This window comes from Lactuca virosa, chromosome 3 (assembly GCF_052849685.1).
Source record: "Lactuca virosa cultivar CGN04683 chromosome 3, Lactuca_virosa_CGN04683_v6, whole genome shotgun sequence".
In the NCBI taxonomy this organism is placed as follows: domain Eukaryota; kingdom Viridiplantae; phylum Streptophyta; class Magnoliopsida; order Asterales; family Asteraceae; genus Lactuca; species Lactuca virosa.
Genome location: NC_136428.1, coordinates 111204211 through 111276135, shown reverse-complemented (window position 1 = coordinate 111276135; position 71925 = coordinate 111204211). Strand labels below are relative to the sequence as shown.

The 71925-nt window shown below is 34.4% G+C and overlaps 8 protein-coding genes across 10 annotated transcripts; 5 read left to right on the top strand and 3 right to left on the bottom strand.

Annotated features, from left to right (window-relative positions):
* Positions 1-22322: 22322 nt before the first annotated feature.
* LOC145163926 (EXS (ERD1/XPR1/SYG1) family protein) lies at positions 22323-25620 on the bottom strand. The gene is made up of 12 exons (XM_079082663.1): positions 25062-25620; positions 24873-24949; positions 24540-24820; positions 24395-24443; positions 24254-24325; positions 24034-24163; positions 23838-23958; positions 23378-23741; positions 23101-23292; positions 22756-23034; positions 22518-22654; positions 22323-22434 (listed from the first exon to the last, which is right to left on the bottom strand). The coding sequence occupies exons 1-12, from the start codon at positions 25618-25620 to the stop codon at positions 22323-22325; spliced, it is 2373 nt and encodes a 790-aa protein (XP_078938789.1).
* Positions 25621-29125: 3505 nt separating this feature from the next.
* Positions 29126-32168, top strand: LOC145166376 (uncharacterized). The gene is made up of 5 exons (XM_079085333.1): positions 29126-29249; positions 30953-31060; positions 31145-31267; positions 31353-31455; positions 31635-32168. The coding sequence occupies exons 2-5, from the start codon at positions 30966-30968 to the stop codon at positions 31881-31883; spliced, it is 570 nt and encodes a 189-aa protein (XP_078941459.1). The 5' UTR covers positions 29126-29249; positions 30953-30965; the 3' UTR covers positions 31884-32168.
* Positions 32169-32921: 753 nt separating this feature from the next.
* Positions 32922-34578, top strand: LOC145166375 (Arabinanase/levansucrase/invertase). The gene has a single exon (XM_079085331.1). The coding sequence runs from the start codon at positions 32995-32997 to the stop codon at positions 34477-34479; it is 1485 nt and encodes a 494-aa protein (XP_078941457.1). The 5' UTR covers positions 32922-32994; the 3' UTR covers positions 34480-34578.
* Positions 34579-34888: 310 nt separating this feature from the next.
* LOC145162532 (casparian strip membrane protein 1-like) lies at positions 34889-36029 on the bottom strand. Its single transcript, XM_079081647.1, has 3 exons — positions 35761-36029; positions 35351-35474; positions 34889-35255 (listed from the first exon to the last, which is right to left on the bottom strand). Exons 1-3 carry the CDS (start codon positions 35982-35984, stop codon positions 35025-35027), a joined length of 579 nt encoding a protein of 192 aa, XP_078937773.1. The 5' UTR covers positions 35985-36029; the 3' UTR covers positions 34889-35024.
* A 1614-nt stretch (positions 36030-37643) lies between these two features.
* LOC145166374 (uncharacterized) lies at positions 37644-39978 on the top strand. Of its 2 annotated transcripts, none has more exons than XM_079085330.1 (7): positions 37644-37744; positions 38599-38768; positions 38994-39056; positions 39141-39188; positions 39279-39329; positions 39446-39509; positions 39633-39978. In XM_079085330.1, exons 2-7 carry the CDS (start codon positions 38622-38624, stop codon positions 39734-39736), a joined length of 477 nt encoding a protein of 158 aa, XP_078941456.1. In that variant the 5' UTR covers positions 37644-37744; positions 38599-38621; the 3' UTR covers positions 39737-39978. The 2 variants fall into 2 exon arrangements, with proteins under 2 accessions (XP_078941456.1, XP_078941455.1); XM_079085329.1 differs by having other exon boundaries at positions 39630-39978.
* Positions 39979-43264: 3286 nt separating this feature from the next.
* Positions 43265-45294, top strand: LOC145166372 (uncharacterized). 2 transcript variants are annotated; one of them, XM_079085327.1, is made up of 6 exons: positions 43265-43607; positions 43937-44032; positions 44116-44337; positions 44429-44525; positions 44815-44877; positions 45030-45294. In XM_079085327.1, the coding sequence occupies exons 1-6, from the start codon at positions 43284-43286 to the stop codon at positions 45221-45223; spliced, it is 996 nt and encodes a 331-aa protein (XP_078941453.1). In that variant the 5' UTR covers positions 43265-43283; the 3' UTR covers positions 45224-45294. The 2 variants fall into 2 exon arrangements, with proteins under 2 accessions (XP_078941453.1, XP_078941454.1); XM_079085328.1 differs by having other exon boundaries at positions 44815-44938.
* A 7496-nt stretch (positions 45295-52790) lies between these two features.
* On the top strand, positions 52791-55034 carry LOC145166371 (uncharacterized). Its single transcript, XM_079085326.1, has 3 exons — positions 52791-52958; positions 53570-54066; positions 54152-55034. The coding sequence occupies exons 2-3, from the start codon at positions 53728-53730 to the stop codon at positions 54800-54802; spliced, it is 990 nt and encodes a 329-aa protein (XP_078941452.1). The 5' UTR covers positions 52791-52958; positions 53570-53727; the 3' UTR covers positions 54803-55034.
* Positions 55035-55641: 607 nt separating this feature from the next.
* LOC145163925 (uncharacterized) lies at positions 55642-56537 on the bottom strand. The gene is made up of 2 exons (XM_079082662.1): positions 56243-56537; positions 55642-56024 (listed from the first exon to the last, which is right to left on the bottom strand). The coding sequence occupies exons 1-2, from the start codon at positions 56535-56537 to the stop codon at positions 55642-55644; spliced, it is 678 nt and encodes a 225-aa protein (XP_078938788.1).
* Positions 56538-71925: the final 15388 nt, after the last annotated feature.

Here is a 71925-nt window from a genome sequence, read left to right as displayed (position 1 = left end):
TTTTTAATAATAATAATAATAATAAGGTTTTTGTTTGCAGAAAAGTCCTAATATTTTTTTTGAATATTTTGGGTCATTTTGTGAAATAGTCCCAATATTTTAGGTCAGTTTATGAAATAATCCCAAATTAATTTGTTGTCGGTTCCAACCGGTCAAAAAGGGTCAAAATGCATACTTTTGCCGGTTTTTAGGACTTTTTCGTAAACAAAAATTAGTTTAGGACTAAAACGTAAACCGGACCAAAATTTTAAGACTTTATTGGAGATTTCCCATAAAATATTGTTTATCAACTTAACAATTGGAAGTTTTTTACAAAGTCAATCATATAGTGTATATAATATTTTCTATTATTAGAGATAGATTTTTAGGTCAATATCTAACTGTTTTGATTTTTATGAGTGGTTTATTTTAAGAATTTTGTATTTGTTATAATGCATATTATATTTCTATTTATTCAATAATATTTTATTTTATCTTTTAGATACAAATTATTGTTAAAATTTAATTATTGTTGACAAATTAATATATTTTATTTTAATATTCAATATTTAAATATTAAATTTGTAACAATTATCATGGTTTTTATTTTTATAATTATATCATTTTTATTTTCAAACGACGAACATGATGGGAATTGGTTGATTCAATAACAACTAACGAATCAAAAATAAGGAAAATGATATTTTAAAGATTTTTAATCTTAAATAACAAATCTAATTAGATTTATAATATATCAACAAATACAATCATATTTTAAACAATATATTTGGACTGAATGAACTTTTGATGTTAGAGAACATTAATCTTAAATAGATTACCTTTACATATTTCCATATAGAGTTTAGTTAAAAGTTGTTAGATATCCAACCGACCAAAATTGACATTTTTCTTGAGAGAGAGAGAGACCAAAAGGATCTGTGAGTGAGTAGATTAGCATTTTAATTGTGTTGGCTTGTTTTCTTCAATGACCTTCAACTCTTCTAATGATCATAAAACAATTTTCAAATATCATTTCATCATATATGAAGGTATCAACCAAAGGAAATTAAACATTTTATGACTTTTGTCACTTTGGACCATATTGCATTTTTACACTAAAATTCACATACACACTAGTCTTTAAATTTTTTGGGATGTTACAATATATACATCAAATGATATACAATGAATAAAATAGCAACTTGCCTACATAATAGTTATGTTACTTTACAAGACTTATCAAACTTATCTCTAGTAGTCCTAAATAAACAAATGCTTGGAATTCACTACTTAAGAGCCAAGTCGTGAATTATGCCCTAATACGTGTTGAAGAAAATTGTTGCAGCGGAGCATACAAGTGCTAAAACCTTGTATAAGTAATGTCCTTTAACAGTTCAAATACAGTTCTATCTAATTCCGTAATAGTGGTCAATAGGTATTTCATGCCATTTTAGAACACAATCTTTTTCTTAAACCAACCGCAATATGCACCACAAGAACATATCATTTTTCATATTTTGTAATTTTTAGAAAAAATAAATATTCTACAATCATGTGTGTCATGTCACTATATTTTATATTATGACTAGTATAAGGCACCTGAATGAAATGTAGCCAGTATGGCATAAGCGCCACAAGAATATAATTAATGTTGTATAGATGCATATTGTGGCATGCATGTTCCTTTTGGTACCATGTAATTGATGGGATTTGAGCATTCTAACACTCCTATGGTGTACATGAAACCCTATAAACATTAGATCTATGTTTTCTCTAAAATACATGCAAATAAGAATTTCCAAGGTTTACATCCTAACTAGCATGGCATGGGGAACTTGAATCATAAAATTACTAGTAGAATGACATACCTTTTAGTGGTGGTTGATTGCTTGGAGTTTGAGAGCCTAGCACCAATAGTGTGGATGCCTCAAATGGAAATCACAAATCACCACAAACTTTGGAAAACTCTTGAGAGAATAATGCACACTCTTGAAATCGGCCACCACTCTTGTTCACACACAACTAGTGCCAAATCAAGTGCCAAAGACTCCTTTATATAGTGTGGGGAATTAGGGTTACATCCATGTAAACCCTAATACCCATGACTCTTCCTTTCCAAGGATCCATGGGTTAAAAGCTCCATGGACTATCCATGGACTCCCATGCATGCCAAGCCCATTCCAAATGAGTATTAGCCCACACTACATAAAATACAAGAGCCCATATTTAATTAGTCACCTTTTTTATCACCAATGTAATTCTAAATTAATTTATGATCAATACTAATTAAATAATATTATTTCATATTAATATATTATAACTTATAATATATTAATAAATAATGAACATACTATTCTCAAAAGATTATCCATACAAATTGTTCGGGTGAAGTGCAACCCAAATGGACCATGCCGGGTCGGGTCAAGTGCATCTCAAATATTGTTATGGACTTATACACCTTATCCAACAGTCTCCCACTTGGATAAGTCTAATAACTATATTTGCAGATATGACTTCAGGAACCAACCGACAATCGTAGCTCTCAAAACTTTGTTGAACTATGAAGCGCCATTTTAGATAAGTGATCATATAACCCTCTGTTCTCAAGATATCAGCCGGACAAATACATGGAACAACGTCGTACTTATTGTCCAGCAGTTTGTTTCCCGATTTCCGATTTGTTTGACATAGAACTAAATTGAACACATCAATTAGGTTCTGACCGGGCCCGGTACATAGGTCAAAACAAAATCATCGAGGGGCCCAGATATCGCTTCTAATCCTCCAAGGACTAGAAGGAACAGATAAACTTCGACTCATATACTTGTTTCTACTACTTGTTGAATTATACACAAAGGCACGTTTTATAACATCAAGTTACTGATGCGTTTTCGTGCAATCAATGCATAACCAACTCATAGGCAACAACTCATATCTCTAGGTTTGAAGACTTATATGATATTACCGTCTCACGATCACTCGAGATAAATTCCATGAAGTGATGCAAGTGAGCGTGGGTTTATTCCAATACTCAGAACTTCTAAGCACTCATGAATGTTGTAGCAACCATTGCTATGGCTAAACACCTTTAGTCATCTACAAGCCCAATTCATGACAGTCTTAATTCATACCTACTTCCGACGTATGACCGACTGTGGAAGTTTGAATAACTTAGTCATTCGGAAAGAATAACCTAGTTATTATGGAAGTCAAAACATGCAAAGTGAAACACAAGAATAATTGAATCCAATATGATCTCATCACTTATGAATATAAATAAAACACCTTTTATTCATCACCATATTGATTGCACATTATTCTGTTTCGATTTATCAACTTAACACTTGAATTAAAACAATAGTTGTCCCATGCTCCAAGCATGTACACTTCGTTTTCTAAACAATAGTCATGTCGTACTCCAAGTATGCAAACTATGTTTGTCTATGATCCTTACTTTGTGAAGTAGATTAATTGAACACGATTCCAATGATGCTCATTTCACAATCCCAAATCCTTACCGTAAATGTAAGGATATCAAATTCTTGTCATTTACTGTAATATGTTAGATTTTAAACTCATATGCATTGTTCCTCTTGCAATGACTATGCACAAATGTCACAGAGACCTGGCAACAGACATTACAAAGTATTCCAGTGGAGATCAATTCCATGGAAACGAAGTCTCACATTCAAAGTACATTCCCTTAAATATCCTTCTTGCATAAAAGTTTCTAACTTTCTCATAGATTCTTAAAATCCAACTCCCAATATGAAAAACATTTCCATATTCCCATTTTGACTATCACTTCTGAACAAGAGCTACCTCTTTTCAGAATATGTCAATATGGCCCTATCCAACATCATACTTCCAATTGTCCATGAGAAACCAATCTTAGGTAAACCTCAGATTGTTCTCGACAATTGCTTAATCATTTCAGTCATATCCGGTTCTATTCCTTTTTCCCTCTTAATGCTCTAAGCATTTTGAAAAATTTAGAACGGATAAATATTATAGCACATGTGATCGATCGTATATCTGAAGCATATGGGACACGATGCATGATGTCTCACATAAAGACCTGATACTAGATCAGTCTTTTGCTACAATATTTTTTATTTGCCATGTTTTAAAAAATCGACTATGAAGAGGGATGCCGTAATCATAATCGAATTTGAGAACGCAATATATATAGAATTCCCTTATGTTGAACCATTCCAACATAAAATTCATATATATATCCTTGACTAAAGATGATTGAAATCTCAATCTAAACTTTTAGGATTTAAATGAAGTATAATCTCATCTCCCTTAATTATAGCAAAACAACCTTTTCCAAGCAAAACTTTTGTTTTCTATAATTAACACTACTTATCATAATTGATTATGCTCCCACTAGCATAATAATTATTTAGCACAACAATTATGCTTCCACTAGCTTTGACATGTACTCAAAATTGACTTCTAGAAATCAATACTTTATTGACTTTTATCACCAAAGTTCAGACTTCTGATACGAGATGCTTCGACAAAACTTTATCTAAGCTTCTCAGACTCATACATCTTTCCTTAGATAGCTCACATGTGTGTCTAAACAATTATGAAGAGGGATGCCGTAATCATAATGTTTAGACCTGTTTTCCATTTCTCACAAGTCCATGTTACTGTACCGGTTAACCACACACGCTCCACTAACGACTTTGAGAATGCAAATATCACAATTGCTATCTACTTAAAATCTACTTAGTGAAAGCGTTTCCTCACCGTCATTTTCATGAATCGGAAAGAAACCTTATGACACTTATATTTTATGGTGTATGTGTTCCTATCCATGTGAATTTGTCAAAACCATAATACAAGACAAGGTTAGTGACAAACTCAAACTCATATGAATTGAACTTGTTCAATATTGATTTCTTGCCTCTTGGTAGCACAAGGGCCCACCATTGCTTCCAAGTTGTTATGCACACAATTGAGAACTCACAGAACTCACATACATAGTCAACTTTACCGGAATAGGCACAGAAACAAGAATTATGTCAACACGATAAGTTACAAACCTCAAGTCGTGTGCTAGCGATAAACAATAGGTTTTATCCTTGATTAGTTCTTGAAACTTTCAAGACCTTTAAGACTCCCACTGTCCTTTTGACATATAAGTTTCTCTTTGTCAAGAACCATTCCTTGACAACCAAACAAATATTCAAGGGTCAGTGCAGATTCTTATCAAGATAAACACTTCACACAATTGGTCTCAGTTGGTCTTTGTTTTATCCAAAACATCACAACTTACCAATTTCAAATGTACAAGAGTAGAAAACATTTTACTCTACATTTGATAAGTGTTTTAAACCTTTCTTTTATGTCACTCAAGGTTACCATCTTGGAGTATAACTCCAAGAATTGTTTTGGAATGGAGTATGATTCATCTTCTTGATTTTAACCATTTCAACAATTCATGAATCCTCTTCTTAGCCATACAAATGCACTAAGATGTCCTTAGAGAATCAAATTGTGATATGGTTCGATAATCATTAAGATGATCATAAAACATGATACTAAAGTACTCTCCCATCTTTTCAGATTTGAGTAACTTTTATCTTTCTGCCTAATTTGATTCTTCCCATTCGCCCTGCCATACATTGAAACTTTTCCAATGTTTCAGAATTGTACTTAACCTTGTAGGTACAACCATATTTACTAAACTTTAGGAAATCATGACGAATAGTCTTATCGATCTTTGTGGTGGACTTTGACCTGAACACACCTAGTGTACCCGATCCTTTAGTCTTTCACCTGAATCACATAAACATGTGGTCAGGGAATTAGTCTTAACTTTCCAAAAATGAAAAATTCTCATTCATCACGCAATACAACCTACATGATTCCAAGTTTCGGTCCAATTGAAACTTGGGTGATGAGAATCTTTCCTTATTTGGTAAATTTAGACACTACCACAAATGAAAGAATCAAATTCATTATTGCTAGAAACATACAAACATTAACTTTCCATAAATGCCATTGCAAGGAGATATAAAATAAAGTAAAACAAAAATTTTAATTATTTATAAAATGCGGAAAAACTTTTTCCTTACAATGCAGCTTTAAATGGAAACTATGTTATTACATATTTCCTAGCAATCTATCATAACTCCTAAGTAGTAGCTCAAGAATCCGATCTTCGAATCATGCGATTAAAATCCATCTTCGCGATCAGATTCAGCATACTCTTCTTTTAAGCTTCCTTCCCTTTGCTTGATCCTGCCATACATCAAAATGTATTAAGAATATTCAAATAGGAGCTTAAGAGAGTTAGATAGTGGACTTACCTGAAGCATAGTCAAACTTTTGACTTGACCTTCTCTTAGATCTTTCAGGTAGTTAGGGCAGCTTCGCAACCAATCCCTTTCCTTTGGCAATAGAACCAAATGGACCCTTTGGGAATGGTACACTGGACTATCTCAGACTTAGCCTTTCTCTTTACCATTTGGTCAACCGAGTTGACTATGACCGATCCCTTTCCATTGGGAAGAGAAATCTTTTCTTGATATCCAATGATACCAATTGTCAATGTCCATGGTAGTTTGGGAAGTTGATCTACTAATCAAATTTGCTTTACCAGAGCTCCAAATCATTGCTGATTTAGTAGCACCAAGCAAATAGATAAGATCATTAGGGTCATGTCATAGTCTGTTACATAGTAGTCCCGAAGGAACTCACTGTGTGACTTAGAAAGTGATTGAACAACCAACTTTCTCAAGACTTTGACACCCAACTCTCCCAACTTGTCAATATGTGAGCACACATAGACCTTGCTTGCCAATAGGGTTTGAGTGACTTTGAACTATTCAAGAACTTGTGGGTTAGGGAGAATAATTGGAGGAGGTAGAGGAAGAGAAATATGATTTTCACGAAACATCATCTTCATTAGGAAAGCTTGTTCCAAGAGATTTGGGTAGATCATAATTGTCTGAACCAGACACCTTTTTGGGAGATATTCAAGATAGTTGATTTAAAGTCCTTAATATAACACCCAATATGAAATATTAAGGCTAGGACCCAACACAATATTTTATAACTTGGAAGAGGGATGCCGTAATCCAAGCTATAGAATATTTGAAGGTAGGCGAATTACGATTCACCAATTTCCACCATGAAAAAAAAAACGAAATAATTTATTAGGTTTTAATTGGATTTGAAACTCCTAGATCTTTTGAGATTCATTGAACTTTTCAATGGCATGTTTCAATCTCGATTGTGCCCTTCAGATTTTGTGACTGGGATGCCGAGGATCACAAAACAAGGTGTGAATAACCATGCAAATTCACTTGGTACCCCTAATATTATCACCTAATCAATGTGTCGGTTAACCACATGCGCTCCACCGATCTATGATAAACATTAAGTCACCCTTTTCCATCCTTACTAGTCCAAGTTAGTGTGCCGGTTAACCACACACGCTCCACCAACGACTTGGTAAGGTACAAAGTGTAAATTTCATGGGTTAGCACCAAGTTCACATTTTCCTAAAGTAACTAAGATTGGGAATTTATAAAAGGTTTAGTTACTTTATATTCATCATTATACTTTTAATGAGAATTATAGTCATTGTCCTACCCGTTCGACTAACGACCCTCCACCAGTCAAGGAAGCGGTGGGTGAGAGTGGACACCCATTAAGCTGCCATTTTATAGGCAACAACCTTATACCCCCTTATAGACCGGCTTCGTGAATGAGGCCTACTAACGGTAATACTGACTTGCTCTTATACACACACACACACACACACACATATATATATATATATATATATATATATTATTAACTTATAATACTATAAAGTATAAGGGTTGAATTTTAACTTTTAAAACTCTAAGGGTTGGAACTAAAGTGTGTGTGAGTCTTTACAAGTTCCAAAACTTGAGGGCAAGTTTTGAACAATTCAAAAACTTTTGGATTTTCATAACTTATGAGTTAAGGTTAAAAAAAACTTTTAATGAAGAGACTCTTGGACATCCATAACTTGAGGACAAGTTATGGAGTCCATAAAACTATTTATGATGAAAAAGACTCTTCAACTTGTGTAACCTATGGTTTTTAATGGGCTTTAAAAGAAAAACTTTTGGTAATCCATAACTTGAGGACAAATTATGGATTCCATTAAAACACATCAAGATCAAGAATTAACTAACAAACAATTTGCAAATAATTCCTATGATCTAACAAAACTCATAAGTTCATGAACATCCATATCAACAATTTTAAGAATCATATGAACACATACAAAACTTGAAATTTTGATAATAGCCATTGTAAATGGATTATCATAACCATTACACCATTTAAAACAAGTTTTAAAACACCAAAACAGTTTAGGGTAATGTTTCTAGTCCATTTCCAACAGCAAAAGTCAAAAATCTGCACTATGACTGGCCAACTCGTCGAGTGCATGAACTGACTCGCCGAGTTGGTTGAAGATACACATGGCCTCGTCGAGTCCCCCCATGGACTCGGCGAGTCCACTGACCAGACAGCAAGAATTTCGATTTTTTTCACAGTTTGCATCAAGTATTCAAGAAAACAAACCTAGGCTCTGATACCACTGTTGGGATTTGAGCATTCTAACACTCCTATGGTGTACATGCAACCCTATAAACCTTGGATCTATGTTTTCTATAAAATACATGCAAATAAGAATTTCCAAGGTTTACATCGTAACTAGCATGGCATGGGGAACTTGAATCATAAAATTACTAGTAAAATGACATACCTTTTAGTGGTGGTTGATTGCTTGGAGTTTGAGAGCCTAGCACCAATAGTGTGGATGCCTCAAATGGAAATCACAAATCACCAAAAACTTTGGAAAACTCTTGAGAGAATAATGCACACTCTTGAAATCGGCCACCACTCTTGTTCACACACAACTAGTGACAAAGACTCCTTTATATAGTGTGGGGAATTAGGGTTACATCCATGTAAACCCTAATACCCATGACTCTTCCTTTCCAAGGATCCATGGGTTAAAAGCTCCATGGACTATCCATGGACTCCCATGCATGCCAAGCCCATTCCAAATGAGTATTAGCCCACACTACATAAAATACAAGAGCCCAAATTTAATTAGTCACCTTTTTTATCACTAAATTAATTTATGATCAATACTAATTAAATAATATGATTTCATATTAACATATTACAACTTATAATATATTAATAAATCATGAACATACTATTCTCAAAAGATTATCCATACAAATTGTTCGGGTGAAGTGCAACCCAAATGGACCATGCCGGGTCGGGTCAAGTGCATCTCAAATATTGTTATGAACTTAGACACCTTATCCAACAGTGATACCATAATAACAGACGTAGAATTCTAAATACTGCAAGACCTACATCTAAAATAAAATAAATATTAACAACGAGGCTATACACATTCATGATTGGACTGTATATTATTTTCACCATGTTTGACCTGCTTGCCGAGTTGGTTTGCCAAGAACACATCCGTAAATGAAACCTACAAAATTATGGGGAAATGCATAAACATAAACATGTATATAACTAGTTTATTTTATGTTTAACCTATCCATTTTCGGGAGATGAATACCTTGCATAGCGAAACATAAATGCAACAAGACAAACAGTGGATGAGAAAAAATGACTAGACTTGTGAAAAACGTTAAAAGGACAATCATCAGATAAGAAAAAAGTGGTATTAAAGTGAGGAATCTAATGACATCTAACTTCAAAAACTATATGTTCCTCCTTCCCAAGTGAAATGGAAAAAACTACTACCATTGAAGTATACAAATGAAGGCTCTCTATTAATGTAACCTCCTTATTCCCAGTATGTAAATTATTCTAGTTATGTGTTGCTTATTCAATGGAATCTAAAAAACGGGAATTAATCGCATTTGGCGCAGCGCGCCTGACCTATGTGATGAACGGATTTTTAGGGTTTTGGAGCTATTTAAAGACTCTTAAATCTCTAGGGTTAGATCATTTGCGGCTTCCTTCATCCCTAGAGAGGTCCTACATAAACCCTAGCTCCATTTTCTCCCCTTTTGAGCATTATATCACCTTAAAAGCTGATTTTGCCTTGGGTTATGCTTAAGCTTGAAGAACAAGATCTTATTTGGTGCATTGAAGTGAAGAGCAAGTGTGGACCCAACAAGTTTGCACCTCTCCTGGACCTTTGTGAGCATAAAGCTTCAATCTTTCCTTTTTTGCTAGATCTTGTCTTATGTCACTTTATGCATCCTTTTGTCACTTTTATGGGTGATCTTGTAGTTGAATGAACTCCAGCACCATGTAAGCACTTCAAGTTGCTTATGGAACCTTATGGACTGATAAAGTTTGGACCTTTAGCCTTCCCTTCAAGCCATACAAGTCTTGGGGGGGATTTTTTAGGTCATTTGTCATGCAAAAGTCTAGATCTTGGTTGTTGTGGTATGTCTTAATGGATAAATTTGAAAATTTATCCATTTAGACCTTGTTAGAGTTCAGATATGGAAGATGGGGTTGTGACTTAATGGATTAAGTCACAAACCCTTACGAAGAAGGCTTGAGCGCAACGCGTCAATCCTATGTGCGCACGCTTTTCTGAGTTGGTTGAGTCGCATACGTTTAGCCTTAAGGACCTGACTCTTTTGTCGTTTAGTGAGCGTGGGGGGCTCTTACCAGGCGCGGGGGGGGGGGGGGGAGGGTGTCTGTTTGACCAAATGTTGACTTTTGACTTTTTGACCAAATTTGACATTGGGTCAAACTTTAGGGTTTTAGGTCATAGAAGGAGGTTTGACATGTTATATTATACGTTTAAGTGGCGAGCGATATCATCCTTTACGTTTCTGTAAGTTGTGGAGTTTTTCTAAGCCATCTTCGAGGTGAGTGATTAGAACAAATAAATTGTTAAAAAAAATAGTTATGGTTTTTGGAGCAGATGTGATTAAGACATGGAACGGTTATGCATAAACCAATATGGAACTTCAGCCGAAACCCAGACCCAATTTTGTGCACCTCTCACGAGAAAATGGTGGGAAAGCCAATTACTTTCATGTTTTGTTAATTAATTGTTAACAAATATAGTCAAAATACTTCTAGAAAATAATCAAAAATCTCCAATATAGTCATTAATTTCACATATGATGTCTGCAAAGTTAGAGGGCATTTGTGTAAATGACGACGTCATCCAAGAAATGATGATGTAGCAACTAATACGACATCATTTAGAAAAAAAAAACAATTTTAAAATAAACTCGCATACCATCATATACGGGATCATAGTTTTTATTTGCAATGATACAAAAAAAAATACAATTTCTTTTGAATATTTTGTGTTAGGAATCTTCAAAGAATATATATTCTTTTGAATATATATATATATATATATATATATATATATATATATATATATATATATATATATATAGGGGTGAGATCGGTTGAGAACTCATAGTTTCCCGAGAACCCGAGAACTAAAAGTGGAGCGTTAGATCAAAACTAATTCATTAAGGGCATGATCGTAATCATACCAATCTCATTTAATGTTTAATTTTTTGTGTTATTGGAAATATTAATAAAAATGTCTAAAAAATTACATAATTAATAAAATTTTCGGATTTAAAAAAAAAATAATATTTTTCAATTTTTTTAAAAAGTGCAGATTTTTTAATTTTTTTATAGAAAACATGAATATATGAAAAAAAAAATTTGAAAAAAAAAATTTGAAAAAAAAATATTTTTTTTAAAAAACTGCAATTTTTTTAAAAGCATTTAAAAATCAATAAAATTTAAAAAAAAAAAACTGACATATTTAAAAAATACTATAATTTTTTAACCAAAAAAATCAACATTTTAGGTACATATATGCATATTTCATATATACTATAATATTTGTAAGTAAATCATAAGAAAACTCATTTTATTTACTAATCTATAAACACAATAGAATAAATATTTTATTCGATACAAAATAAAATATAAAAAACAAAAAAATGCTACAAAATTTCAAAGCGTTTTCATGTCTTCGTGTCAATATTTCCATATTTTCTTCAATGTATCATTTTCACATCTTCAATATTCACCATAATTTCTTCCAAATCTACAAGAAAATTAAAAAAAAATGATTGATGTGAAAACACTCACAAAAATACATATGTGATTTACATGTGAATCACATATAATTCATATGTGAATTACATATGAATCACATGTAATTCATATGTGATTTACATGTGAATCAGATGTGATTTATATGTGAATTACATGTGATTTACATGTGAATAACATGTAATTCATATGCGAATTACATGTGAATCACATGTAATTCATATGTGAATTACATGTGAATCACATGTAATTCATATGTGAATTACATGTGAATCGCATGTAATTCATATGTGATTTACATGTGAATCAGATGTAATTCATATGTGAATTACATGTGATTCATATGTGAATTACATGTGATTTACATGTGAATCACATGTAATTAATATGTGATTTACATGTGAATCACATGTAATTACAACGTTGAACTTTTTATAAATTTAGATAAGTAAAAAAGAAACAACCATAGTTGTCCAAATTTAAGTGTTGAACTCATCAAGCCCATTAAGTAAAAAAGAAAACTGCCCATGAGTTGTATTAAGAAAGAAAATAGAGATCAAAGATTCAAATCTACTTTCAAAGTTATAAACCAATTTTAAATAAGATATTAGAAGCCAAGAGAATACAACATGACTCACCATAAAATAAAGGTAAAAAAAATTTGATGAACAATCCATGCCTAGAAACAGAGACTAACCTCCTGAACATATTTATTCCCATCCATATAGGGATGAGCATGGGACAGAACCGGTACCGACCCGTACCGTTCCCAATTTCCCGAAAACCAAATTTTATCGAAAGTCAATCCCGAGTACCGAACCGAATTAACATCACCGGTATTGGTACTGGGAATGGTACCGGTTTTCGGTACTAGTACCGGTACCGGTGGTATCGAATCTCGAATTTCATGTATTTGGAGTACCGAGTACCGTCCCATATTTTCAAATTAAGTACGGTTCGGTACCGGTTTCGGTATGGTACCGGTATGGGATCGGGATTTGGGACAAACTGCTCATCCCTACATCCATGTTAAGTAAATCATGGCACATGGCATCAGATCTGTCACAACTAGCAATTTAGCTAGGAAATTCTACTCTCATGTAATCATTCAACTATTGTAAAGCATGTACTCTATGTAGATATCACTTAATGCACATTTAAATACACCTCTTATGTTCAACAAAGAGTTTGAAACTCTAAAAATCCCGGTTCAAGTCTAATAAGGTCTAGGATTTTCTTGTTGGGCCAAATGGACCAAGAAATATCCAAGTTGACTAATTAGGGCCTAGAAACCCTAATTTGGGCTCTAAACGGTTCCACCTTCATGAAACTTGACATTTTGGGACATTATGGGCCTAGGATGGATTAGTTTACCCTAATGGGCCAATTTGGGCCACAGCAAATTCCAATAGCCTCAATGGACCCTAAACATCTTTAATTGGACTTCATTGGGCCGTGAACTACCCTAAAGGCCCAATGGGCCGAAAACCTCTCTATGGGCTTCATAATTTCGAGCAAGGACCAAGATAAGTCCCAAGCTTCCCCATAATTGCCCCATTTCGGCCCATGTGTAAAAAAAAGGAAATGGCTAATTACCCAAGCCATGACACATCATTATTGTTTAGAGGACAACAATGCATTATGCACAACATGTAACTAGGAACTTCTCATGTTTCCATGCAAACTCCCCTCACCCTCTCTCTTTATCTCTCGGCCGAGAAGAGCACACACACACACACACATTTCACTTGCAAAAATTTCTCTCAAATAAATTCTCAAACACTCTCAAGAACAACTCCTCCTTCTTCCCTCAAAATTTCGAGATTTAGGGTGTTTTCAAGAGGATTCTTCACCACAATCACCATCCTTGGTAAGTTATTATCAAACACAAACATCTCCTTTCATTTTAACATTAAGAACTCCTTCTTACATGGCTTTATTCCATGATCACACTCTTAGAAACTTCTTAAGCTCGAAATCTACTCAAGAAGGCTTGCTAGGGCCGAAAATACACTCACTTCTTCTTCAAATCAAGATCAATCAAGAAAGGTGAGTTCATGCCCCCTTGTTTTCGGTTTTTACATGATTTTTGGGGGAGAATACAAGTAAAATGTGTAGATCTATGTGTTTTATGCATGTCATGTGTGATTTCTTAGTTTATTTTGTAAAAATGTGTTAGATCTTAACACATCTCGACATGTTAAGCAATATTGAGTGAAAATCCATGAACTAAGACACTTTATACATCATAATATCAAGTTAAAAGTGTTTACATGTTTAAGATATGAAAATTTAAAGCAAAATCTTGTTAAGGGTCATATTTGTCAAGAAAACAAAAGATAGAGGCAAAAAGTGACGTTTACGGTTTTATAAGGATCAATTAGGTCATACATATATAAAAATGGGTTTTTATGATAACCCTACTTTTCAAAGGACCAAAAGTGTAAATTTTAGCCTAATGGGCTTAATATTTGGGCCTCACGGTTTTGGGCCCAAATTTGCGAAAAATAAGAAGTTTTGGCGTTAAAAATGTCATTTGATCAAAGTTTGAGCTATAAATGTAATTAAACCGAATTTAGGGGTGAAAATAACATTTATTTCTAAATTGGGCTAAAAATGCAAAGTTTTTGGAAATTGGGCCAAAAATGTAAAATTCACGAAAAATAGGTCAAGAATGTAATATTCTGCAAAAATGGACTGAAAACGCCAATATATGTATTTTTGGGTCAAATCTGTCAATTATTAAACATTTGGGCCGAAAATATAGAACTTTTATAAATTAATGGGCTAAAATGTTATTTTTAACTAAAATAGACCAAAAATGGCCTTTTTGTGAAATAAGCCTTTAAATGTCTCAAATTAGTTTTTAAGAGTTTTAAAGCGCAAATTCTATCAAAATAAATTTCAAATTATAGAATTACGACCTATAAAACTATACTATAACGAACAAGCGAAATACAACAATAGTGCGATTATTGGGCCTAGTAATTGCTATACATGTTTATTGGGCCTTCGTGGTCCAATTACATGTTTATTGGGCCCAATGTATTCATCACATGTCTATTGGGCCTAAGTGACCCAATTACATGCTAAAGGGGCCTAATTTAGCATTTACATGTTATTGGGCCTTAGTGGCCCATTTACATGCTAATTTAGCCTGGAAATAACTTACACGTCTAATGGGCCATAGTTGCCTTTTCTTCATGTTTGTTGGGCCTTATCTTATCATTTCATACATTATCTAGTGATCGAACTTCTAAATACATATAACATTATACAAATTCATGTGAATACAAATGGGATCTAGTGAGACGTGTCGGTTGACACCACTGAGTGTATGGTCGTAGCTTGTAGTTATAATCAGAGTCTCCTGGAGGGAGAGCGAGAGTTTGTGTATAGATCTATACGGGGGTGACTCCCCCACACCTGAGCTGTTCGCTACAGTTAGACTAGGCCAGTCTAGGGTGACAAAACCTTGAACGAAAATCCGGCATTTGGAAAAATGCCAAGACTGGCAAATCAGTCACTATCATGTATGGTTATAACGACTCATATAGAGATCCATTTCCATTAAGGCATTACGGAAAATTAAAAACTCGTAAGTCATAATGATACAAAACATTTCTATAGTGCAAGGACCGTGACATTTTTATAAATCAGAAAATATCGGATTTTCTGGGGAAATACTATTATTCAAATACTACTTACATACAACAGAAAGAATACAAATAAATTTGAACTGCATTTCTATATGTTACTACTATGAAATTCACACATGCATTTATACTCGATTTTCACATCATTTTTCAGACGTTTTACAGAAAATATCGGATTTTCTGGGTTTACAAAAGATACAAAGACTTTTATTCAAACATGCTTATGAACTCACCAACATTATATATGTTGTCCGTTTTCAAAATAACTTTTATTCTCAGGTAATCGTTAAGCTGAAGAATCGTCAAGAGTATTTTGGGATTTCTTTTATGCATATGTCAATTATCATACAATTTATGTATTCGAATTATGTAATGTAAAACAATGTACTTGATGTGAAGAATGCTAGTTGTAATATGTAATGTTGGTGACGATTGTGTTATATTTCATGTATATTCATTGTGATGATATTTCAATTTATAGTCACACGAGCCCCAGACGTTTCCGCTGTCTAGTTCGGGGGTGTGACAGGTTGGTATCAGAGAATTGTTTATAGTGAACTAGCATATCTAACCATACATGATATGCAACTATAAATACAATGGGACTAAAACACTCTGAATAAAGTGCATACATTAAAACTATAACATTAAAAGTCTCTAGAGGAGATGGAACACTATGATTGAACCCAGACAGTTATGTGGTTATATTGGGGGTAAATATAGTTTGATCAACTATATTTATTCAAAATATGACCAACATGTGTTTGAGGGTAATTATGGCGGGAAGTTAACCTGGAAACTCACCTCATACCCAAAACTTGCCTCATAATTCCCTTATTTTTAGTTGATGAGATATGCCTCATTTGTTTCAAGGCATGTTTGGACTATTTTGGCGAGCATGTAGTATATTGTAAAGATATTTTGATATTTAAGTGCCGACACAAGATGGTTTGGGACGTTTTTCATTAGGTTACCTAATGAAAACGGTTACCTACATCCACTAATTACTACGAAAGTGTGAATAGTCATCATTTTCTCTCAACTTCTCTATTAATCAGAAATAGAGCGACCGAAATCCATGGCTTTAATCCATCACACACCCTACCGATTTTAGAAGCTAAAATTGTATCTGGATTAATCCAAAACTTCTTCGGGACCTCCAAAACGACTTCATTTCGACCTATGTCTCTTAGAGCAACCAATCCTAGACCTTCCGCAACGATTTTAGGCTTCGCTGGAGAGTTGGATGATACTACCTTTTCGTCACTTAACCATTTCTAAAATGTTTGGATCGCCGAAGGAAGTGGTGGAGGCGGTGTTGCGTTGCATTTGACGATGAAACGTTTGTTGTAATGGAGAAGTAGTGATTTGGATCTGAAACTGAGAGGGTTTGGAGTAGAGAAGGTAGGGAGGAAAATAGCCATGGCTGGCTCTCCTGTTCTCGTTATTGGTGGTTAAAAAGTGATGCACTAATATTTCCCGAACTTGTTTATGTTTATCAGTTTATGTTGGTTTAAGATTATCGTTAATAAAATATTGTTTATCAATTTATCAATTGGAAGTTTTTTGCAAATCAATAATATAGTGTATAGAATATTTTCTATTATTAGAGATAGATTTTTAGGTCAATATTATCTAACTATTTTGATTTTTATGAGTGGTTTATCTTAAGAATTTTGTATTTGTTATAATGGATATTATATTTCTTTTATTCAATAATATTTTATTTTACATTTTAGATACAAATTATTGTTAAATTTTAATTATTTATTGACAAATTAATGTATTTTATTTTAAATTTCAATTTTTAAATATAAAATTTGTAACAATTATTATTGTTTTATTTTTTATAATTATATCGTTTTTATTTTCAAAAATAAGGAAAAAATATTTTAAAGATTTTTAATCTTAAATAACAAATCTAATTAGATTTATGTAACATTCCAAAATTTTCAACAAATTTAAACCTTTCAAAACTACATATTTACTAATAAAAGTGTTTACAAAATCATTGTTTTCAAAACATTATTTAAATCAGAGTCTCCTAAGATCCAATCAATTGTAAAACCAAGGATGTGTACGGTCATGACTTCGCCTTGCCACGGTCCTCCAAGGTACCTGAAACCATAAACCAAAACTGTAAGCACGAAGCTTAGTGAGTTCCCCCAAAATACCACCACACAAACAAATCACATGCACAAACACTCATGCCTGGCCCAATCAGCCTCGGGTTGGAATACTAGGCATGTCTACGATGGGCACCGTCATCCTCAGGATGGAATACCCTCGTATCATAAGCATGTTTGATCCAATCAACCATCGAGTTGGAATACCAAAACATGTCGGGTCTAGTCAACCATCGGGTTGGAATACCCCCGGATTATTGATTGATGCACAAAGCAGTCCGGTCTGGCAGTCTTACCATATATCATAACAAGCATGTCGGGTCCAATCAACCATCGGTTTGGAATACCCTCGTGCCCAGTCAACCTCCAGGTCCAGTCATCCATTGAGATGGAATACCCCAGGTTGGAATGCCAATATATATAACAGGTTCAGTCATCCTCGGGATAGAATACCCTCGACCCAATCAACCATCGGGTTAGAATGCCCCCGGTCTGTTGGCTCACGCACATAGCAGTAAAGCCTCAACCACCCACAATGTGCCCATATAACAGTAAACATATAAACAGTCTATAGACAGTCTGACAGATCCACAGATCACTAAGCATAGCATAATCATATATACCAGGATACCAATCTAACAAATCACTACATCACGATAACATACTATCACATAACATGATATCAAATCCAAATGGTCGGTATTGGTTCCTTCGACCCGCAAGTACAGTGAGGAAGGACTCACCTCAAACTGCCGAATATCTCAGATAAAATCTCGGACTGCCGATTCGGAAAAATCCCCACGCGCTAGCACCAACAAATAATACCAAATTAATAATTGGTCCACGACCCATAGCTAGGATCCAAGTCCGATTGTTCAACACTCAAGATAAAAGTCCATTTTACCCTTTCCTCACTTGGCCCAAAATACGAGGCCCACCAATAGCATCAAAAGCCCATTATGGCTCAACTTTATAAAAGATACCCAAAGCTCCAAATGGGCCCAAACACCAAAAGGCCCACATACATAAAACTAGGCCCAAAAGCCCAAAAACCAACAAAGCACACAAATGAGCTTCAATGTCTAAATTGCTTCCAAGCTTCAAGGTCCTTGCACCAACTTCTTCTTCTTCAAGAACACCAACAAAGCACACAAATGAGCTCAAAAGCACTCTTCTCACTTAGGGTTTGCTAGAGGGTTGAATTCTCAGTTGGAGGCTAATTAGGGTGAAGGTCTTGGGCCATAAAGTTGTTTAAATAGGGTGCAAACCCGAAATTTTAGGGTTTGGAACCCTCGCACGTACGCCCAGCGTACTAGGTCCCTCGCATGTACGCCATGCGTACAAAGAGTACTCCCAACGTACAAAGTTCTGGCAAAAAATTACCAAAATGCCACTATGGGCCATTTTGCACCCCCTTCTCATGACAAGGACTATATTGCAATGTTTATTCATGCTTAGGGTTAAAATTGAAAATACTTCAACATCGGGATGTTACATCACCAGTGGAGTATCATTTTATCCTTAAGTATCGCCTCATGATTCCATTATTTTTAGTTGATGAGATATGCCTCGTTTGTTTCAAGGCATGTTTGGATTATTTTGGCGAGCATGTAGTATATTGTAGAGATATTTTGATATTTAAGTGTCGACACAACATGTTCACCAAATAATCATTAATTTCACATATGATATCTGCAAAGTTAAGAGGGCATTTGTGTAAATGATGACGTCATCCAAGAAACGATGACGTGGCAACCAATATGATATCATTTTGAAAAAAAGAAACAATTCTAAAAAAAACTCACAAACCATCATATGATATCATTTTGTGTTAGAAATGATGTTGTGACAACCAATATGATATCATTTTGTGTTAGGAATCTTCAAAGACTATTTTCACAACCAAAGATATATATATATATATATATATATATATATATATATATATATATATATATATATATATATATATATATATATATATATATATATATAGGGAGAGGATCAAATGAGAACACCTAAAAGGTTGAGAACGCGAGAACAGTTCTGGACCAATCATTTTATAAGGGTATATTAGTAACTTTATATAAATATTAATTAATGATTTCCTAAAATCTAGGGATAATGATTTTTATTACCTAAAAAAATTAATATTTCCTTTTAGTTAATGATATGTATATAAATATTTTTTTTTATGATTTTTCCCAAAAATAATTTATGACCGTTTCAAAAAAATTAATATTTCCTTTTATTTTAAATCTGAAAAGAAAATCTTAAAAAAATTATTATTTTCTACTATTTCATGTTTTTGTTTTTCAAAAAAAAAAATGAATAGAAATCCAATCCCAAATCAATACACTTCCAATCATAAATGAAAACACATCAAATTACAAATAATTCAATGCATTTTTCATCAATTGAAAATAAAAAGAGTGAAAAAATTATCATTTCTTCATAAAATGAATACCTCTAATCATAAATAAATACACTCATTCACATGAATACACTACTATTCATAAATAAATACAATCATTCACACATGAATACATTGCAATTCACAAATGAATACATTGTTATTTATAAATTAATACACATTCTATCATATAATGAATACATCTAATCATAAATAAATAGACTCATTCACATGAATACACTACTATTAATAAATAAATACAACCATTCACACATAACTACACTGTTATTCATAAATGAATACACGTGCTATTCATAAATAAATACAACCATTCACGCATCCCCTTTCATGATCCGTTTTTATTGTCGATCGACTACAGCGACATCAAGAGTGAATCGGTACTGTTGAGTTCATCGTAGCCCAAGGTGGATTGAAGGCTTTCTTCTCGTCACTCCCGCTCTTCATCTTCTTCCTATTTATTTCAAGCAACAAAACACCACCAAAATCTATTCATTAAGCTCATCAATTTCTGTTAAAAAGCAAACCCAAAAATACACTATTATTTATAAATTAAGAGGGCTAACAATCAATCATAGTTAACTTTTTTTTTTATTATCAAATCTTTAATATTTTGGAAATTACACACACCATTAATAATGAGTTTAGCATTATCATTCATTCTTTGATTTTTAGCAAAACTTAAATGTGAAAATGGATTTTAAATAAAGAAAAGTTCATCAACATAAAAATCAAAATTCAGTATGCATAAAAATAAAGGAATTCAAGACGTGAAGTCTAGTGCAATGGATATTGACGTGAAGGCCAAAACGAGAAGAAAAATAAAGAAATATTGCGTGCATCAACAATGGAAATTAGACAAATAAGATGTTGTAGATTATCTTCATCATCGCCCAATAACAAATAAAATACAATAGCAACTCACCGGTAATAGCTCTGTCGCAACACTTCAGTTAATAGTAACGAGCGGAAAAGGGTTGACGGCTGGAAGGGTTGATAAGAAACCCTAATTGAATTAGATATTCAGAGAAAGAAGTATTCCATATTTAAAAGGCTGATTTTATGTAACCTAAAAGAATGAAATTCCTATACTAACCTTACGTTCATTTAAAAGTTACTAATTGGCTCCATAAGTTTTAAATTTTGACATAAATGGCACACTTGATCTAAACCATAGATCTTATAGTTTATATGATTTAAGATCTGTTCTCACGTTCTCAACCTTTTTAGTGTTCTCATTTGATCTTACTCCTATATATATATATATATATATATATATATATATATATATATATATATATATATATATATATATATATATATATATATATATATATATATATATATTCGCATATAAAGCCTCCAATTTTGCAATATCATAGATGTCATATACGAAAAAACTTTTGTTATTTTCTTTCAAAGCAATGTCATTTTGATTGTCAAATCATCGTTTATCACATGACATCATCATTTTGGAGACAGTTTGCAGTTTCATAGATATGGTCTATAAAATTGATGTTATTTTGGTGATTGAGCTATTTTATGAATTTCTTGAAAAATTGTTCATTTTATCTTTATTATTTTTTTTTCTCTTTATTAGTTATCCTTACGGTTTTATTTATTTATTTATTTATTTTAGCGTGATGTGAGGAAAAAAATGATGAGAAAGTTCACATCATTGTTTTCATTTCATGTTTTGTAAATTAACTGATCTTATCTCTACTAATCATCTAGGCCCAGTCCATAATACTATTTTTCAAACTTTAGACTAATGATGCCAATATAGATCATATAATAGAAAATACATAATTTTGTTACCACTATAAAATTATATTTGTGTGGAATATCCAATTTACTTTTTTCAAATGGTTCTTTTCTTGAGCTGCTATTAGTATATATTGTTAGTTTTGAATTTCCACCACACGTTTAAAATCCAATATGATATCATTCATATTCATAAACCTCTACAAAATTTCACAGGTAAAAAATATTATTAACTTTGTTGACGAATTATAAGAAATTTCAATCATCCTTGTCATCCTCCTCATCTTCTTCTTCATAGTAACTAAAAGGAAGTGGGACAGATTTAAATGCTCGATACTTTCCAACATTGTTCAAATGCTCATTCTCCAATCTGCTCACAAATAAATCACATCAATCATTATATCTATATCTATACATACAAACTTAGTGAATGGAATAATATTTTGTACATACCTGAAAAACATCCACACCCCTCGCCTGAATATTTCTAAACAGGAAAAAAGACTTGATATGGCAGTTCCTTTGAGGTAATGTAGGTTAAATTTCAATATCAACTGAAGCCACGTAAGCCTCAACATAACATCCAACACCTGTAACACAATAATTATAAGAAAAACGAAGACAAACAACGATTAATGATAAGGATTAAGGATTAAGGAAAAATTAGGACTTTTGTTTTTATAATTTATACCATCACTACAAAGTAGACACTTGTATGCCTTACTGAAAGTTTGTCTCTAAGGAACAAGTTGTTTGAGTTCCTTTGTAAAAGTCCCCAATCCACAACTATATCCCAATACGTGTTGAACATAATTGAAGCGACTGAAGTCATAAGAGCCAAAACCTTCCATGTCTTCTTCATCTTTAATTCAAACACAGTTCTGAATACTACTGCAATAATTGTCAACAAGTATCTTGATCCGTTTATCAAATGCACCCAATCTTTTTCTTCAACCAATCTCCGAACACACTACAATTACAACATACAAAAATTAATATCCTACAATCGTTTATATGTCATATTATTGTTGATCACCTGGAGGAAGCGAATCCAATATGGTATAACTGCTACAATAATGTAGAACACATTGTAGAGATTAAGCGTATGACATTTTTGCTCCTTTTGATACCATCTCATACCATAGTAGCATATGTAAAATTCTAAGCACCTCATCGCTTGAATCTGACTAGTCAACTGATCTGCTAAAAAAAAGTCTGCAAGTGAAACCTGAAATCATAGAAAAAATAAAATTAACGTGTATGTAAGTTGGAAGATTTTTTATATGGAGCATATTTTTAGTTTTAATATATACCTTGTAGAGAGGAGCGCAAATGCAATGGAAAAGAGATTTGATAAGAAAGAAACGACTGGATTTGTACAAGATATTGAAAGGGCAAAAGAATATGAGAAGAAGTAGAATGAGTAAGATTAATGGAACTAATTCAATGTATTTTTCATATATTGAGTGAACAGAATCGAGTTTCATGTGAACGTGAAGAAGAAAGGTGGAGAGTGTGACAACTGCAAGACCAGTGCTGACTAGAAACACATCTTGGTAGCTTAATTCAGTTCCTTGCTTGAATCCAAATATAAACGGGTAGTTGATTCTACAACGCTTCCAGAAATATATATTTGCAGCGTATAAAAGCATGTGTAGGATTATATACGCATATAAACTGCAACCAAAATCAACAATTTGTTATTTGTAGATAATAATAATAATAATAATAATAAGAATTAGTTAATTACAATTTACATGATTACATGATCACCTGTAAAGAGGGAAAACATTTTCCATGTACATGGTGTGCTCCTGTTTAGACATTACTTTCCTTGCTTGTATAAGTAATATGGCAGCAATCAAAAGTGCAATCGAGCAACCAGAAAAGAATCCTAAAAATTAAATAAAAACGTAAACATGATGATATATTTGTAGAATTTGAATTATTGGTTATTATATTTATGTACCTGAAAAAAATGTTACCCTGTGCTTTTCTTTCTTTCTTTTTGGTCTTAATAGTTTCATACCTTCTCTACGATTAGAGTTTGCAAAGTACTTTATGAAGGTGCCCTCTACACGATCCAGAAGAAGAGTAACCTAAAACATTAAATAAATAAAAAAAAAAATCACATTTTAGATTCCAAAAAGTCAAAGATTTTGTCAACACTCCCTTTTGTAAGAGCAAACCTCATCACAGCTCCCGATGTAAGAGTCATCCACAATTTTCATGTATGACGTTGCTGCCCTTCTTAATGCAATCTGCATATATACACAGTAAGATCATGAGAAAATAGAAAAGTCAAAAAGAAAAGACCATAGTTTCCTGACCTTTTCATATTTCTTCATGATCTTTGAGAATGCTAGGATATTTACATAGCTGTTTTTCATTCATGACAAAGAGAGAAAAGTCATGGCTCAATTTTCAATATATGGTTTTAAAGTTCATGATTATTTTATAATTTATATTCACCACCTGTAATGCTTAAGAAGATGAAGCTTGCGATAGAATTCAATAAACACAACTTTCATTCTGCCTTCTGCTTCTTTGAGCTCCTCTTTCTTAAACCTTAAATCTTTGTCTTTTGAGTCATTGAGAACACTTCTGATGGTTGACATTGGGCTTTCAAGGGTATTGTTGATCTTTACACGATCAAGAACATCCAAGGGATCTGATTTATGTTTATCAGATTTGGAATCAAAATGTCTGTTTTCTGCAAAATAGAATTCCAACTTCAACTTCATAGAAAAATCATACTGAATAACATGCAATTATAAATTTATAATAATTATATGATTCAAATTGAACTTTCTCACCACTAGGATTAGTGACATAAGAGCTTCTCATTTGATTCCAATCATTCATCTCAATCTGTTGTTCCTCATCTACCAATTATGGACTCATCATACATAACAAAAGTTAGAACACAATAATTAACCTTTTGTGGACATTTATTTATACATCTTACTTTTTAAAGATTTGGGATATGGGATATACCTAGTGAAACTCTGGTTGGAGAATTTATATTTGAGGATTCTATGGAACCACTATCTGTAGAAATGATTCTCTGTATATGACATTTATTTATATCTGGTTGTTCCACTTTGATACGTAATGCAATCAAAGCATTCATTTGCTTATTTATTGAAGTTGCTTCCTCAATCACTTCCTCCACTTTGTCCCTATAAAAGGTATTAACCTTGTTAAGCTCCTCATCAAGCTTCTGAAAAAATGTAACCTCACTTTGTCTTGGAGACATGAGAAAATTGGTGTTGTATACTTCTCTAGTATCATCTTGCCTCACAGTTTCAACAGCTATAACTTGGTCTTCAACATCACCTGTGCTTTCATCATCAGAGCTTGATCTTACATTTAGACCACTAAAAGGTCTGTATAGTGACAACCTCTGTTGTGAAATTCTAGAAGGTGTTGGAGCTTCTTCTAGTAGTTTACTTTGTTTAATTTCATGTAATATTCTTTTGAGTCCATTATAGTCCATGTAGGCTTCAATCCATTCTGGCACCTTTTGTTGTTTGAACTCCTTTCCAAACTTCATTTTTGAGTATCACTCTCCTTCTTAGAAAAAAGAAAACCTTCAAGTTAGTCAACAAGTCAAAACTTGAAAGCATCAAATTTATGGAGTTCCATCAAACAATCAAACAGGTAAACAGTGCCTATTAGAACTTACACAGTGAACAGTCTTAAATAACAAAGCAGATTTGCAACAGTATGAAGATACTCATGAAGAATCTTACAACTGATATTAGAACTTACATAGAAAATATGTATTCTCTTGAACTGATTGATTGAGGTTACAATACAACAAAAATCTAGGAAAGTATAATCCTAATTCTACCTATACTGTAACAATTGATATATCATGTGATGTATCAAAATTCAGGGGATATTATATCTAAATAAGATAAACCTTAATTACTACTAAATTCTGATTAAAGTACAGATGGTCGCCCCTCAAATTTCAGGACATAAAACAGTTCTATTTTGTGTTTTGATTCCAAAATAGGACCAAAACGAAATTCAAATACATAAGTGCTCAATGGATGAAAAAACTCATCTGTACAAATTCTAAGCCAAAATACAAGAATACATAAGTTTCTGGAGGGAGGGAGCATCATTCAAGTTCTACATAAAGTCATAAACCCTATCAACTCCAAAATAAATTTTTATCGTATAATCATTACACAACCAAATTATGTAGTGAAAACACACATTAAAACAAATTTCAGCTGTATGAACACAAAATAAAGGCAAGTTAAACAAAAGTGTGCGTAGATTGTTAAAAAAAGGATATAGATAACATGATGAACTCACCAAAACCATAAACACAGATAGCGAATTTGCAGCGAGAACTGAGGAGAGAAAACCTTATCAGAGAGTGAAAGGAAGCGTCTCTTTGGTGTGAGCTGAATGTGAGAGAGGTGTCGTTATAGAGTTGAATGGCGATGGCGGTTTACTTGATTTCTTCAATTTTACCCCAGGCCATGACTATTGAGTATTGAGTATTGACTATCCTCTGAAAATCAGGTGTGCATGCTGAAATGGTGTTGACACGTATATTGAAGAGAAACAAAGGAAATATTAAATATATATACTCTGTTATTAATGACGTAAGCATTTTCCTATTGACCTACGAGTTTTTTTCTTTAAAAAACTTATATATGAATTATATTTCTATCAATGGCTTTTTATTTATCTTCTAAATTTATAAGATTTAAAAAAAAAACAAAAAGAAACTATAAAATGAAAAAGTTCATAGAATAACATTTTTTATTTTATTTTACTAATCTTATTTAATTCAAAAAAAATATCCAAAAAACTACTTTCGTGGATGTTACATACGGGAAGACGATTGCTTTCATACAAATATTAAGGTTAAACGGTCTGGTGCCGGTGGCACCACACTTCCACTTCAGTGATGTTGACACTTTTGTAATTTTTATCATCTTTAAAAAACCTTAATGTGTGGTGTTGATAGATAAAGAGAGAGAAAGAAAGTAGAGAGAGATAGACACAACATGATTTTTGCCATCGGTGGATAGTTACCGCCGGTAAAATACCGGCCGAAAAAACACACCATGGGGCGGTGTTCACCGCCGGTAAAGATGTCCACGTCGGACTACCGCCGGTGAAACCTCTACCACACCCTAAGTAAAAATATTTATTTTCTATTTTGGGTGTAAAATATAAATACATCTAACTAAATCCCGAAAAAATTGAAGGTTTAAATTGTTGTTTGTTTGTCTTGCATCTCAAATTCTCAATATAAAGTTATTTATTTAAACAATAAGCATTTTTCCTTCACAAAATTGTTTGGGCAACTTCTTAAAACAAAATAGGCATAAAATAAGTTCTTTCTATAAAAACCCTATATCTTCACATTTTTTGTTTTAGATCATATTTTTGCCAAAATAAACCCAAACTTTTTCAATTCCTTGTTATTAAATTAGGGCGGCTGATTACTATTGATTATGGGCATCTTCGGCACGGAGCGTTTGAGAGCTTCTAGCTTCTAGTGTTTGACAAAACGTTCCATTTTGAACAGAAAGTCTCGTTCGGCACTACAAGCTTCCAACGTTTAGTTTAAACAAAACGCTCCAAAACCAAATGCTACTTCATGTAGCGTTTAACAAAACGCTACAAGCTACAAGCTACCCGCTACCAGCTAATTTTGCCGAACACGCCCTATGTGATTAGTATTTGCATCCAAATCAAGAATGACTAGTAAACCCTAAAATCATTTGTCACATCTAATCAATATATGCTTCTTTTGTTTTCTTCTTATTCTTCTTATGCACAACATTCTTCTTCTTCTTATACAAACTTTCTTTTGTTTTCTTCTTCACTATTAGTAAGGAATGTTGGACTGGAATTATATGTTGTGAGGATGAAGCTCCTCTATCTACCTCATGGACTCCAAAAAATCCAAGTAGAAGGTTTCATGGATGTCTAAATTCCAAGGTAAGCAAAGTTTCATGGATGTCCAGAAAATCCAGGTAGAAGGTTTGTAAATGTTGCTTTTTTTGCAGGATAAAAAAAATGGATTGCAAATATTTCAGGTGGATTGACGAGGAACTTCCAATTTAATCCTACAATGATCTACTTCTAAAAATGCATTATGATATGCAGGATATGGATGATGAAATTTACCCAATGCACTAATAGATCAAACAATTGAACTTCCGGTTGAAGGAAAAAAAAGAGAAAAACATGTTTGGAGTGTTAAGAACAAAAATTGAGGTATAAAGAACAAAGTTTGAAGAACTGAAATTGAAGTATGATGAAGTAAATTTATGTAATGTAATGTATGTATGTCTTTTGGTACTTTTGGTAGTTGTTATCTTAACATCGATTATCTTAGGGTTGTGGTACTTTTGATGAATGTTAGGATATGTTGTGGTATGTTAGTGTTGTGTTTTGTATAGATAATATACATATGTTTAATGAAAGGATACCAGTCTTTATGGGTTGTGTTTTGTCTTCTAACTTATGGTAAAATACATTACATGCATAAATAAACAAATTGCTGAAATCATGTTGCTGTTTCTTGCATATAACTTTAAGTCAAAAATACAAAAAGGCGTTAAAATGTAAATTCTTCCAGATTCCTGTTACTCGGTTAGTCAAGGCAACAAACATTGCAGCAAAAAGGAAAAGTAAAATAAGCCACTCATAGTGATTGATGTGCAATATACTTTGAAAGTAACATACATAAAATGGCAACATACATCGAAAGTACGTTGCCATTTTATGTATATTACATGGTCCTTATTATAAGTATTGCCTAATACATAAACAGTGGCAAAATTATACATAATTATAAGTTATATACATAAAATGGCAACATACGGGGTAGTTTTATATAGTGTTATAAAATTATATAGTAGACAACGCTTAAAATATTAGTTTTATTGGTTTAATATTTAAAAAAAATGGAACAAACATAAAACCTCGTTAAAGTTTAATGACATAAACCCAAAACTGAAAGTCGAGAGGCCAAAAATGTAGGTTAACTTAGTATAGGGACTATACTTGTAACTCACTCCGATAACCATCACCCCTCGGCGATGAACAGATGAATAGAGAAATTCACAGTCGTCTCAAGAGGGAGGAAGGAAGAGAAGTCTAGCAACGTCGCCAAATCAACTCGCCGGAGTTCCGCCGCAGGTAATATGATATTGTGATGAAGTTCTATTTAAATAGTTGTTTGGATTTACGTTTTAAAATAACTTATAGCTTCTTGTGATAAAATGATTTTCATAACCTAATACCCTCTCGTTCTCATCTTCACTGACCACCATTTTCTCTATTCTCCCCTCTCGTTCTCGTCTTCTTCTTCTCCATCGATCTTTACCACCATTGACCATTACCACCATCTTCCATCGACGCTGCTTCTCCTCCTCTGTTCCTCTTTTCTTCACCAGTCCGTTTCTTCTCCATCGATCATCACCACCATCTTTATAACTTGCGATTGCTCATTGGCTCAAAGCTACTGAAGGTTTGATTCAGTTTTTCCTTGCCCTAGTTTGTTTCCTCAAGAATTTATTAGCTTAATTTGAGAAAAACTTGAAAGGGATTAGGTTCGAAATGGGGGGAATTCGTTTACTGGAATGGTGTGTGATTGTGGGGTAATCGCTTTAGGCGTGATTTGTTGACGGTCTGAGGCTATTCTCAGTTTGTTCTTTTTCTTCAAAAATTTTAATCAAATGTTAAAGTGGATTTTGAATAATGAGATCCCTGTCTGATAACATCTTGATGAAATCTGTGATATGACTCTATACCGCTTTTTATCACCTTCATTGTTTGATTTTGTATAATTTGATTGAAAATATGCACACGACTTGCTATTTGATGGGTTACAACTTACAAGTATACCTTTTTATGAAGATTGTGGGGTAATTGCTTCAGGGGTGATTTGGGATCATTATTTTAGTGTGAATTGGCTTTTTTTTTGGTTGTGAATTTGATCATACTTTCCTGTGTAATGGCATGAACTCTGGCTAATTTTGGTTAATAATAGGTTAATACTTGCAGATCATAATTGGATGAAACATCTTATGGAATGCCACTGTTGTTCTAAAAAGAAAAACTACATTATGGTTAATAATAGGTTAATACTTGCAGATCATTTTAATTGATTAAAAATAAAATATTATATGTAAAATATTAACTAGGCCTAAATATGTAAGCATGTCCTTTTTGGTCACTTTACATATATAAGCTAATCCAAACATTTTTTTTAGAAACTCCTTTCTGTCACCACATAAGCTAATAAGCACTTTTTGATAAAAGTGCTTATTGAGTTGAATAAGCAAAATCCCAAACACCCTCTAAATGAATTGTCAAAATTAGTTCATCTTGTTGCATTTTCAATCAAGATGCTGTTGCACTTTTCTTATAGCTGCATTTCCTCTTTCTTATGAAGTACTTCCAAAAACTGTTTATATTTCCATCCAATCTCTCATAACCCATGACACCCTCTCATGGAACAAGTTAAGGATTACTTCCACAAGTTAAAAAAACAGTTCAGATGAAGTTTAACTATAGATTTTGATGTGTTTGATGAGAAGTTAGATGTTTTTAAATTGCAGAGAATCTTGTGCAAGTTTAAACAACCAGAACATAACATTCTCAACTTCACTCTCTATGCTACACTCATACTCTACTTTTTAAGTGGCTATTTTAGAATCCAAAATTGATTTTTTTTGTTTTGCTATGCTACTAATTTCTTTTGTTTTCTGTGAAACTTGTTTTGGGGAATCATGTTCTTGCTTGAAATCATTTTGATTTGGGATTCTTTTCAACACTGAAACAATCAAACTTAATTTGGGAATTTATCCAAAGTTAACATTTTGAAGTTGTTGATACAGAAGTAAAAAAGCAATGTCATTTACAAAAGGCGACTTGCTTACAAAAACAAGAAAGCTAGTAAATGGTTTGGCCAAAGTGAAGCCTGTTTGGCTCAAGGCTATGGAAAAGTATGTACCCTGGCCTATTGAATTCTTCAAATCTTCAAATTATTTAAATTAAATATTTCTGATTTTGTAAAATGAATTTTGTAGGTCTCCACCTGCAGTGTTTCCACGTGCTGAAAAGAAAGTGGAACGGATCTGCCTCCCTGAGGATGTTTATGTGAATAAGTTCTATAAGAAGCATCCTGAATCATTGCATGAAGATCCCATCAAGTACTTATTTCATCATATTTCTTGCATTTATTCCTTTTTTTGATCTTCATGAAAAGTAATAAAAATTTGATGTTATGGAAAAAAGGATCCGTGATTTTGACCCGACCCCATCTCGTATATTTGGTTGCCGGGTGCTTGAGTTAAAGGAGGAAGGTGTAACCGAAGAGGATGCTATAGATGTAGCCGATGTAAGTAATTATCTAAAATTTTAAATCAATTGTTTCAACTTTCAATTTCAAACAAATATAGCAATAAATAAACAAACTCTAGTAGCTTTAGCAACCCCTGAGCTGGCCCACACTGTTCCACCAGATGAGCATAGTGGCCCAGTTGATTAATATGTACAAGATGTTTTTTTTTTTTACAGACGGAGTATAAGCTACAAAAGAAGGCGAAAAAGAAGGCGTATAAACGATTGAAAGAAATTGCGCGGATTAGAGGGACAAAACTACCCCCGAATCCATATCCAAGTGCTGTAAAGGAGATACAAGCTGAGGAGAAGAAATATGTTCATGACCGTTTTTTCAATCCAAGAATCTTGGAGATTGTTGACAAGCTTAAGGAACAGCAGGCAGCTGACATGCTGGATAGAGGCAGGCCAGCTGGCACCTATTAATGATTACTCCATGCTTTTGGACATTAAAAAATTTAAACTTGTTTTATGCATAATTGAGGTGTAATAAAACACTATAATTGCTTCAAGTTGTTCCAAAGGACTTAGGAGCTCTTTCTTTTTAACTGTATCTGGATAGAATGACTTATTTGCCCTCCTCTCATGTAAGAGTCAAATGGTCATTTAGTTTCATTGAGACGGTTTTTAGTTCTAGAATCTCTGGCCTTTGGCATGTTTCCATGTTATGTAGAATGCTTTATTTGTGGAGTTGTTTTTCTTAACTATAAATTGTTGATACTTTTAGTAAATAAATTTAGAGGGCTGTAATTAATTCCTTTTTCTATAGGATGATAGTGCCCTAAACCAAATAAGAAAGTGAATGTTTCAGTCAAAAAGGCTTGATAGTTGATACCTTTCTTGAAGTGTAATCACTAGTCCTTTTTTACATTCCTTCTTCTATGGCTTTAGTATCCATAGGTCTATTACCTAATTCCTTTTGCTTTTACACGATACTTGATTATGTATTTGGTGACAATGGATACCTTTCATATTGATACATAGATATCTGATTTATTTTAAACAAATTCAAACCACTTGATCATGTTTTAGAAGAAATTTAAATATAGCATACCCAAAAAGTACATTAATTTTGATATCAAGTTCATTCAAATGTGACTCATTGGATGCTCTTAATCATGTTGCATTTAAGTGATGTTTTGATGCTAAATTTCACTCCTTATCTTCGCTTTTTTGGTATAATAACCACAAGTAAAATTAAAATATTAAAAACAGCATACAATGGTAATGCTTTATATTAGTCTAAAGAAAGACCAATTGATTCTAAATTTAAAGAAAAGTTAAAAATATACATATAAATCGTAACAAGATATATCTTTGCTTGAGATTTGCTTTAGCTTACTTTATATTTTCATTTAAGATTTAAGATTCAAGATTTATCTTTGCCCATTGATTCTCATGTCTTTTGTTCTTTTGTTCTCGGTCTATAAATATCAAACCATAGGATAAAAAAATAGAAGGAAAAGAAAAGAAGAATGCAAAACCATACACGTGTCATCATTTTATTGGCATACAGTCTGCCAACTACTCATTCAATATGATCTTTTCATATTTTCTCACAAACACTCGTCTCTCCATGGAACTCACTGCCACAACCGCCACCATTAACAGCCTCCTATTTCCCACCACTCCAAGATCAAGAAACCAAATCAACACATCTTTCAAAAGATCAAATCTGTCCGATCTTTACCCTGCTTGTTCATCTTTCCTCAGTCCCCAAATCATTCTCTCATCAAACCCTAGAAATCCCCATCAAAATCCAGTATTTCTAACCCACTGTTCCACAAAACCAACAATTTCAGATGACAAAGACAACATAATAGAGGATCAAGATTCAATTATTTCATCCGATTCAAATCTCAATATCCAAAACTCACAAAAACCCAACTCAAATCAAGAAAAATCCCCTTCAAACACGTCGGTTTCCAGAGGCTTGGTTCTTGATTTGGGTTTAGAGAGTTCTTGGGATAGTTTTCAAATTGGTTCTCCTGTAGTAAAGCGGTTCCTGAGCGATGAGGAAGAGAGGTGGTACATGTGGTATCATGGAAGATCCGGAGGGAATTTGGATACGCCTTCAATCGGGTTAGCGGTTTCAAGTAATGGGATCCACTGGGAAAGAGGCAAAGGAGCTGTTCAATCTGGTAGCGATGTGGGTTTAGTCTTGAAATCGAGTACTGATTGGTGGGCTTTTGATACAAACGGTGTTATGCCAGGTGAATCCATGGTCATGTCTAGCTCCAAGATTCGAGCAAGCAATGCTGTCTATTGGCTCTATTATACTGGTTTTAGTAACGAAAAGATTGAATTCCTGGACAATCCTCTCGAATTCAGCTTAGAAAATCCTGAAAATGGTGGCAAAACATTTGGGAAGATTTGCCGGTCATTACCTGGTTTAGCAATGAGTCAAGATGGTAGACATTGGGCAAGGATTGAAGGAGAACACCATAATGGAGCTTTATTCGATTTAGGATCCGAAGGGGAATGGGATTCCATGTTTATTGCATCCCCACGAGTTGTTTTCCATTCCAGTGGTGATCTTAGGATGTATTACCACTCGTTTGATTCCGAAAAGGGCCATTTTGGAATCGGAATGGCAAGATCACGCGATGGGATGAGGTGGGTGAAGCTCGGGAAGATCATGGGGGGTGGGCAAGTTGGTAATTTTGATGAGTGTGGGGTCATGAATCCTTGTGTCGTGAAGAACAAGAAAGATGGGGGTTATTTGATGGTGTATGAAGGGGTGGGTGTTGATGGGAAGAGGTCAATTGGGTTGGCTAGGTCTTCTGATGGGCTAAAAGATTGGAGGAGAGTTGGTGGTGAGCCCATTTTGGAGCATGCCGAAGGGTGTTGGGATGATGGAGGTGTTGGGTCGCCTTATCTTGTTCATATGGAAGGCGAAGAAGATGAATGGAGATTGTACTATAAAGGAATAGGGAGAATCGGGCACACCGGAATCGGAATGGCGGTTTCCGATGGCAAAGATGTCAAGAATTTTCGAAGATGGACTGGGTTTCATCTATAGAATTTACCCTTATTCGGTTCTATTAGCTTTGGTATGTAAATCCACGATACATAATTATTTATTTGTAATTATATGGTTAATGGTTATATACTTCCATAACGTGCTATTTATGTTGTGTTTGTTACACGGGACTAGACAAGGACATTTATGTCTTTTGTCTTTAGATGAGAGATCAAGAGTGATTATGTGTCTCACTGTGTTTCAATTTTTTTAGTTGGGAAAAAAAACTATAATTTTTAACAGTCCAGTTTATGCCAAACACAATACAAGATCTTTTGTCATGTTATGTGTAATGAACGTGGATGCGTTTTTGAGAAATTATTGGTAGATAATGCAATCACTAACGCAACTTCAAGTGATAACAAAGAAAACCGAATGCAAAGTTCAAGGAATTCGTATTCTTCTCAAATCATTTAAAAAAACATTTGTATCAATCGTTTTTTAATGTATCATAATCGAACATAAAAATATGGATTCTTAATATTTCATACACAAATTAATCAAGGAAAAACATAGAAAAAATCACAATCGTTTTTAAACTCAAATCAAAGCGAGTGCTTCCTTTGTCGGGATAATGCTATGGCGGCAAGCAAGATTAATAGTATAAACACAACTATCCCGCCAAACGATCCAATTAGTGATCCCGATGCCCGTTGACAGAAGTCGTTAAACTGTTGACAGACTGGCAGCCAGTTTGCAGAGTTGTTACCATTATGAGCCAAATACACAATTGATGTTGCCGTAGATGCTCCGGCCGTTAAAAGAGCCAACATCACCTTCAAAACCATGTTATTTTGCAACTTTAATATCAAGAAAAAAACACATCTACATTTATCACCTTCAAAATCGGGGTATTTATAGAATTTCTTACCGTGTCAAGAATTACCAAAAGAATTCTACTGCCTCTTGCCGCACTCCTCATGACGTGAACGATGGACAACGGAATTGTGAGGACAAAATAGGCGCATACTATTGCATTCACGATCACAAACAACCTATTTTGTAAAATACCAAATCAATAACGGTTTTAGAAACGCTAATGATATGAATGGTAACCAACTTTCTCATTTATCCAACATATGTCACTAAAGATACTTAAACTCGTTATTTTTGTTATAAAAAAACCACCAATGTGACATCCAAATGTTCACGTGGGGGTCTTAAAATTCATTTATATTGAGAATTATGTATGGGTTTGCAAGACATTTGTTGTGTCTCAAAATTCGTTCGTGCAAAATGGAAAGTGTATTTGATATTTGTGTTGGATAGAGACAAACTTACCTGAAAGATGGAAAATCATCATATTGAGCATTGAAACGAACAAAACGTGTGAAAAAGGGTAAAGTTTGTTCTGTGGTTCCCATGGCAATCGAACTACCTAAAGTACCCACGACACCAACAATGCGTAGAACGAGGTCCATTGCAGAAATCCCTTTGTTTGACCCAACTCGGGTTGAGACCTTAGATGTAGCTCCTCCTACTTCGAGTTGCTCGGCTTTCATCATCTTGTATTATGAATTTTCAATTAGAAGATAAGATGACTCTAAGAGTTTGTATTTGAAATTGTTCAAGAAATTAGGGGATTTATACAAATCAAGATAGTTGAGTTAGTATTGTATGTAAGGTTTTGGTTGTATATTTTTATTTCTTAAGAACTTTAAAAAAAAAGTCTTGGACTCTTACCCACTCAAATATTAAAGAAATTGTCATTTGTCAACATCCAACTCCATTATATGGTCTATTTTTGGTAGTTGTTGCTTGGGATCCAAAAATAACATTATGCTTTCTCAGGTGTTGATTAAAGAAATGCATATATAGATTCAAAATAAGGATACGCTTCTTTAATGATTTTATGTTTATTTATACGTAAATACATATACACACATTTATGTTTATTTATACGTAGATGCGCAATGGGTCTATAACCCCTCCCAAGAACCCTAATCAAAATCTTTCTACCGTATATTATACTAAAAAAGAAGATAATTTCTGCCTAGTTTGACAAATTAACTTTAACCTTAGATTGAATGAAATATAGTATTTATTTCATTTTTAAGAAAGTGCCTTATTTTAAGATGAAATATAATTAATGTTTTGTTATTTTGTCAGATATAAACGTAACTATTAAGTGGTTTTGAACATAACTATTAAGTGGTTTGCATTACCAAAACAATGTAACTTTATTTTTAACGCTTGCCTTTTAAACGATATATTTTAAAGTTATTTATAAAATGACCATATTAAGTGGAAGTGTATCTCCAACCAACTATAAATTTTTAGATTGTAACAAAATAGGTAGCTAAAAAGTATTCACAGGTTCTTGAACTTGAACTAGAACGAGTGAAGAGTGATGAATTAGGGTCTTGATAGATGAGTATAATAGAATAGAGAGAGATGAGATATAAAATGACTAAAATGCCTTCATATGAGGAGAATGTTGGGACCAAAATCAGTAAACCACAAAAGAGGGCAAACCACAAGACAAAGAAATAGAGATCGGAATGGAGTTAGCCAAAAAAAATGAATCATGATTGATTTTAAAACCACAAGACCATCTATGTAACTTATACGATAAAAATCAAGATTATTATTAAAAAAAACGATTAACTATCTAAAATTCTCAATAACTATTAAAGTGCACTAACTTTATTCTTTTGTCCCGTTGAAATTTGTTAAATTAAGATTTTTTTTAGAACGCTGTTAAATTTAGATGACATTGCTTTAAGACTTTAGGAATTAGGTGTGTCCACAAAATCCTCCTATTGGAGCAGAAATGATGATTCTTTGATTCTAACTTTTGTTGGCAAGTAGTCAAATTGTACCTATATAATATATATTAATATATATATATATGCTCAAAAAACATTTATAAATTATGCGAATAAAATGCTTGCAATTTGTAAATTAGTATGTGTGCCATCAGTAAATATAGAAAATTATACAAACACAAGACGTTTTAAAAAAATTAGGAGATGAACAGTAACGATGATTTTGAAACATAAGTCTTATATTTAAATCAAAATAAGATAACTAATTAAATGCATTTTTGATAATTATTAATTAACTAAACTTTTATATTTTTTAAGTAATTAATGTTAATTAAAAATTAAAAATTAAAAATTAAAAATTAAAAAAGTTCTGGTCCTTGTAAATGGAACGCAACAGCATCTGAATTACGCAGAACACTCTGCCGGATTCTCTCCCTTTTCTTCCCAACACAAATCTTGATTTCCCTTCGCAACTTCCTTGCTGATTATCGCCTCAGGTAAAATTTCTACTCTTCTTCTTCATCTTCAAATCTATGACACTCTTTAAGATTTCCTGAACTGAGTATTAGTTATTAATTAAAATTCATTTTGATGTTTGATTAATATTAGCTCTTGAGTTGTATTACTTGCGTTCTGTAATGCATGTATCTTATAGAATCCATGGATTTATGTTCTGTAAAACTTTGCTAATGATACACATTGATTCCATTTTGAGTGTGTTCTTCCTTGATGCTTACAAATTACAATCGTGAGGTGGGAAGATCGCCTATTGAATTTAGACCAGTTGAATTTCACTAAAAATGTTTAGGATTTGGGATTTTTATACGCCTTTACTGTGTGGGAATTTGATTATATGAACATACGCTACTCAAAATTTGCGTAAATCTTGCCATTTATGGGATATGACTATGAAGTTTTAACTTAAAGTAATTGATTAATCATTCAAGTTTGCTGCTGAATTTGTGTTCTATAACTAAACCCTAAGCCTCGCAGATTGATATGTTCAAAACGGTATGCAAATTCAGTTTGGGATCTCCATTTTTCTTGATGTTCATGAAATGCATCCCAGTTCCTATAATTATGTGATTTTTGTTACAATAATCACAATTTTGGACCCAAGATGTTTGTTTTATTGCTTTGTTTTGAGAAAAGATAACATGAATGGTTTCATTCATTTGAGATTATGATAAACTAAAGAAGGTTATTGAGCGAGGAAGAAAACAGTAAACTTGATTTTATAAGATGACAATTAGACCTATCATTGATATACGGGACAAAATGTTTTTCCATGAAAGGTTTGAAAACCTTGAAAATTATCCCACCCAATTTTAAATTCTTGTGTTATTGCCAGGTTTTTCTGTAAATACGTGCAAAATGTCCGAAACAAATGAGGGTTCTAAAGACCTTAATCTTGTGGATAATGATCCAAAAGTTGGAGTAAACAATGACTCATCTTCAGAAGAAATCCCAAAGGATTTAGAAAAAGCAGAGGACAATCCCATGCCCACACCAGCCCAAGAGGTAGTTCCTTAATTTGGTAGATATTATCCTAATTTACTTATTTGCCCTTCATCACTATTACAAGGGATTTGTGATACTAGTTCGGATCCTCAAGATCTTTGTATTCTGTCATAAGTTTAAGGCTATTTAAGGCATTTAGTTAAAAGTCTTAAATCACGTGCTTATTTTAAAATTGTAATTATGGTTGGATAGTCTTTACTCTATCTTTATATGATCTTTAAACAGGAAGCAGTAATCAAGAAAAAATATGGAGGATTACTACCAAGAAAAGCCCCTTTAATCTCAAAGGTAATTCAATTTCCATTCTTATTTTTTTTTCTCTAATTATGGAAGAAGAATTACTAACAACTAATTTGTTCCCCAATCATACAGGATCATGATCGCGCTTTCTTTGATTCTGCAGATTGGGCACTAGGAAAGGTACTTAAAATGATTTTTTTTTTTTTTAACTCTTGATCTATTTTAATAAAGTTTTGATGCTTCATGTTATTGTTGTCTTTTTTACAACAGGGGTCACAAAAGAGCAAAGGACCTTTAGAGGCACTACGCCCAAAATTGCAGGTGTATATATATATATATATATATATATATATATATATATATATATATATATATATATATATATATATTGCATTATGTTATGACTCACTTCTGTTTGACTTGATGTTTTCTGTCAGCCTACGCCACATCAGCAAGTTCGTTCAAGACGATCATCCTACGCCCCTGCAGATGAAGGAGAAGGTGTGTTTTACAATTTTTTTTTCATTACTAAATATTTGATAATTGTAATGAGTGTTAATTGAGAGGGACATTTTTGTCTTTATAAAGTCTATAAAACCTTTCTCTCTCTTCTGGTCACAGCAGATGATGGTAGCTTAAATCTAACTGCTTCAGAGGATCAAGTGCAAGAATTGGAATTAAGTATCGATGACAAATCTCATTCTGAAGATCAAAACCATATGATCTGAATTTTTTTGCAGTTTTGAAGGACCAAAAACCATCACTGGTATTAATAACATTTGCATGAATTTTGCAGCTATTGTTTCATAACCAAGAAACACATACATGTCTCATGATATTATACCCTCTGTTGTATGATGGGAAAAATAAACTTATGTTACTTGTTTACTTGTATTATTCCCTCTATTGATGTTGTATCAGTGTTATCTTTTTGATGTTATGCAACAAAATGGATCAATTTTTGGTTCAAGTTGGTCTTTGCATTGATTCCCACTCATTTAAACATGATATTTGTTCATCATCCAATGATCATGTGGTCATAGCCTCGGGCTCATTATGGGGGTTGTTTTCACTTTTCATCCAGAAGTATCAAAAAGTATAAGTGTATCATCTTAATAAATTGTTCGGAAGATTTGATTTTGGTTAATAAAGAATTCAACTATTTTGTACAATTGAAAAAGATTTTAGATGGTATACTGATACTTGGATCATTATATAGAGCCATGTACAAAAGTACTTAATAACTGACGTTAAGGAGGAAAAGAAAGTATGATAAGCTTGTTTTGTACAATCTAGAAAGAGCAACTTATTAGATGTTTGTTGTGTCAAAAAATTAAGATAAGGATAGGATTGTTAAGGATGGTATGAAAGTAAAAGAAATATGTGTATGGGAGATGTTGCAAAATGTCACCACCATCCACCTCCCACCAACACTATCCATCTCCAACAACAAACACCACCTTCTATCACCACCACAATCACCAATTTCCACCATTTACCACCACCTCCGCCAAGAAACTAATATAAAATCCTTGAACATGTAAAAATGGTGTTACCTTTTTTTTTTTTATTTGAGTTGTGTTGGCCAAAAAATTGATGATTTGTGAAAATGATAAAATATATACAAAAGTTAGTTTAATAGTAAATTGTGAATATAAATATTGGTTGGTTTAAAAATATTTCTTAAACAATCAATTAGAGTTTAATGATGTTTTTTGAACATGTAAACCAATTAGACCGACCTGCAATAATCGATCAAAATGATATTACTGAACAACAAACGAGAGTTTAGTGATAAAATATGAGAAATTAAATATTTAATTTCTCATAAATTATATATAAAAAATAAGAAAGTGATTTGTTTTACATATCAACTTCAAAAAAAATGAAATTCAATAGAAAAATATTACATCTAACATTCGAAATATAGATGCCATTTCATCTCTAATCTATGATTCTAATTGCATCAATAAAATTTGATACTTGTTTTTCAGGTTTTCAAAATATATGTTTTCTAAACTTCAAGCTATCAAATGTCACTTTATGTTTCATTTAACTACAATTTAAGCTTTAAATAAATGGATAATGACTTAAAAGGGTAATTTATTTTTCGATTTGTACACATTTGGTCACTGAGTTTTTTTTTTCGTCCACATTTACCCTTTCAACTTGTTAAATTGTACACATTCGGTCATTATGACCAGTTACTCTTGGTTAGCCGGAAAAAATGACTTAATAGGGTAATATATTTCTCATTTTGTACACATTTAGTCCTTAATATTTTTGTACACATTTATTCCTTAATATTTTTTTGTCTCAAAGTAATATAAGAAACGCGGAACCCTCAATACTACTGATGAGTGTGTACAGTCCTGCCTTCGCCTTCCCACGATCAACGATAGAACCTGAAAACATAAACAACTGGGTAAACACAAAGCTTAGTGAGTTTCCCCCAAAATACCCCATACAACAAACGTATTATCATGCATAACGGCCCCACACTCATCAGATTGGAATACCTTGGCCCAATCAGTCATCGGGCTGGGATGCCAACATGCAACAGGTCCAGTCAGTCATCGGACTGGAATACCCAGGGTTTGTTGGCTTGCCGCCTCAACCACTCGCTCTTCTCGAGCCTCCGTGCCTACGACTTACAGTCGGTCCGCACCAAGTATATTGGCCTACAACACATAGCAGGACCACCTCAACCTATCCCACCACTATATGGTTATCCTACGTATGATGTCGTGAGAAAAACCTAAAGAAATCATTCAAAAGTACTCAATGAGTACAAAAACAAAAATGACTTATTTTGCAAAAAAAAAAAAATATTAAAGACTAAATGTGTACAAAAATATTAAGGACTAAATGTGTACAGTTTAACAAGTTGAACGGGTAAATGTGGACGAAAAAAAAACCCAATGACCAAATGTGTACAAATCGAAAAATATATTACCCTTTTAAGTCATTATCCCTTAAATAAATGCAAAGAAAAGAAATTCTTTAAAGACAAAATTGCAAGTTTGGTCCCTATGGTATGTCAAAAATTGGATGTTTGGTCCAAAAAGTTTTGGGGTTGCACCGGTAGTCCAAAAGGTTTGATTTGTTGTGGAATTGGTCCAAAGGCTTAACATCCGTTTGTGCCCTCCGTTTGTGTGAGGGTATTTATGTCAATTCACACCCCTTCTTTTAATATCTTCTTAATTAAACCCCCTAACGTCTACTTCCCTTATTAATAGATCCAACGTGTGTTCCCCCTTTTCCCTAAATCGATATCTCCTCCTGCTAAAATCAAAATCGTCTCTCCTACACTCAAAATCAACAATGGTGAGATGTTTCTGTGGTCAAATGGCAATAGTGCGAACGGCTTGGACCGATAAGAACCCTGGGCGACGTTTTTGGGGATGCCCTGAAGAGGTTAGTATTCATGTGGTTGGTTATGAAGATTTTTCACCGATCACTCAATTTCTTCTTATATTTTGCTAGGATTCGACATGTGGGTTTGTGGGATGGATCCATCTCATGAACTGAAAACTTGTCTATATCCACCATGTCAACATATTTCACACTTCCGTCAATGTACTGAACATCAGGAAACTTGGTGAACTCACCTCCATGGTATAGCTTGATGGTAAATAATGTTGGGTGGTCATCTTCAAACCAACAACAAAAATAAGTTCAGAAGCATGATTTCACATACAAAAGATGTAATGTACAGAGAAATTACAAAATCCTTACCATAAGCCACCTTTGCGTTGAAAGGTTTGTCTAAGAGCCTTATATTCCACATTGGTATGTTCATACACTGAAATAACAGCGATCACAAAAAAAAAAAACTTCACTTTGAGATTAGGGTTTTTGGGTAACGAACGAAGACGAAAGTGATATAATAGTCAATCGACGAACTGCACAGGGGATTTGGCGGTAGGTGTCAATTAATTAGGAGGATGAGGTTTAATTTAAGAAGATATTAAAAGAAGGGGTGTGAATTGACAGAAATACCCTCACACAAACGGAGGTCACAAACGGCTGTTAAGCCTTTGGACCAATTCCACAACAAATCAAACCTTTTGGACCACCGGTGCAACCCCAAAATTTTTTGGACCAAACATCCAAATTTTGACATACCACAAGGACCAAACTTGCAATTTTGTCTTCTTTAAACATAAAAATAATATATTAGTTTAAAGCTGGAGAAATTATTTTGTTATTTATCAAATTTACATTATATTATTTAAATCCAGGAGTAGCAAGATTCAAGAATAAGGTTTAGCCATGTTTCTTGGAATCTCTTCTTCGTTCCTCCCTTCTCCTCTCATCCAAACTTCACACACGTCCACGCCCTTCCATCATCTCAACATCAAATTGAATTTGAATCTTTCGCGCCGTAACTCTAATCTTTCGCGCCGTAACTCTACCCCCAAATCGACCCAAAACATTACGAATTCGCCATCGACATCATCATGTAGCAGTAGCAGTAGCAGCAGCAGGAACAAGATTTGCTTATGTGGGAGAAGGCCATTTTTAGCAACAATCTCCACAGCTCTCATCCCAATTCGCGATTCCAATGGCTTCGATTCGCTTTCTGATGATCCCATGGTACCTAACTTTGATTTTAATGTTCGCCCGAAACGTCGATGAAGCAATTGTTTTATTTAACGAGTTTCAAGTGGGTTATCGAACATGTTTGCAAAAATTCAAAATGTTCATATTAATTTTTGAAGTTGATTTTGAGTTAATCGGCCTTGCAAATGTCAAAATATGAAGTATCTCATAAGAACTACCTTAATTATCCTGAATTTTGCTACTACCATAGTGTCAATTGTTTGGGAATTTGAGGGGCAAACCAACATCGAAGATATACTAATTACTGGTTCAATTTTCACTTTAAAAAACATCAATTTAAAGGGATTCAATGTTCTATGAAGGCTGTGCTGAACAGGGTTCACCCTCCAAGACCAGATTGGTACGAGGAATTTTACGCTACAGCCATGGATACAACAATGAAATCTTACGAGACTGAGGTTCGTATTCAACTAACAAAAATGTAATAGAAAATTCCCTTCCCTTTTACTCCTATTGTGTAAACGACATGTTATTTGACAAGATTGCAGGTTATAAGTCGCAACTTTTTGCAAATCTAACAGGGAAGGCTGCAAATATATTGGAAATAGGCATAGGAACGGGTCCTAATCTCAAATACTATGCTAGTGCGACTTCTGATGCAAATGTAATCGGTGTAGATCCGAATAAAAAGATGGAAAAATACGCTCAAGCTGCAGCAGAAGCTTCTGGTTTGCCTCAAAAGAATTTCAAGTTTATTCATGCCGTATGATCTTCACTTTCTTAATGATACACCAAGTTTAACTAGATCGATTTAACATTTATAAAAACTTGTTAACACCCACAAGTTTATGCAGGTTGCAGAAGCATTACCTGTAAGTGATGCTTCCATGGATGCAGTGGTGGGCACTCTGGTGCTATGTTCTGTTAAAGATGTTAACAAGACTCTTCAGGGTATATGATCAATTGATCATCTTGTCATGTTATGATTCTCTCTTTTTGTTTTTTTCTAAGGGCGTGATTTATATTTATAGTTGATGTACTTAGCTTGGGATTTGAAAAACTATTTTAGTTTCAAAAATCACATTAAAGAAGACATCGAACTTAGAAAAATGGAAAATTTTGTTATAATTTTGCAATATAATGATATTTCTAAATGAGTGGAGTACTAATGAGTTGTTTTTCTTTAATCGAAATCTGATTTTAAAGAAAAGTAAAGTGTCATATTTTGTATTTTGTGCAGAGATCAAAAGGGTTCTTAAACCAGGTGGGGTTTACATATTTGTGGAGCATGTAGCTGCCAAAGGTACTCCACTGAATAAAATGTTAGGCCTTAATGTAGTTAGACACCAACATATTGTTGAAATGTAAGGGTAAAATGGTCATTTGGCTTCATTCAGATGGTCTATTCTATAAAAAGTAGCATGATATATTTTTGGTTTCATTTTTTTTAAGCAGATGGTTCGTTTCTCAAAGTTATGCAGAGTTTTTTAGATCCATTGCAGCAGGTGGTTGCAGATGGATGTCATCTTACTAGACAAACAGGAGAGACTATTTCTAAAGCTGGCTTCTCAAATGTTGACATGAAAACAGCTTTTCTTTCTTCTGCATCATTAATAAACCCTCATGCATATGGAATTGCTTGCAAGTAATTAAGTAATATGTATGCACATATGTACCATTTATCTATGTTCTATTGATTAAAGTCATCGTGTTTATGTGATGGTGAGTTTGATAATTGATAGAAGAAGAAATGAAGATAAGATTTTTGCAAAGAAAGAACATGTATAAGAACAAAGTATAATAATTGACTCTAATTATTACTCGAAAGTGTAATAGTTGATTCTAATTATTACTCAAATAGTTAGTTATTGGTTTATTTATATTTTTAATGGTTGGAGTGTTCTTGGACAAAATTCGAATGAATTAGTGGAAGTGATGTGGTCCTCGATATCACATACAAATACAGTCATATGGACTAAAAGCTTTTATATGTTGGAAATAACCAATGAATAAGTAGAGGTATATTAATGGTTTAGTTTCAAATAAATAGTTATTTTTCTAGAAACAAAAAAGGTGAAAATTGCTATAATAATTGATCAGAGTGTGATCATGATGAATGAAACAAGCAAATGGATGATAAATTCTCAACTATTATATCAAATATATAAGTGATTTTTTTTTACCGATTTGATTGTATATAAGATATTTTATAGGGATAATGAAATAAATGGTAACATATTTTTCGTTTTGTACACGTTTAATCATAAAAAAAAATTATTGTCCATATTTACCCATTAAACTTGTTTTTTTTGTCTATATTTTACTCTTATGACCTGTTGGTGTGAGTTTAGCCGGTTTTTGGTGTGAGTTGCAACTCCGGCGAGACTCCGATCATCTTCTCCGGTGAGTCTTCGGTCACACTGATTTTTCCGGAGAGTCTCCCTAAAACATAACACCTCCCACTAGTGGTAGACACCACCCATGCCACCACCAGTGCACCATTTCGTTGTACATCCACCTCCTTCAGCCTCCTGAGTTCCTCACCTCCACCGCCCCCTTTTTCGTCTACCACCACACTAGCCACTATCATTACCATTAAATCCGATGACTTCTCCGCTACCAAGTAACTTTCGACGTGTTTTCCGTCACTGCCACCAAGCCCACTCACAATAACAACCACCACCGCCTTCATCGCCTCGTTTACAGCAGCCACCACCGCCATCACAATCCGCATCCATTATCTCTTTCTCTCTCAACCACTACCGTCGACAATCAACACCACAACTGTCATCAACAACCACTGCCATTGACCACCACCAACAATGTCATCGACCACCACCACCACCATCCTAACCTCAAATCAAAACCAAATCCTACAAAAAAAAAAACATTGAAACTAAAGTTAAATTCTAACCTTAAATCAAAACCAATACAATATAAAAACCATCAATGCGATATCAAAACCTTAACACATAATGGAATAAGTGAGAAGGCGAGTTCGTCTAGTTTCATCCTCTTTCATCGGGCATCAAAACCTTAAACCATCACTGACAACCACCATCATCACTTCCATCTACCAAAAAAACCTATCAAACCTGATGGAGCCATTTGCTTTCATTCTCTTTCACCAAACATAAATCATTGGTTTGAGAATTAAAGAAGGAAGAATGTGGGTTTGAGATCCACATATGGCTCGATAGCGGTGGTGGTGCTAGAACTTTTTACTAAAAAACGAGAGTAGGAACCGCAAATGGCTATGATCCACGTTGTAGGTGATTAGGAACCACAAATAGTTCTAATTTTCGTCGGAGAATGAAACAGCGGGCGGGGGTGATCGTGGGTGGCCAAAGACTTTCGTCAGAGAAGACGGTGGTTGGAAAAAGATAGTGACAGAGCACGATGTCGTAGAACGATAGTTGTGGCCAATTACAAGATAATGATGACAACTTGAAAAAGAACTAGGATGTCCAATTGTTTTCTTGAGTGACGAGAATTTTGTGGGGTTTTGAACTATGTTGACATGACAAACAACGTCAGCCAACAAGACTCGTTAGCTTGTCAAAGTAAGGATAAACATGTAAACGAATTACGAACTTAAGTTTTTTTTTTGTTCATTTTTCAAGATAACATATAAAACCCATAACATGAAACATAGGTAAAATTAGAAAAAAAAAAAACACTTAAAAACTTCGCACCAAAGTGACGTTAGAGTAGAATCTATCTTTATTTTGAAAAACTTAAGGATTTTAATGTCAATTTTCATATATATATATATATATATATATATATATATATATATATATATACACACACTAGTAGCGTACCCGCGCAATGCGGCGCCGACGATTTGTTTCATTCCAACGATTAGTTTCCGAACGAAAGTTAGTGTCATTTCAGCGGTCGTCAAATCGTTTCATTTCGATTTGTTTCATTCTGGTGATATGTTTCTTTCGGCGATCTGTTGTCTTTAATCGGCCAACGGCCAACAAATAGTAATTTATGTCTATTACTCTTTATTTGGCAGTGGACGGCGATTGGTTTCATTTAACAAATAATATTTTCTTTCCATATGCTGTTAAACTTTGTAGTTTAGCCTAAAAACAAAAAATGTTGTATTATTTTTAGTTTAATATAATATTATGTTAATTTGGTTACAAATAATAATATGTTGTTATTATAGGTTAAATATGAAAGTATATTGCTATCATAGTTTGTGCGGTGTAACATTAATATTAACTCATTATAAGTATTTATGATTTATATATTACAATTATATTATGGAAGATGTCGATGGTGTGGGTACTGATGTTGTGGTATAAGTATTATAACTTGATTGATTTTTCAAAATATGTTATCGTAATAATATTAAATAAAAAATGTATTGTAGTAATAATAAATATATAAAAATATCTGATTATGGAAAAGTATAGCTTATATTTTTAGATTTTTTCTTATCTTATAACAGTTAAAGTCCATAATTATCGGTAAATATCTTCCCGTGAAATCGATGATGATGAATAGTTTTTTTATGATCATCTTTTTTTAGAAAAATGTTATATTCCAAAAACATACTATGGACACTATGTTTTTTCATAAGTATGGATAATATTTAAAATTGTATCGAAGATCACAATAAATTAATGGATGTCAATAAACAAGATAAATCATTTGTTATTTTTATGAAATGTATTTGATTAATCTTTAAGTTTTGACCATTTTTTAACATGACAAGCAAAGGGTAATATAAAACTTCATTATTAGTTTATAATAATAATAAAATAAAAAAAGAAGTAAACCACAATCCTAATCATAACATAAATTCTAAATAGACCATTTGGTTTACATAATTGGATTCAAAACGAGTTCAACGCATTAGTATTTTTTTAAGATATCTAATATTCAAACATCTTTTTAATATAAATTCATCATAATCATGTTTTATTATTATTAACAGTAATTTACGTAAAAACTATTATAGTTTGTTTTTTAAGCCACAAATCTTTCATCTAATTTAACTGATAAGTTGTTTGTCTATAAAATAAACTTTGTTGTATATGTTTCTCGTAAATGAAATGCTAGAATTCCTAATAACCTTATGAAGAATTTCAAATCATAATAGGCTTAGTTTTAAATACTAAATTCCATGTGGTTACCAACACCTTACTAAAACTTTAATCCAAAAATTAACTATTCTAAATATCAGAATTTAGAATTTGTGTCTTAAATAACTTTAGTTACCTAGTTTTTAAATATCAGTGCCCATATATTTTGTGTGGTTAATAACACACTTACAAAAGATACACTCTTATGAACAATACATACATATCAAAAGTACTTACATTAAGTTTTTATAGAACTTGGGTCATTTAACTTAGGTAATTGCATGTTGCCTATCAAAATTCAATTTCAAGCAATACACACGCATAAATGGGTCACTGATAGGCACGACAATGTATAATTAGGAAGCTAATTTTTATAGAATTGTTGATCTTTCTGTGGATGTATAGTTGAAAGGGAAAAACAAAGACAAGATACATATGTGAAGCAAAATAATATATGGGAAATATGTACACTAAGACTCAGAGCATGTTCATCGAAATATTAGAAGACTTGTCGATCAGGTTACAACAACCCCATTTAATTTAACATAGAAACCATTAAAAGCTAAAAAAAAATAAAAACAAAACCCAAGAAACTCCAACTCAACTGGACCTACCGGGACCAAAGGGCATAAAAAAGAGAATTCACATCTAAGTTAGAGCAGCAAAAGACAACATCTTTCCTTGTGGCAACATCATCATCTTCCAAATAAACTACAACCGATGAAACAAACAAAAGCAGGTAAGTATTGAGGTTTCTCCTACACAAACCATCCTCCAAAAGTTCTTGTCCTTGTCAAACTCCAGCACAATCCTGCACAACCCATACTTGACAATTTTACCCGTACACAAACCTTAGCTCATTCTTTGGTGCACCTGATACAACAAGAATTTCAAACTTCTGTTTCTTTACAAAATGATGCATATAACTGCATAGAAGGAAAGATGTTGAACATGGGCTTCGAAAAATGCAGGAAATGACCTATGGCCTAGGAGAAGATAGATAATCATGAGAGGATATTGGGGATGGATCTGGGGTCAAAAAATTTAGATATAAAAATTGGAAGGATAGCAAACTTAGATTGAATAAAAACATATACATATGAGATATTGCTTGCCAAAATTAGCACCCATTTCGAGAACTCTTCACCTGATGTTATCTCCAGTAGAGCATGGCCACTGTGTACCAGATAGTCCTGTGCTAGAAATCAAAGATGACATCAGATAAAAGCAACCATAAAAACAAATGCATATTAAGTCAAATCCAGATCCAGTGTCAAAAACTTGGTTAGGCTTTGTTATATTTGCTTCACATGGGTTTCAAGCCATAGATGCCCTACAAGAACAGGGAAGAAAATTGAGTTAGTTTGATAAATGTGTAAAGGGAAATCTCCAGAAAAAGTCCTAAAATTTTACCCTAATTTACGAAAAAGTCCCAAACTAAAATTTGTTTATGAAAAAGCATGAATTACCGGTAAAAATGGCGATTTGACCCCTTTTTTCCGGTTTACCGGTTTTATTACTTACATGTTTCACTAAAGTCCCATTATTTTACCCTAATTTGCGAATAAGTCCCAAAATAAAATTTACTGATGATTTGGCCCTTTTCTTCATGTAACATACATTTTATCGGTTTCATTGCTGACTTAGACACCTAGTCATTAAATTAGCTGATAAGATTAATACGACGGGTTATATAATGCCCACATTTACTATAAAATTTGATACCCATCTCATCGGCTCATTTATGACTATGTATCAACGTCAGCAATGAAACCAATAAAATGTGTGTTGCCAAGAAAAAAGGGCAGAAAATGAGTCGATGTCTGATGAGATGGATATATTGGGTTACATAAGATTAGATAGACAATTTGATATTTCTTATAAACGTAAAAAATAACGCAATTGTTGTTAGTTTATGTAATTATTGTAGTCTTCGTTGGATGCATTTTATGTTCCACAAAGATATACAATATATCAGGATATCAAGTTTTATGCTAAACATAACATTATATAACTCAACATATCCATCTCATCATATCATTTAATGACTAGGCGTCCGGGTCAGCAATGAAACCGGTAAAATGTATGTTACAAAGAGAAAAGGGTCAAATCATCAGTAAATTTTATTTTAGGACTTATTCGCAAATTAGGGTAAAATAATGGGACTTTAGTGAAACAGGTAAGTAATAAAACCGGTAAACCGGAAAAAAGTGGTCAAATCGCCATTTTTACCGGTAATTCATGCTTTTTCGTAAACAAAATTTAGTTTGGGACTTTTTCGTAAATTAGGGTAAAATTTTAGGACTTTTCTGGAGATTTCCCATGTGTAAATGGAGATTTGCAGGTAGACTCTTAGAGAAAAAATCTAGATAAAAATAAAATCCATAATTTCTTTTAAACTACTCTCCTCCTTTCTCGATGGTAGACTCTCAACGATTAAAAAAAACAACCAGATCAGCGTGAAAATTTGTATTCATATTCAGGGAGAAGGAAGTGATGGCTATAAAAAGTGAACGGACGTCGTGGTTGGCTGATCGTTGCAGACAATAGAAGTCGATCAATTTCAGGTTAAGATTTAAACCGAACTCTAAAACCCCAGAATCTGAATTGGTTAAATGAACAACATTGGGTTTGTATCAAGCCCTAAAAATAGATAAAAAAATCTCTTGTTAGTAACCCTAAACCAACAGATCTTGAAACACTCAATAGATTTACTAAGAATTTGGATTTCGATAAGAAAAACATAATAAAAACACATTGACGCTTGAGAATCTTCATCTGGCTTCATCTTTTAGGTCACTTATTTCAGCATACTCCCTCAAAAAGTTCTTCCATGAACCACGGTGTTCACATCTTCACTGCCTTAGCCATCCGAACTGATCCAGCCGATGTAAAAGTCCTAAATTTCACACTCAAAATTAACAATCAAATTAATAAAATCATACGTTGATATGCATATGACTTCAAAAAGACAACCAAATAACCGGATATGGGGGGCGACAGTGTCAAGAGTTTTTAGAGATAAGATCAACAACTGAAAGATCAATGGAAAATAAGACCAGAAAACCAAAAAAAATACACAAGTTTCTCACCAGTTCAAAGTGGTGAGAAGTCAAGCTGCATGAAATCTACCGTATAACTTTGAATAGCATCATCGAGGCTCTTATGTCGATATAGAAATACCAGATGATTGGGGTGTATAAAGATAATCATGGTCAAAAGGGGAAGATTCGGAACTTGAAAAACAACTGTGTGGTGGTGCCTAGTGATTGACACCACGGTGACTTGAGTTTGTATGTGGATCTAGCAACAACGACGATGAGAGATTGATGGTGAGGCCATGATTTCTAATGGAGGGAGGTGATGAGGAAGAATAATGAGAGAAAGTAAGGGAAGAATCAGTGTTTTTTTAGGGTTTATTTTGACTGACTTTTGAAATTTGAAAAGTCCGCCCAAGTTTTTTTTAATCGGCCGCCCAAATTTTTTTCTAAGGTTTCTCCGATTGTTTCCAGTTTTTCCTTAACATGTTCTAATTCATATGCTTCTCAAACCATTCATTAACCATTTCTCTATTCTGACTGGTTGAAACCATTTCACTTGAATTGTCAAAACTAAAATCCACACCTCTCATTTTAGAATCAACGGTCTATATCAGCTTTCCTTGTTTTTTAAGATAACATGCTTAATTTTTTGTACCTTAGGCTTTAATATTTGTACTTAAGACATTGATTATGTATGCTTTATAAGATGGTATATATATATATATATATATATATATATATATATATATATATATATATATATATATATATATATATATATATATATATATCATTGTGGCCTATATTTTTGGTTTAGCGGCTTATATTTTTTTAATGTACATAAGAAAGTTATATATGCTATTTTATAAAGTATATATAATGATACGTAGGTATATAAGAAATGACATATGTTCTATTGGAGTTTAATAAATAAATAATTTTTATTGACCAAAATAAAATATATCGATTAAAAAAAGAAATTATATGACTTTTTTTTATGTATATTTTCTGATATAAAAAAATGAAAATTTTAACAATTATATATGTAACTGTAGTGAAATTACAAGCAGACGATCCAAAAGGTAATTTGAAAGTTGAAGAAAGAAGGAGCGCATGAAGCAAAAATGGGGGGCAAGTAAAACAATGCCGCACACTCCGTTTTATTAGGGTTTTTCTCCGTCGACAGCGCCACCAAAATTCATCATCCCCATCGCTTCGCTCGAAACCCCGTAATCATAGCAGTAAGTACACCCACGAGCTCTCTCTAACACTCTTTCTTGTCTCTTTGTGTTTATGCTGTTTCCCCTTTTTGCTTACCGATAAAGCTTCTTAGGGTTTTCTACACTGTTTATTTGGCATCCTGAATCATTTTCATTGTTAATAGATGTACACACACAGTATCATCCTTTTTTATAACTTCCCTGACCCTTTTCTATGAATTTTGACCCTAGTATGTCCCTTCTAACGAATGTTTACTTTCGATTGAGTCGCAAAACATCATAAAGTCACTAAATTGAAGTTATTAAAAGGGAAACAACCATGCGATACTCATTTTGCTAAATTTCATGGTCAAAGTGTCGTCTCCGAAAGTCCGAATTGAAATGAATCCGATTTGTTCTAATTAATGTGATATCTGTAATCGTCGCGAGGTTTATTTTTCTCATGGACACGCCATAATCCATATACTAGTTTTGAATTAGTGCTCTTCAGTTCCTAATCTCAAAAGTCAAATATGATTCTTTGGTTTGACTTTCAGATAATTGACTAATGAAAGACTTTCCTTATTCCTTAATCCTTAAGTTCTTTGTTTGTTTTGACTTGAATTATTATATATTCTTTTTCATTTGTACAGATGGTTGATGTTTGATATATGAGTTGACATTATTAAAGATTGAAGAAAGCATAAAAAAGAATAATTTAGGCGTGTGACAAAAGATAGCTAAAACGGGGTCTCTTTGTTGTGTGGCTGCTAGGCCACATGGGTCAAATGCAGTTAGCCAGGACTGGTCCATGGGCCCACACGAACCCTACTGGCGAACCAACACCAGCTTCTCTCCTCCACCACCAAGATGGGATTTCCGATTCCATTCCGAAGTTGAATCATTCGATTCCCAAGAAGGAAACCGTTTATACGGTTCTTCTACATCTTCAAACAGTAGAGAAAGTAGAAACTGGTTGAGAACAAATTACTTACCAAATCATCGGCATTCTAATTCCGATGGAATTGGGGCTTTTTTTAGTACCCCATCTGACTTATCTCCAGCTCAGCAATGGACTCCTCCAGCTATACAAGAAATCAACCTCCATGAAAGAGTTTTGGTGCCATTATCATTTTCTCCAACTTCTGAGGTATTATTATATTTACATTCAGATACCCTCAACTTAGGACTTGTTGTCACTTTACACCCAACTAAAAAAGTTAAACTTTTTTCAGGGACTATCTGCTCCCCATGAAAACAGAGCTTCAATTTCTTCCAATTCAGACAGTAGTGATTTCACTGGTCGGGGTTGTTTCATGTCCAAACCGGTCCATCCAGTCAACTCCGGAATTCATGATTCCGATGACAGACACCGTTCCAGTTGCGAGTTTGAGTTTTCAGATGTTTCAGAACCAATTGAATCCGATTCTCTGGACAGATTAAGTGATAGTTTTGATAAATGTGGCTTCTGTGAGAGGTTTCTTTCACAGAGATCACCGTGGAGTTCCCGCCAGATTATCAGAAGCGGAGATTTTCCGGTGACCGGAGTTCTCTCCTGCCGCCATGTCTACCATGTAGAATGTTTGGACCAAACAACACCAAAAACACACAAAGGTGATCCTCCTTGTCCCATTTGTTCTAAATCTGAATCTAAAAAAGATTCTCCTGATCAACGGGTTTTGTCAAAATTGAAAAACGGGGTCCCATGTAATGCTATGTTGTTGATTAACCAAAATCGGATAAAAAAGGGGGTGTTGATGAAGGGCAGCTCCGGCAAGGAGTTCGCCGGAAAACTTAAGGGTTTTTCACAATGGGGTGGTGGTGGTGGTGGTGGTGATGGGGTTGGATCATCAAAGTCAGCATCAAGTTCAAGAAAGAAGCTATGAAGTGGTAATGGTAATTTGTGTGTATATAACTACAAGCACAAAGGTTGGTGGTTTTGATTTTTAACTTGTAGCAAGAGACCCAAATTGTTCATCTTGGGTTAAAATTTTCCTTCTTTTGTAATGGTATGTAAAATATGATATCTAATTTGCTGATTTTTGGTAGTCAAGATCACATAGGTTGTGTTGTATGTGATAGGAGTAAAATTGATTTGGTATTGATCATACTTGTATCTACATTTGCTTGTGCTTAATGTGGATACGGAAATATATGTTTTGATTGTGACTTTACTTTTACAAACCAGTCGAACAACCCCAAACTATAAGGGTTACTAAGAAAAGAAAGAAAAAGAACACACATGGTCTTGACTATTGGGTTATGATGAATGAGAGGGAATATACTACATGTTGGTAGTTATGCTGTATGGATTTTTGGACGATAAAAAGGCATATGAGAGGAAGATGGAAGTTGTGAAAATAAGGATGTTATGGTAGACATGTGACAGAAAGATGTTAGATATGATACAAAATGTAAAAAATATAAATAAGTTAGGGTGATGTGATGTTATTGGACATGTTAGGCAACGGGACATTCTATTTGTACCTTTCCAACGGGACATACAGATTATCATACAAAATGTAAATTACACACAAATCATTTAAAAATCCAAATAAAAATTGTCATACAAAATGTAGATTAAACATAAATAATTTAATATCTAAATAAAAAAATAATGAAATGTAAAATAACATAATAATTTAATGTAAAGTAGGTGAAAATAGTTGATTTGCAATATGATCATGCAAAACACGCATATATTGAACGACTTCTGGACCCCATTTTATGTCTTGTATGTTTCTCTATCAATTCCTCCACCTTGGACGTCAGGAGTAACCATAGTGTTCTCCTCAAAATTTGTAAACAAGTCATCTTGTATATTGTATTTCCTTATAAAATTATGGACCGCGACACAAGCAATGACTATGTCTCTTTGCACTGTAAAAGGATAAGGAGTCATTTGTTTTAAGATTGAGAATCTCGCCTTCAATACACCATAAGCATGCTCAATAACATTTCTAAGTTGTGCATGAGCATGATTGAACCTTTCTTCTCTAGTTAAAGGTCTGCTTCTTCGAAAATCGGCTAGCCAATACCTAGTATTGCGGTACGGAGCCAAAAACTTGCGAGTGTTTGTATATGCGGCGTCACAAAGGTAATATTTATCTGCAAATGAGTGTGACATATATTATATAAAGAAGATAGATAATAAAAGTTATATAAAGATTACAAACCTAGTGGAGGAAATGGAAATCCAGAAGTCGGATTGAATGCAACTTCTTTCAAAACTCTTGAATCATGTGCTATACCCTCCCATCCATCCCAAACAAAGGTGAATATCATATCAAAATCACAAATTCCTATTAAATTTTGAAAACATTCACCTTTTCCTCTTCTCCTATAATGAGTTTGTTCATCAACGGGCATAACCGCATGTATAAGAGTTCCATCTAATGCACCTATTGCTCCGGAAAAAATCTCTTTTAACCATCTATGTCGTTCAGAGTTATGTCTTGTTGGATTAGGAGTTGTTGGTACTATAATTTCTTTTGCAAAACACATCATTGCAGTTAGGACCTCATGAAAACATTGATGAATCGTTTGTGTGGAGTGGTGAAATCTTCCCTTAACCGTGCGAAAACGTTCATTATGTCCTATAACATGTAAGAAAATAGCCATCTTTCTCTTCAATGCTTATTGTCCTACTAGCTTGCAACCAATTTTTTTCGGTAAAATGGTTGCATAATAATACAAATGCCTCTTGTGTAAGACACATCATATTGCAACATTGTGTAGGGTCTTCGTGCATCAAATCTTGCGTATACGCATACCCGCTTGAATCCTTATCTCTTATTCTATGAATGTTGTTTAGCCTTCACCGGTTTGACCTCAACCAATTAAACACAAGTAAAAGAAAAGCTACAACTTCACCATCAGAAACCATACTTGACCTGTTATAAACAATTACAGATAACATGTTAAAATAAAAAAAATTCATGCACCAAAAAACTAGTAAATAACAAAAGTCATCTTCAATATCCAATAACATAGCATCCAAAGTAACAAAAGCCATCCAACAAAAAACTAGTAAAAATCATCCAAAGTAAGATCCAAAAATTCATCAAACATAGCATCCAAAAGTCATGCAAATAACAAAAGTCATGCAACAAAAAACTAGTAAAAATCATCAAAGGTAACCAAACTTCCTACCCGCACCCATCACCCACGACTCACAACTAGTAGGCGAAAGTCATAACCAAACTTTCCGAACATCAGCAGTTTCACCAAATAGAAAAAGAGCGGTCTTGTTCCTTTCATCTTCTTCTCCCCATTCCATTTTCTTCAATTTATCCATACATGCATCAACATCCGTATCCATTTCACTTTTTTCAATTCTTTCATTTTTTTTCCACCAACAACATTGCAAGCTTGACAATCTCCCCCTCAACTTCTAGTGCCCTTGCATCTCTTTTTCTTTCCACCAACTCTTTTGTTTCCACCAACTTCCTTATTTTTTGAATGCCCTGAAGATTCTTCACTTGCACCTACGTGTTCTATTGCGGTTTCTATTGGAACATCATCGTCAAAATCATGGGCACTAAACTCTTCTACAAAACGAGGGAGTGTAGAAGATGGCCCTCAAATTTGAAATTCGGTCGAGTTCGACCCTTCAAATAGTTGGGTGCAAAGATCAGGGAATAGCAGGGGTTTAGTTTTCAATGACAACACGAACTTGTTCAACTGTTTACAATTTTTATAAATAATAGTATTTTTTTTATAAAAATAATCATACTAGTATTTGTTATAAAAATATTACCTTCCCCTCTTCCTTCCCTTGTTCATCTGTTAGATTAAATTTATTTTTTATAGGATCATATATATTGTCGGTTTTGTTTTTTAATTTCACCGAAGCAACATACTTTGATTTGTAGTAGTCAAAGTGGTTTCTCATTTGCTTATGATCAACATCTTTACCGTGTTCGTTTATCAATTTTCGCGTATTGTTTTCCATGAACTTGCCTTAAGCCCAGAACCCTCACAGCTATTAGTAGTTAGTTCGTGGATACATGCATCAAGAAAGGTTTTATCCTCAGATTGGTTCCAAACCAACATCCTAAAACATAAATATCTAAACATAAAACAATTTTCTACCAATGAGATCAACATAATCCTAAATAACAATAGCACAATTAAGGTCAACTCTACCAATAAAACCATATACCCTAACAAGATTTCTGATTTCATAGCATTAGAACAAACAAGATTTCTAATTTCATAGCTTATACACAAAAAAATCTGATTTCATAGCTTATACATACATAATTTGAGATTTCATAACATTAGAGCATTAAAAGAAACAAGATATCTGATTCCATAGATTATACAAAAAAAATCTTGATTTCATAACTTATACATACACAATTTGAGATTTCATAACATTAGAGCATTAGAAGAAACAAGATATCTGATTTCATAGATCATACACAAAAATAAATTCTGATTTCATAACTTATACATACACAATTTGAGATTTCATAACATTAGAGCATTAGAAGAAACAAGATATTTGATTTCATAGATTATACACAATTTTTTTTTTCTGATTTCAGAACTTATACATAAATAATTTTAGATTTCATAACATTAGTGCAAAAAGGATTAGGATTTCAGAGCTTATACACAAACATTTTCTGATTTCCTAAACATTTTCATAGCTTTTCGGATTTCAGAGATTATTCTTACCTGTCTTGATAATTCTGGCCGGAGAAGATGGACGGAGCTCGGACAGAAGGAGGGCAGACGTCCGACTGAAAGAAGACGGCATCGAATGAAGGAATACGACGACTATTGGGGTGATTGGGACCTGTCGAAGGGGAGCTATCGAATGGAGGCTGCACGTTTTTCTTTTTGGTCACGAGGAGGGAAGAAGAGATCGGGGTAGGGAGACTCTTTTTTCCCATTCAGACGGGCCTTGCTGGTATCACTTCATGGAATTTATCTCGAGTGATCGCGAGACAGTAATATCATATAAGTCTTCAAACCTAGAGATATGACATGTTGCCTATGAGTTGGTTATACATTGATTGTACGAAAACGCATTGGTAACTCGATGTTAGAAAACGTGCCTTTGTGTATGATTAAACAAGTAGTAGAACAAGCATATGAGTCGAAGTTGATCTGTTCCTTCTTCGATTAGAAGCGATATATGGGCCCCTCGATGATTTTGTGTTGACCCATGTACCGGGCCCGGTCAAAACTAAGTTGATGTGTTCAATTAAGTTCTATGTCAAACAAATCGGAAATCGGGAAACAAACTGCTGGACAATAAGTAAGACATTGTTCCATGTATTTGTCCGGCTGATATCTAGAACAGAGGATTATATGATCACTTATCTTAAATGGCGTATCATCATCATCTCAGTTCCGCGAGACCTTGAAAGAGCTACGATTGCTGATCGGTTCCTGAAGTCATTCTTGCAGTTATAGTTATTAGACTTATCCAAGTGGGAGACTGTTGGATTAGGTGTCTAAGTTCATAACTATTTCTGGAATGTACTTGACCCGATTAGCATGGTCCATTTGGGTTGCATGACATTGCAATACTTGGATAGACCAAATTGAGAGAAAGGACACTTAAGGTTTATTAATATATTATAAGTTCTAATATATTAATAATATTATTTAATTAGTATTGATCAAAGAATTAATTTGGAATTAATTAAGTGATCAAAAAGAGACTAATTAAATATATGGGGTTGATTGTGTAAATCATTTATTCTTGTATAGTGGGCTAATGATCCATGGTTTGTATGGATTGGGTTAAAACCCATAAGGTGTTCCATGGATAATCCATGGAGGTTACAAACCCATGGATCATGGAATATGGAAAGCTATGACAATTAGGGTTTACATGGTGTAACCCTACTTGTGCCACAACTATATAAAGAACCCTATGCAAGCAAAATCGACTACTACTTGTACAAGATAGAGGGCAATCCGATTTTGAGGTGTTAGTGAACTTCTCTCAAGGTTATTCCAAGTGTTGTGGTGTTGTGTGAGACATTTGAGGCATCACACTTGAGGTGCTAGGCTCACAAGGTTCTCAAGGAATCCAAACCACAAAAGGTATGTTCTTCTTCTAGCATTTATGTTTAAAAGTTCCCCATGCTATGATAGATAGGATAAGAACCTTGGAAAATCAATTTTGCATGTATCTTAGTAAAACATAGATCTAAGGTTTCTAGGGTTGCATGTACACCTTAGGAGTGTTAGAATGATCAAAACCCTTCACCACGTATTTTAAGTGACCAACTCGACGAGTTGAGAGGTCTCAACTCGACGAGTTGGCTGGAAGAAATGAAACCTTAATTCCGGGGTTTTGCACCCTTTTTAAACAACTTAAACCCCACAAGTTGGCCTCATTTCCAGCCTCCATTATCCTAAACCCTAACCTCGAAACCCTAAGGTACTTTTGAGTGTTTGTCATCTATTTTGAGTGTTTTTGTGTGTGTTTAAAGCCATTGGAAGAAAGGGAAGCTTGGTGATACAAGAAGGAGCTGTTAGATCTCGAATCCTTGCTTCATTTTCGACACTTTTCTCGTATAAAGTTCTAACCTTTCTTAATATTTAATTGAATCTCTTTTTGGATTAGTTTTGAGGCTTTTATCCATGTTTGGGTGATTGGTGGGGTTGAAGGTCGTCCCAAGTGCTATCTCTCCACATTTATGGTCCTCTTTAGCTGTTATGGCATAAAGGTGCCAACTTTATGGTCCTAAGAGTTCCATGCATCCTTTAATCCTTTGCTTTGGCCTTTTAAGCTTCATATGGTCATGTATGTGAGTAAAGTTGAAGACTTTACGTGACCTTTAGCCTTTAAGGTCCAGATCTGTGTTCATGAGCTCTATCTTGGAGATATGGTGGTTTTTGGATTAAGACATAAGCCTTTTAGGATTAGGGTTTGAGCTTAATGCCTTTAGGGTGGTTCTTAATGGGTAAAGTTGGAAACTTTACCCTTCTAGACGTATTATCAGTCTAGATCTGGAAGATAGGGTTTCGGTTTGAAGAATAGTGGCTTAATGCATTAAGTGGGTTGGCTGATCAAAGAACTCGACGAGTTGGATCGAAATATCACGATTCTGTGCTTAATGGAAACTCGACGAATTGTGGGATAACTCAACGAGTTGAGTCAACTCGGAGCGTTGACTTTAACTTTGACTTTGGCCAAGTTTGACCTTTAAGGGGTTTTAAAATATTGATCGGTATCTAAGGGATTGTTTCTGTTTAGGGGTTGAGTAGAGCTGTTTCCGGGGCCAGGGATTTATCCACTTATCATTCAGCATTCGAGGTGAGTTTCCTCACCAGGTTCTGCGGGTCTAAGGCACCAAGGCCGACCCTTGTTTGATTATGTGGTTATACTTGTTGTCTGTGTGATACATGTATGTGCTTGTATGTGTATGTCTATTGGGTGGGGCCTGTTATATGAGTGTAGGCGGGGCCCGTATCTCACTGGGCGGGGCCCGTATCTTAATATTATTGGAGTGTGGGCGGGACCCGTATCTCATTATCGCTCTATATGTATGGTATGCGGTATTTTAGGAGAACTCACTAAGCTTCGTGCTTACGGTTTTCAGTTTATGTTTCAGGTGCTTCTGGTTCCAGAGGGAAGAGCTCGGGATGACTGCATCGCACACACCATTGGATTCCGCACTTGATGTTTTACTCTGATTTTATGACAATTAATACATTGGTTTTTATTTGAGATGATTGGATGTTATTGGAATCCTTGTTTTTATCTATTATTAAAAACAAAATTTTTGGGACCATGTTTTTGGGTCTTACAACTAAAACTATTGTTCTTCTTATTATGAATCCCAAAAACAATTGCATGTTTGTTCTTGAACCATCTTGTTCTTGTGAAATCATAGTGATTGTAGGTTATTCTTGTTTTTTTGAAATCCCAGAAATGAAAGCCCTAAAAACGATATCAGGTTTTGTCCTTAAACACACATACATAAAAATAATGATTATGAAACCGTGTTCAAGATTTGATGTGTGTGTCTTTTTGGTATTGATTTTGGTATTTGAACTCAAAAACATAATAAATCTAGGCTTAATCCTTGAGTTTTTGGTGTTTGAAATCAAGAACACACACTCATGAACACGTGTGCGCGCATACACACATGAATATGAAATCATGTTTTAGATCTAATGTGTGTGTCTTCATGGTGTCGATTTTAGTTTTTGAACTCAAGAACACAAGAAATCTGGGATTAGCCCTTGTGTATGTGTTAAAGAACCTGAAATGTTTGTGTTCATATAAAAATAGTCGGAAAAGTCATGTTATCTCAAAGGCTCGACGGATGTGAAAAAATATGTTTTACCGGCAATACCCGATCATAATGATATATTTTGGACATCATAAACAAGGTTAATGGTAAAACATGTATAAAAAATTAAGTGAAAAAGGTTCTTTTTGTTTTTATAAAAAAAAGGTCTGCGTCACCTATTACGTTTGAGGTCGGACATACATTAAAGAAAATGATTGCTTGCTTTTTTATTACCACAAATATAAAAAAGTATGTGTGACCTTTTTTTTCAGAAGACAAAAAAATAACTTCTGATTTTTTTAAAACATTTTCTAAGTTTTAACCTTAATGTAATGTTTCTTTTTTGTGACATCCCCAAATTCACGACTAGAAAAGACCGATTTATTTATGTTTTATTTGAACATCAGAGTATATTTAAAAAAAAAATATGTTGCGGAATTTGTTCCCAGAAAAAACACACGATAAATATATTATCAAAGCATTGAAGAAATGTATTTTGTGTATATTAAAACTTTGGGATGTCATCGTCAATACAGAAACATAAGCATAACAGACCTTACATTCATTTACACTAGTGATCTACATCTTTAATGTCTCAGTGTAATGTGGCTTCGTATCGACACCTGTGATACAAATAAACTGAGTGGGTGAGGTTCGGAAACCTGGTGAGTACATAGGGTTTCCAACCCACAATAATATAATTATTATGTTTAATCATCAAACAATCAACCCAATTACACATCCCCATTATCTTCTTTATTCTTAAGGATCTACCCTAAGAATCAGTTATCCTTCATTCATTCATTCCTAAGGAATAGACACGAAGTCCATCGTTGCCTATGACACAACTGCCAACGTTATCTATTACTATTAAGCACAACTGCCAATATTATCATTTAGGCGCAACTGCCAGGATTATGACGTTCTCTATTAGGCGCAACTACCAGGATTATGATGCTCTCTATTAGGCGCAGCTGTCAAGATTATGATGTTCTCTATTACGCGCAGATGCCAATATTATCCTTCAGGCGCAGCTGCCAGGATTTTTAGAGTACATCTGGTGAACACGTAGTTTAAAAACACTTACAGGTTGTGGCACAGCTGCCAATGTTCATCTATAGGTCATTAAGTCCATAACTGCCAATGTTCATCTATATCATCTTTCATCTCTCATCATTCATCTACCCATCTTTACCCAATATTTAATAGGTATAAAATACATATACAGTTTAAATCAAATAAAACATGTATAAATCGTTCATCTTGTAACGACGTAAATTTTAGAACAATTTTTCATTTTTCAAACGCAATAAAACTCATATAATATTCTCAAAATCTCATGTGTATCAATATCATCACAGTAAAACATATCCCAGAATCTCAAAAACATAATCCTCTGCCAGTGTGTACAAATCATGTCGGCGCCTTCCCGTGATCCTCGGTAGTACCTGAAACACATATCACATAACACGGTAAGCATAAATGCTTAGTGAGTTCCCCAATATACCACATACAACACATACGCCACTCGAGGCTATAACTCGGTACGACCCTCCGGTCGATGTGTCTCAGCGGGACCCTCCAGTCCTGTAGCTCGTTGGACCCTCCAGTCCGGTCTAGCTCGTTGGACCTTCCGGTCCGGTCTAAATCGTTGGACCCTCTGGTCCGGTCTAAATCGTTGGACCCTCCGGTCCGGTCTATATAACACATAGCATACATATATCACAATGCACATAAACTCAAACATACACATAACACATAAGACCCTCCGGTCTGCACATAGATACCACTCTAGGTAATGTATAGTGAGAAGACTCACCTCGGCTAGCAGGTGAGCAAATAACCTCGCGCTCGGATCTCGAACTAGCCTCCTCCTAACACAAAGGATGGATATCTCTAATTAATACTCTTTTCACGACTCAGATAACCGAAGGCGATTCTTTCTCTTTTTAACTCTTTGAAGTGGGTAAAAGACCATTTTACCCCTCCAAAGTCTCTATCACTTATGTTGACCAAAAACCCAAAGTCAACAGAAGTCGAACTCGAGTCATCAGTCCAAGTTTGACCCGACTCGTCGAGTGCACTCCTGCGACTCGTCGAGTCCCCTCGTATCCTCAGAAGTCTCAAAAGTCCAACTCAACTCGTCGAGTTGACCCCCAACTCGCCGAGTTATCGCGCAATCAATCCATCGGGACAAACCCTCGCCGACTCGTCGAGTCAGTTCATGGACTCGGCGAGTCCCTTTAATCTGATTTCTCATTCCGACAATTTAATGCAGATCTATCACTCCAATCACTAGATCTACTATTCTAAGGCTTGAATAGCACGTAAAGCTGCAAGCTTTACGTTCATGCATGGCATGTAAGGCTCATAATGCAAAAACATGCTCCAATAAGGGCTAGATGTACAAGAGCTTGCTTCCAACTCAATAAAGCTTGGGTTTCTGGACTCACAAGGCCACTCATAGTCCAGATCTGAGGTCCCAACCCCAAACCATACACAAATCACTCCATGACACAAGATAAATGGAAGAAAGCCCTAAAAGTTCCCTTAAAACAAGATCTCATAAGGAAATGATCAAGATAGCATCTTTTTACCTTCAACTGAAGCAGAACTCTGAAGAATCTATGGATCTAAAGCCTTCTCTTGATCCAAGCCAAGATGCTTTCCAAATCCCCTCTCAAAATTGCACAAGAACACCCAATTTAGCCACTCCCTCTCTCACAATGGATGGAACTGATCTAGGGTTTCCCACAGGGCTCTCTGGAGATAAGGGAGGCGGAAATAAGGGCTTAAGGCCATTTAAATAGGGCACAAGTCCGGAAAATTAGGGTTTCTCTGCCCAGCGCCTACTCAGCGAGTCCCTCCTCTGACTCGTTGAGTCCACTCATTAAATCCATGCGGCAATCTCGACTCGACTCGGCTAGTTGGACCCTTAACTCGTCGAGTCTCTTCTTCAACCTCAAGGTTAACATATACAATAATATCCCTGAAAATCCGGATGTTACACATCTAACATAGATATCAGGAACACAGATAATAAGCACATATAGAACGTATTATTATTAAATACTTCATATCTATGTATAAGATGAAAGTAACTATGCACTCACTTGGCTAGTTAGTGCAAACTAACTATTGTCGTGGCATCAAGCTTAGCACTGATTTCCAACTTATTATCTAACCTTATCTATTTTTATACTCCTTGGTCTCTCAAAACTTCTTTACGAGATATTTATTTGTTTTATAGAAACTATTGATGGTTTGCCTATTTATACTCAAAATTTGATTATCCTCCATACAATCTAAAAGCTTAATCATCGGCATTATTGACACGATATCTCAAGAGTTAACACATGTCCCTCTAAATAAACACGTAATGCCTTTTTATTGTACGATCACATATTTAAACAACACGTGTTATTTTTAATTAACAAAATATGTACGACCTTTCTTATATTTCTTACACGTTGGTTTGCAATTCACAATTCAATTATAGTTATACTTATGGTCCCTCAGTTATTCTTGTATTAACACAATTTATCCTTCAAGTTACATTATAGTCCATTAAGTATTTATTAATAAAATCATTATACCCTTTATAATAAAATCTTATCCAAATCATTTAATTCATTATTATCCAGATTATTTAATTCGTTCTTATCCATAATCTTATCCACATTATTTAATTCAATCTTATCTACATTATTTAATTCGATAACTAACATCATAAAAAGTATCCGGTCAATTATTATCCAAAAAAATATTATCGTTTCACTACTTGGGTTCACCCTTAAATGTAATTAGACCAAATACGTCTTATATAGTTTGAGATTTTACAATCGTTACAATTTTCGTTAAGATTATTTATCCTAAATAATCTTCTATACAAAAATGTTATTTTATCACTTTTCGATAAGTTTATAACAAGATTTATACAAATATTACATATCCGTAATATTTGTCCACATAACACGTATATAATAATAAATAAGTATTTATATAACCTGTAACGCATACGCATACGAAGAAAATTTATCCTATTTAAGGCTTTTAATTTATTTGATAAAACAAATATTTATTATTATTCCCTTAACGTCTAGCCCTAACTCACAGGCGTACCAATTCTCCCCCACTTAGGATGATTTCGTCCTCGAAATCACAAACTTGAAGAATACATACGGTCTCCGCTACTCGCTTTTCTTTATTATTATTATTTTTTAATTTTTATTTATTTATTTATTTATTTATTTATTTATTTATTTATTTATTTTTCAAGTAAGAGTTGTCTTTCGCACTTTTGCCATAATGGTTTCTTCTCCCTCACTTGGGTTCGACCTCTCTTCTGGTGTTATTTACAACCAATCAAAGCCCAAGTCGGATTCGTGTCTCTGTGATTGTTAATCTTCTTTATCTTTGAAAGAAACTTATGATCGTCATATTAATGACTTTATCATCACCAACGTAGCATCACTGTGTGTGCTCTCAACGAGTGATATTCTCGTTTGTCAAAATCATGGTCTGATAAGATCACGACAAGCATGAAGTCGTCTACCAACGTACATGTGGTATAAGAGGGTAATACTAGCAACAACAACAATTGCTAAACTCAATAGTTTCTTTTCCTCTTTGCTGAGACGATTAACTTGTCGCTCTTCAGTTGATCATCTTGACCACATCTAAAGTACTTGGACACAGACGCACAACAAACATCCTTATGCGTCTTTTTATCCCTTCTACATCAACCGTAACTCCTTTGTCTTATTAAACGAATATCAAACTCTTGGGCTTCTTAGCTGTTGGTGGTGCCCGAACTTGTACTCACTCTTTTATCCTATGTTGGACCTTCAATCCTAACATTCGAGTTACAAACTCGATCTTTAACGGAGACTCATGTTTATTCTCAAATTGGGTAATGGACTCATCCCAAGATAAGGTCTTCATTTTTGCAACAACAACAACTCGAATGGTCATATTATAAGGACCTTCGTTTGCAAACGCAAAAGACACACAACAAACCAAACTCTTGTCTCTAATAGTCAAATACTATCACGAAAGAAACCTTCCTTCATGTTCTAATGTGATATAATCACATTCTAGCATGTAGCACTTCTAGCTACAAGCTTCTTACTTTAACGGTGACCGCGATACTTCTATTGATCGCTTCGATTATCTTTTACTTCAATCTTCTAGCTTAAGTCAGATGCTACATCAAACTTGGTTCTCTGAACCACGTACAATACTTATCTTAGCCGAACTCGATTTGATATAACCACTAGGGTCAGAAGGTCAAAATAATAATCATCCTCTTAGTCATTACCGAAACGATGGTAACGACAGACTTGAACAAAACGGAATCAATTACTAGCTTCTTGGTAACCTTGTAACTTTCCCTGATCCAAGTGAGAGTTTTGTGCTTCCGGTAGTATAGGCCTCTACTACCATTCACACCTACTCATACTCGTCCCAAGTATTGTCTCGCAGTTTTCCAAGTCACCATAAAAGAATTTCACATAGTCATTCAACACATCGGATAACATAACTAGGTTTATATTATTTTTTTTTAAAACGATTACATAGGTATTCAAGTTCACCCTATACTATGCCTATTATAATAGGCTACACCATATGATACCATCTATATGGCTACTTTATTGATCCTTACTCCTAATCCCTTGCGTCCTCGCATGCTTCATTAAGGATCATCTGGAATGCTCTTGCCTTTGGCTTCGACGGTACATTTGGATTTGTAGCTCCTTCCCTCTTTGGGCAGTCTTGCTTGAAGTGTCCTTCTTCATTACATCCGTAACACACCCTTTTGTTGAATGTACACTCATTGGCGTAATGCCCGGTCTTCCCACACTTGAAACAAGTCACATCCTCGCCACATTTTCCAGAGTGTTTCTTTTTGCACTTATCGCACCATCTTGCTTCACCTCCTCCTCCTCCTCCTCCTCCAAACTTCGAGAATTCGCTCTTCTTGTTGGACCTTGAAGATCCTTCAAACCTCCTATTCTCGCCAACTTCAGCTCTCTCCATACCCTTTTCCCTTATCTGAGTCTCAACATTCCTGGCTGCCCAGACGATGGCTTTCAAAGTGGTCGCTTGCTTGACCATTGGACTAAAGTCTGCTGACAATCTGTTAGCAAAATTTTTGATTTTGGAGATTTTAGTCGTAACCAAATAAGGAACAAGCTTCATTTTCTACGTAAAACTTGTAGCATACTCGGTGATGCTCATCCTTCCCTTCTTCAGATTCTGAAACTCGTTGTTGACCTCTAGAAGATCCTGCTCAAAGCAGTACTGCATCTTCAGTTGTACCAAAAAGTCTTCCCAAGACATCTTGTTAGCTTCTCCCTTGGGCATGGTATCAGCTAGTAGCTTCCACCAACTCAATACTACCGACTTTAACAGTGTAACTGCGAGGGCGGTTTTCTGTTTGTTGCTGCAGTCACAACTTTCAAACATCATCTCCATCTCGGAGATCTAATCCATGACTTCCACCGGCGTTGGGCTTCCAGAAAGACTCGTTGGTTTGGATGCCACAAAATCCTTGTACTTGCACCCACGTCCATCATTTCCTCCATTGGGTTGGTTTCTTCTACCTACTCGTGGCTCAACTTGACTGACATTCTGACTATAGTTTCCTTCATCTGATAGTTCAGGTCGTATGATGGGTACAGTAGGTTTATTCCTATCATGCAACATCTGTCTCATCTCCTCTCTTTGTTCGGCCATCATAGCCTTAATCATTGCTTGGATTCCTGCCATTGTGATTGGCTCAGGTGCAACCGCTACTTCTGGTGCACGCTCAATCACAGGCCGCTGATTAGCGTTAACATTCCCAAATCCGCTTCGAGTTCTCACCATGTCGATCTCTACACCAAATCAGACGTTCGGTGTGCAATGACGAGAATTTAGATAGGAAATCTTTATTTACGATAGACATATAAATCTCCTTATCTTTTCTAAACGTTACATGCCAGTTCTAATACCGTAATTAAATGTTTAGAAATTTGAACACATAAAGTTTCTAGGTTCGATCGGCGACAGACCATAGATCCGATCAAACGATAGCATCATAAAGCATCACAAATCATTAAGCACATAAAAGTATTTTAGGCATCTTTCCTAAAATAAGCTAGTGCCTGTGCCTAAAATATAGCAGACACTCATCTCACATTCATCACTTAGCATTCTAAGTTTAAGTCTAGAAATAAATCCTTATTCCTAGTTCGCTTAAACTAATTCTTTGATACCAACTGTGACATCCCCAAATTTACGGTCAGAAAAGACCGATTTGTTTATGCTTTATTTGAAAACCATAGTATATTTTTAAAGAAATATGTTGCGGAATTTGTTCCCAGAAAAAAACATGATAAATATATTATCAAAGCATTGAAGAAATGTATTTTGTGTATATTAAAACTTTGGGATGTCATCGTCAATACAGAAACATAAGCATAACGGACCTTACATTCATTTACACTAGTGATCTACATCTTTAATCTCTCAGTGTAATGTGGCTTCGTATCGACACCTGTGATACAAATAAACTGAGTGGGTCTGGTTGGGAAACCTGGTGAGTACATAGGGTTTTCAACCCACAATAATATAATTATTATGGTTAATCATCAAACAATCAACCCAATTACACATCCCCATTATCTTTGTAACATCCTAATTTCGAGTCCAAAAAAATTTCATTTTAATTAACTGAGTATAAAAGCATTCATAAGAAAACTACGTAAAAATATATCATTTCGTAAATCAACATATCATGTATGAAAGCCCAAATCATAAAGTAGCAACATGTCAGAGTACAATCCCAGAATATCTCAAGTGCGGAAAATCAATGCGTGTGTGTATGATGTGCTGCTACCGCGCCATCTCCTTCCCCTTCGATGAAGAGGTACCTGAAACCAAAACTGTAAACTGTAAGCACGAAGCTTAGTAAGTTCCCCCATCGTATCTCATACCATACAATCACATAGCATACATACTGTCGGGAAATTATGAGGTGCCCGACCTACCCGGTACGACCATTCTGGGGTGCCGACCTACCCGGTACGACCATTCTGGGGTGCCGACCTACCCATGTCAAGCCATTCTGGGGTGCTGACCTACCAATGTCAAGCCATTCTAGGGTGCTGACCTACCCATCGGTCCTAACAACCGAACCTCGGGGACTATTCCACCCCCTACTGCTACTATCACATATATCATAACATGAACATACTATCAGACATATCTGGGGTGTCCGAACTACCCTTCGGTCCTAACAACCGAACTTGGGGACTATTCCCCTCCTACTACCACTATCACATATAACATATCATGCCAGCATATAAACATATCACAACATACTGTCAGACATATCTGGGGTGTCCGACCTACCCTTCGGTCCTAACAACCGAACTCTACTACTATCATATATAACATATCATGCCAGCATATAACATATCAGGTAGTAACAAACCTGGATGATATCACAAAGACAATCATCCAACATACAACTCCTACTGGTGGGCCGGCATTGTGGCCGTAGACCCACCGCTACTGGAAGGTAACTCACCTTGAACGAGTAGCTACTGATAATCTGTGCATGAATTCTCTGTCTGCTGCTGCTCCGAAAATCCTCCGGCTATAATCCCCACAAAACACTTAATCAGAGTCTGATATCTATTCTTAGGGTAAAGTGACCATTTTACCCCTGACCAAGTCCAAGTCAAAGCCAAAGTCAACTTTCAGTTGATCCGACTCGCCGAGTTGGGTCGCCAACTCGTCGAGTCCCTATCTCTTCAACTGTCATCATCCACGTCTCTACTCGTCGAGTTTAGCAACGACTCGACGAGTTCTCCTTCTAACACAACCCCGGATGAACCTTCATCCGACTCGCCGAGCGGTATGAACACTCGTCGAGTCCACCCTCATCCTATGAACACGTCCTGTCCTCGGCTCGCCGAGTTGTATGAACAACTCGTCGAGTTCATCTTCAAGAGTTGGGAGATTGCCTTGGACTCGCCGAGTCTGTTCGTGCACTCGTCGAGTCCTATGAACTCCAGGACTATGGCTTATCCCAATACGTTTGGGGTCACTCCTCCGGACCCTCTAAAACCTTTCCAGCACTCCACTGGGTCTCCTTGACCCATAACAGAAAAGGGGAGTCTAACCTCGGACTCGCCGAGTCGATACAGTCCAAGTCTTATTTCTTCGATTTCTGGTGTACAACTCTTGTCCAAATGATAGATCTAGGTCCCTAAACTCGATCTAGCACGTAAAGTTACGAACTTTACGTGCATGCATGGGACTTTGAGTCTAAAAGGCTCTAAAAGAGACTCTTGGGTTGCATGGGGGCTTCCATGGGTGCAAAAGCAGCCCCTTTCTGCCTTGTAATTCCTCTATGGACCTAGATCCGAAGCCTCAACCCCCAACCATGCTTGCAATCATGGTTGGTTACCAAGAATGGCTTATAAAAGCCCTAAATCTCCCCAAAAAGGGATCTAGCAAAAGAACAAGCAAGGTATCGACTTTATACCTTCTGTGAACTGCAAATGGTGCACAAACTTGAACTCCCTTGGTCTCCTCTTGATTCCTCTAGGCTTTTCCTTCTCCTTTGAGTTCAAAATCACCAAAAAGCACCACAAATGCCTTAGCTCTTTATACAAAAGGCTAGGGTTTGCTATGGGGGTTTTCTGGAAGCAATAGGGACGAAGGGTGGCTGAATGAGATGTTTAAAT

Bases quoted from the DNA above. Each gene is read 5' to 3' on its own strand.
- LOC145163926 (XM_079082663.1), bottom strand. From the start codon at position 25,620: ATGAAGTTTGGAAAGGAGTTCAAACAACAAAAGGTGCCAGAATGGATT. The intron at 24,164-24,253 runs GTTTGCTCTTAC...TTAATGTTTTAG, and splicing joins ACATCGGGAGCTGTGATGAG to GTTACTCTTCTTCTGGATCG. The intron at 22,655-22,755 runs GTATAAATTATA...ATTGTGTTACAG, and splicing joins GTGTCTACTTTGTAGTGATG to GTGTTGGATGTTATGTTGAG.
- LOC145166376 (XM_079085333.1), top strand. From the start codon at position 30,966: ATGTCATTTACAAAAGGCGACTTGCTTACAAAAACAAGAAAGCTAGTA. The intron at 31,061-31,144 runs GTATGTACCCTG...TGAATTTTGTAG, and splicing joins TGGCTCAAGGCTATGGAAAA to GTCTCCACCTGCAGTGTTTC. The intron at 31,456-31,634 runs GTAAGTAATTAT...TTTTTTTTACAG, and splicing joins ATGCTATAGATGTAGCCGAT to ACGGAGTATAAGCTACAAAA.
- LOC145166375 (XM_079085331.1), top strand. From the start codon at position 32,995: ATGATCTTTTCATATTTTCTCACAAACACTCGTCTCTCCATGGAACTC.
- LOC145162532 (XM_079081647.1), bottom strand. From the start codon at position 35,984: ATGATGAAAGCCGAGCAACTCGAAGTAGGAGGAGCTACATCTAAGGTC. The intron at 35,475-35,760 runs GTAAGTTTGTCT...TTTACAAAATAG, and splicing joins GATGATTTTCCATCTTTCAG to GTTGTTTGTGATCGTGAATG. The intron at 35,256-35,350 runs GTAAGAAATTCT...ATGGTTTTGAAG, and splicing joins TTTTGGTAATTCTTGACACG to GTGATGTTGGCTCTTTTAAC.
- LOC145166374 (XM_079085329.1), top strand. From the start codon at position 38,622: ATGTCCGAAACAAATGAGGGTTCTAAAGACCTTAATCTTGTGGATAAT. The intron at 39,057-39,140 runs GTAATTCAATTT...CCAATCATACAG, and splicing joins AAGCCCCTTTAATCTCAAAG to GATCATGATCGCGCTTTCTT. The intron at 39,510-39,629 runs GTGTGTTTTACA...TTCTGGTCACAG, and splicing joins CCCTGCAGATGAAGGAGAAG to CAGATGATGGTAGCTTAAAT.
- LOC145166372 (XM_079085327.1), top strand. From the start codon at position 43,284: ATGTTTCTTGGAATCTCTTCTTCGTTCCTCCCTTCTCCTCTCATCCAA. The intron at 44,033-44,115 runs GTTCGTATTCAA...TTATTTGACAAG, and splicing joins TGAAATCTTACGAGACTGAG to ATTGCAGGTTATAAGTCGCA. The intron at 44,338-44,428 runs GTATGATCTTCA...AAGTTTATGCAG, and splicing joins ATTTCAAGTTTATTCATGCC to GTTGCAGAAGCATTACCTGT.
- LOC145166371 (XM_079085326.1), top strand. From the start codon at position 53,728: ATGGGCCCACACGAACCCTACTGGCGAACCAACACCAGCTTCTCTCCT. The intron at 54,067-54,151 runs GTATTATTATAT...AACTTTTTTCAG, and splicing joins CATTTTCTCCAACTTCTGAG to GGACTATCTGCTCCCCATGA.
- LOC145163925 (XM_079082662.1), bottom strand. From the start codon at position 56,537: ATGGCTATTTTCTTACATGTTATAGGACATAATGAACGTTTTCGCACG. The intron at 56,025-56,242 runs GTGAATGTTTTC...ACTCATTTGCAG, and splicing joins TTATAGGAGAAGAGGAAAAG to ATAAATATTACCTTTGTGAC.